At 33.1% G+C, this 72089-nt stretch overlaps 5 protein-coding genes, 1 non-coding gene and 1 pseudogene across 6 annotated transcripts in view; 3 read left to right on the top strand and 4 right to left on the bottom strand.

Moving 5' to 3' along the window:
• Positions 1-406, top strand: part of LOC127263962 (uncharacterized) — a 1810-nt gene extending 1404 nt beyond the window's left edge. Inside the window, exon 2 of the mRNA XM_051293285.1 lies at positions 1-406. This exon is cut by the window's left edge and continues 393 nt beyond it. Within this exon, the coding sequence (XP_051149242.1) occupies positions 1-406 (406 nt within the window).
• A 4151-nt stretch (positions 407-4557) lies between these two features.
• Positions 4558-5300, bottom strand: LOC127264236 (agamous-like MADS-box protein AGL80; annotated as a pseudogene).
• A 21949-nt stretch (positions 5301-27249) lies between these two features.
• LOC127264110 (photosystem II core complex proteins psbY, chloroplastic) lies at positions 27250-28123 on the top strand. The gene has a single exon (XM_051293498.1). The coding sequence runs from the start codon at positions 27358-27360 to the stop codon at positions 27916-27918; it is 561 nt and encodes a 186-aa protein (XP_051149455.1). The 5' UTR covers positions 27250-27357; the 3' UTR covers positions 27919-28123.
• Positions 28124-40343: 12220 nt separating this feature from the next.
• Positions 40344-40450, bottom strand: LOC127264249 (small nucleolar RNA R71). The gene has a single exon (XR_007841647.1). It is a non-coding gene; the product is annotated as a small nucleolar RNA R71 (small nucleolar RNA).
• An 8216-nt stretch (positions 40451-48666) lies between these two features.
• Positions 48667-50805, bottom strand: LOC127263425 (very-long-chain 3-oxoacyl-CoA reductase 1-like). The gene is made up of 3 exons (XM_051292436.1): positions 50018-50805; positions 49847-49916; positions 48667-49228 (listed from the first exon to the last, which is right to left on the bottom strand). The coding sequence occupies exons 1-3, from the start codon at positions 50650-50652 to the stop codon at positions 48983-48985; spliced, it is 951 nt and encodes a 316-aa protein (XP_051148393.1). The 5' UTR covers positions 50653-50805; the 3' UTR covers positions 48667-48982.
• Positions 50806-51892: 1087 nt separating this feature from the next.
• Positions 51893-56568, bottom strand: LOC127264150 (regulator of G-protein signaling 1). Its single transcript, XM_051293575.1, has 12 exons — positions 56429-56568; positions 56046-56192; positions 55835-55955; positions 55694-55757; positions 55495-55579; positions 54976-55049; positions 54251-54442; positions 53384-53472; positions 53044-53282; positions 52792-52916; positions 52543-52664; positions 51893-52430 (listed from the first exon to the last, which is right to left on the bottom strand). Exons 2-12 carry the CDS (start codon positions 56123-56125, stop codon positions 52221-52223), a joined length of 1401 nt encoding a protein of 466 aa, XP_051149532.1. The 5' UTR covers positions 56126-56192; positions 56429-56568; the 3' UTR covers positions 51893-52220.
• A 9520-nt stretch (positions 56569-66088) lies between these two features.
• Positions 66089-68475, top strand: LOC127264021 (two-component response regulator ARR11-like). Its single transcript, XM_051293350.1, has 5 exons — positions 66089-66309; positions 66475-66627; positions 66764-67132; positions 67269-67345; positions 67511-68475. The coding sequence occupies exons 1-5, from the start codon at positions 66177-66179 to the stop codon at positions 68417-68419; spliced, it is 1641 nt and encodes a 546-aa protein (XP_051149307.1). The 5' UTR covers positions 66089-66176; the 3' UTR covers positions 68420-68475.
• Positions 68476-72089: the final 3614 nt, after the last annotated feature.

The raw sequence follows: 72089 nt of genomic DNA, 5'->3' as shown, positions 1-72089 counted from the left end.
ACGTTCTATGCCAGCGTATAAGGCATCCGACATCTGGGAGCATATCCAAACAGATTATAGGATTGACGTTAAATATCATAAAGCATGGCGTGGCAAAGAGAATGCTATAAGGGCAATTAATGGTGGAGGTAGAGACAGTTTCTCACAACTTCCGTGGTACTGTCATGCACTTCGGGAGTCAAATCCGGAAAGTATTATAGACTGCGAATTTGAGCAGGCAACCAAACGTTTCCAGCGCCTTTTTGTTTGTTTAGGTGCATGCCGGCTGGGTTTTTTGAGGGGTTGCAGGCCCCTACTCTTTCTTGATGGGACACATATAAAAAACAAACACAAAGGGTGTCTGCTAAGTGCAATTGCAGTGGATGGGGATGATGGGATGTTTACTTTAGCATTTTCTGGTACGTAATTTGATATTAGCTACGGTTGTCATTTTGTTAGAATGCTGGGTATAACTGTTCGTGTATGCTGTTTTACATGCTCTCTTTAGGCATGTATGTAACCTTATACATTGGAAACCTTTGTAGTTATTTATGTTCTTATTTATTTTCCATGCATCACCCTCCTCGCCATCGCTCTCGTCCTCACCCTCACCTTCACTGTCGTCATCGACAACACCAGCTCTAGATCTTTGCAATTTATGAGCAAGTCTGGCAATTGCAGCGTCTTTCTTCCGTAGCTCCACCTTCAATGCCGCAATTTGCTGAGCTGCTTCCTGCAACATATGTTAATAATGTCATATAAGAAATTATTTTATCCATTTACAATGGTAGCAACATTGAATAATGCATTTACCTCCGAAGCATGGAAAATTGCACGAATAAACTTTTCTTCCGTGCCTATCTGATAGAATTCCTGAATATCTGACCGCTTTAGGGATGTCAATTCACCAACTGCATGAACCCTGGACATTGGACTGAGGCTATTCAGCCACCGAAAGAGACGCGGTACCTTCGGAAGGCACCGTGCCCTTTCCAAAGTTAGGACCCTCTCATTGAACCAAGCCTGCACATATTGTAATAAACATTACTGCCAACAATAATACATATTGTGCAATATACCAAAATAAGTAGAAAAAATTAACAAATTCAATATTACATTGCTTACCAACAAACCGGCGGTACAGCCTGTCAAATATTTTTTCCCGGACTTGAAGTCGCTTATAGACTTCAACAGATAACGGTGACTCGTGGGTCCCCACGCATAGTCACCAATCGCACTCAGGTCTTCCACATACGGTAACAAAAAAAGGGGTATAGAATAATTCGCAGAACAAAATAAAATATTTGCAAAAACAAGCAAAATAAAGAGACGGGCAACGTCCGCAATAGAAAGAGGCTCCAGCCCCTGCAACAGAGCCTCATGCAACTTCTGCAACACCTGGCCGCGGGTTACAGAACGCAGCTTGCTCCCAAAAATCCGAACAAACCATTCGCTTTCGACCGATGTATTTTCGGTCACGTAGACTCCTTTCGTATGTAGTCCTAAGACTACAGAATATTCTTCAACTTCAAACGGAAGCTCAATGTCACTTCTAATCTTGAAGGACATAGATTCCGAACTAAAGCTATTGACGAGGGCAACAAGTCGGTGCCACGGAAGCTTCATTTTCGGGCAATCCAGAAAATGCCCGAACGGTGTCATTTTTATAGCTGTGATGTGTTCGTCTGTCATGTGTTGCTTCAGTTTGCCCACCTCATTATGAAAAAATGGTAATGCAAATCGGTTGATTACCGATTTGTGCTCTTTCCCTGGTCTGTAAGTAAAAACCATAAGTCCACGTTATCCAAATCTCTAATTTAGTTAAAAGTTTTTCACAATTTATCAGGAGTAAAAACGCATTCCGAGTATACAATAGTGCCATACAGGTATATTAATTGACAAATTAGACCAAACAAATGAAACTCCTGGTGCCTAATAATACCGCATTTGTCAACCCACAAATATGACTAATTACCGAACAATCCACCAAAAAACCTAAAATATGCAACTTCGAGTAACTAAACAAAATATACATCTCCAAAATTAACAAAATCAAAGATAAAACAGATAAAATCACCCAAAATCGGCCGAACCGGGTTTCCTGGCCAAAAATTCGAACAATTTCAAACCACCCGTTGAACAAACACAACACCGAACACCCAGGGCTCCTCATCACCGAACCGAGGCATACAAACACGGGACCAAGGCTTCTACCCCAAACAATCGAATACACTACGATATAAAATTCGATTGTCAACAAAATCATAAAACGAAAAGGGTTTCGACCAGACACTTACTTCTTCGAACTCCTCGTGGGGGATCGCGGCGGATTCGCGGTTTTTCTCACTATTTCGCTGAACAAAATGTCTTACTGCTTGATCGTCGAGTTCGCGAGGGTCGATTTCCTTCTCGAAGAACTAGGGCTTGGACGGAGAGTGAGGGAAGTTAGGGAAGGTTTCAGTTTTTAAATCGTGCATATTTTCTGTGATTTTTTTTAAAAAAAAATTACAAAATAAGGTACGCAGTATTTAAATGAAATTATTTAATCGTATATTAGGGGTAGAGCGAGAGGTAATGTATGTATATATTATAAAATTGGAAGTATTTATTAAGCAATCGTAAGTACATGTTGCATATACAATTGTGATTGAGTGGAAAATACAAAAAGGGAGTTATAACATATCTAATCAATAAAGTAGGGACTGCAAATCAATTAATTTACAGTGGGACTGCAAATCAATTAATTTACAATGGGGACTGAATTGCAAGTAAATTACACTGACAGATATTTTAGTCCAAGTCTCCCATAAAATTATTGAGATTTTATTTGAAATTATAAATATTTTAAAAATATTATATTGTGGTTACTTTATATATTTAAAATAATATTAAAATATTTATATAATTATTAAATTTAAAATTAAAGATATATAATATGAAAAAATATTTAAAAACCTCGTACTTTAATTTCTTTCCAGCCCACAAAATTTTTAGGAAGGGGCCATCATTTATCCATCAATCGAATAGCTAGAAAATAGACAAAACATTTTAAAATTATAGAAAGACTTGTGTTTGTTCTTGTGTTTGTTTTGTGAAATATATATATAATAAATGCATGTAATGTATTAATTTTTTTTGGAAAAATGAGTGTAAAAAAATACAGAAAGAACACACCCTCTAGCTTTTGTAAAGAACTCTATACAATATGATCAAGCCAATTCATGGCACTTTTGATATATTCGGGGAATTCGTTGAGAAAAAGGAGATGGAGTTTCTATTCATAAAATTAAGAAAACAAGTTGACGACATATTTATGAAATCATAAAACATTGAAGGTTTTTTTTTTTTTTTTTTATAAAAAAAAAGATATGAATTGCTCTTGATGTGATATATTAAATTTAAGGAGGATCATTAAAATATAAATCCGATTTGTTACCATTGCGAAGAGATTTAATCAAATGTCTATATAATTTTTCAGATATTTACTGTTTTAAATACCACTCCTATTTAATTAGTTCTCAAAATACATAGATTTATTTTTCAATAGGTAAATGGCTTGGTTGTACATAGATGTTTAAAAGTAGTGTAGAGTCTTTAGAATGTTTCAAGAGTGGGACATATTAAAGTATAATTATTTCATGAATAATAATAACTTGATATCAATGGATAATTACTTGGGCAAAGTGAGGGATATATGTACAACAACCAAATATATGTAAATGATAAAAGGGGTGTGATAAGATTTTTCAAGAACAAAGGAAATACCAAACCCCATGGACATGGGTCTTTTTAGGCCGAATAAAATCTGTATCGTTTTTATATCGGTCTTTTTGGCTAAATAATATACGTATTGTTCTTAAATCGGTGTTTTTGGTTGAATAATATATTTATTGTTCTTATATATGTCTTTTTAGTTAAACCATATTTATAGGACTCTTTTTGGTCGGATAATATAAGATTTGAATTGTTTTCTCATAGATTTTATTTTATTTTGTTGAATTATGTAACATATGTGTTATCCTCATATAGGTCTTTTTTGCCAAATCAACTTAGGATGGTTTAAGAAATACCGGTCTTTTTCTTTCTTCAGTCTCTAATTAGTAGAGAGTTAGTTTGTTCTTTCCGGGATCCCCCCATATTGACCCCGGCCTGGGCCGGCTATTTGAGAAGCCGGCTCGTTCCCGCCGTGATCACGGCTCGGCTGGCCTGCCAGCGGGATCTATATCATCTTCATCGTTTTTTTAGCTTTCATTGCCACCAAATTTCTCAAACAATCAATCAACCAATAATAAAGTTTCCTTATTCAAGATTGAGACGATACATTTGTAGCAAATAGCAATACAACCATGGAATTCAAAACTTTATGATCATCAAAAGCACTCCCGCATGTCTTATTAAAAAAAAGATTAAATAAAACTGAAAAACCAATCCACAAACCACGTAAAACCAAACAAGAATCCAAATGTTCCTCCCTCCTGATGATCAATAGGCAAATAAATCAAAATCGCAAACCCTAATTATAAGTTTATAACATAATCATGGGAATAACAGTTAAAAGCTTGCAAATGTATAAACCCCTCAAGGGAAGAACACCCTCGACCACATCGATCAATAGCCATTCCCATCATTAAACCCCGGTATCAACATCTCATCCGCCCCAACTCCGCCGCCACCAGCCGCGCCACCTAAAGAGCAACCCCCAATCAATCTGCCAATGATCATTATTCCCCACCGGATTCGCGATCCATTCCCCAAACCAGTGCTGCTGCCTCTGCGGCCCCGCCACTGTCTGATCTGCCGTATTCCCAGCTGCAGGCTCCACCACGGCCATGGCTGCCGGCGCCTTCGTCAGAGCGTTAATCCTCTTATAAATCTCCTTCAAGTTCTGATCAATGAGCCATCCAAGATCGTTGAGGTCCGGCAAAGGCAACCCCCGGAGGGGCTTCCCGCTGAGGCACTGGAACATGAGGTGCGTGATCTCCTTCTCTCTCGATTTTCCTTGTGCACCTTCTTCAGCTGATCCACCACCTTTTATATCCAGCCACGAATGAATCCCTCCTGGTTCACCATCTTCTTACTCTGCTCCATCTCGGGCATCCTCTTGAACTGCGCTAGCACGCGATGTGCGCCGCGGCATCCGGCCACACCTCCGGCTGCACGTCGTAGGGGCTGTAGTTGATGGCACATGCGTCTATGCCACACAGCGTGCTTAGCTCACTCACCTTCTTCATCAAGCCCTTCTTGCGCTTCTTGTTTGTCGCCTTTCGAGCCGAATCGTTGGTGATGCATATGTACGCAAGCTTCACCCTCTTTCGAGTCATTTCGTCCGAAAGGAAAGTAATTTTGAGTTGTGAATAATGCAAGGAAGGCAAAAGAGGGTTGCTATATATAAAGGGGTGGGGATTGGGGTGGGGGTGGAGAAAGGGTTTTCCTTCTGAATTAATAAAGAAGATCTGGAAATTATGAGGTTGTCAAGTTTTGGTAAGAATGGTTTAATTCTTCATATTCAATTTCTTCAGAGAAACGGCTTGAGGCAAATAAACAACACACCCAAAATACGTAAATGAGATATATTTGATTCGTGACCAAATACTTATTGCATAGGGGAATAGTTAGCTTGTCGGCCTCATTTGTATGTGTTTTCCTGCATATAAGATTGCATGCCCCAAGTTGAAACGTACAACATAGACCTCATCAGTAATAGTCTAGAAATCAATTGCAATCTTTTAATAAGTAATTTTGTCAAGCCATTTTGTGTATGAACATGAGGAACTGGGTGCTCTACATTAATTCCAATTGAATGCAATAATCGTTGAATGCATTCGATGAATATTCACCAGCATTATCCAAATGTATAATCTTAATTGAATTATCAGGAGAATTGTGTCCGTAATTTAATAATTTGGGCAAACATTCTCGCAAATACCATATTGCGAGTAGATAATAACAGACATAAGATCATTTGGTATATGCATCAATAAGTACCATAAAATATTTAAATGGCTCACACGGTGGGTCTATTGGTCCACATATATCCCCGTGTATTCTTTCCAAAAATATAGGTGATTTAATACCTACTTTAGCTGGCGATGGTCTAATTATCAATTTTCTCTGAGTGCAGACAACATAGGTTACCTCAGTTGAGTTTAACACTTTTTGACCTTTTAATGAATAAACATTCAAATTTCTCAATTATTCGCCATCATTATACTGCCAAGATGCCCAAGACGATCATGCCATATTTGAAAATCGGTAGTGTTTTAATCTATCGTGAGGTGTGTTTCAACAACATCTAATCTGGAAATATATAAATCAGTAGATAGTGAGGGTAATCTCTCAATGATTTATTTCTTTTTATCAATGATATTGGTGATCAATAAAAATTCAATATCGGTATTACTCATAGTTTCATTGAGATAACCATTTTTTCGAATCTCATAAAAGCTCACTAAATTTTTTCGAGCTTTAGTAGCCAACAGTGCATATTGTATCATAATTTTCATCCCTGCGAAAAGAAATATAATGGCTTCTCAAGAGCCTTTAATTAATTTTGTACTACCACTTATTGTATTGACATTTATTTTTTCCTTTTTCAAATGAGAAAAATATTTTTCATATTTCAATATAGTATGTGTCGTTGCACTATCAATGAAACAAATATTTACATCATTTTGGTTGGCATCCAATTAACCTTAATATATAAAAAAATACAGTACTAATAAAGAAAAATATAAATATTACAAAATACATTACAAAAAAGTAATATGCGATAATTTAAAGATTATAATTATAAAATAGCATAATGTAAAATGATATAATATATATGTCATTGGGGGTTTGCTAGATTTACGACAAAATCCGTTATACCAAAATCTGTTGCGTCATAATCCAGAAGATCGTCATCGAGGTCGTCATCATTATTAATGTGATTAGTCTCGACCTCCTTCCCATTTTTCTGCAGTGAGACTTGATAAAGATCAGCTAGTTGTTTGGGTGTTCTGTAGGTATTGGCCCAATGATCTTCAATGCCTCACCGATTACAAATGTTAATTTGCCTCTTTCACTGTTTAGCCTTTTCGGCTACATCTCCATATTGGAGTTTACTGTACATCATGTTTATGTCAAAATTGTGGTGATTGATTGTATGGGGTATATCGACTGCATTGACTCTTACGACCGCGACCACGTCCACGGCCTCATTCAGAAAATATCCGGTTCCCTTTAGAGAACAAACTAGAACTAGTGGGCTGGGAGTGATGATTTTTCATCAATAACTCATTATTTTACTCAGCTAATAAAAGACATGCAATGAGCTGTGAGTACTTTTGATAACATTTCTCATGATATTGTTGTTGCAACACAACATTAGAAACATGAAAGATAGAGAGAGTCTTTTCCAATTTATTATTTTCGGTAACAATTTCTCCATAGAGTTTTAACTCAAATTTAATCTGATTGATAACAGAGTTGTACTCTGTACCGGTTTTAAAATCCTACAACCACAGGTTAAGTCAATCATGTCGGGCTTTGGAGAGAGTAATATATTTCAAGTGCCCAAATCTCTCCCTCAATTCATTCGACAAATCAAGTGGACCTTTCACTGTCAAATATTCGGACTATAAAGGAATGTCCAAATTGTGACAAATGAAAATAATAGCCTTGGCCCGATCTTGGCTTGTAGCCGTATTTTCATTGGCAATTGCATGAACAAGGTCCATAGAAACCCGATGCATTTCTACATCCAAGGACCAAGTCAGAAAATTATTGCTGATGAGAGACAAATTTAAAAGAAAATTTTATAGAATTTTCCATAGTGTAGAAAATTGATATAGATAATATAAAAATAAAACTTACTAAAAATAAAATAGGCAAGAAGTTTCGTGCTGATATCGTGTTATATAATAATAATATAATAATATTTGGTAAGTATATAGATATATAAATATATATACGGCAGTATGTATAATATGTAATTATATTAGATAAGTATTGATATATATATATATATACACGAGTATATAGTTGTAATGATTATATTTATATGTATGTATAAGAAAGTAATATGAGTGCACGTCAAAGAGAGCTGAGAATTGTGAATTGATATTCTCATCCATGTATACCAACTCATATATATATATATATATATAGGTGATGGAGGCGGTAAAACAAGTGATTGCAAAAGCATTCATATCCTATCGACGTGGCTAATGCCATAGTATTGATATAGTTGCTATGTTTATAACTCATAATATCTTTTCAACTATTCATCTACAAAATCCTATTATAACCTTTTTTTTATGAAAATTAAAAAGATAATATAATAAGTAGATTTTGTTAAATTCTATTTAATGGACAAAAATTTAAAATATGTAAAACAATTTCTTTGTCCCGTTGCAATGTATATTTTTTCCATTTTTGTCCATATTTTCATAATATAGATGCCTTCAAATTTACACTTTTTAATATCAACATCATTAATCAAATTAAAACACAAAATGTAAAAAAGTCTTTACACAAAAATACGTAGCGCCAACAACTATTTATATACTATTATTCTTTTTAATTTTTTGTAAAAAATGTGTATACTTTATGTCAAGATGAAGGGAGTATAACCTATATACATAATAGAATATATATGTATAATATATATTAATTATCGTAAAATTTTCCATACATTGTATTTTAGAAACTCCGCATCATTCCCTTGTGGTCTAAAAATTGTTGTCATTCAAGGGTATGATTAAATACAGAAAATATAATTACAAGAGGATAACACAATATGATTATAATAAAACATACAATGTGAACAAGACCGGGTTCACTTGGCAAAGGTAGACATCCCAACAACGAGGAAAGTTCAATTTACAATTTCTATATTGCTAGTCCCCTACCTACATTGTTATTGCAACAAAAAATAGTACGAATTTCGGAATATTTTGGGGATTCAGAAACAAATGTTTATAGATAAATACAAATAAGGATATCAACGCCACAATCTCCATACACCAAGATTATCTACCTACCAAAAATGGCATCAATGGAATATCGAAGAATTTCTCAACCTAGATTCATCCAAAAATAGGTACTGTGATTTTGCAATAAAACTTTATCCATTTTTGTGCAAAACACTGTGTCAACACTACAGGAAAATATCATTTTTGTAACGAGACTTTTTCGTCTTTAAATTCACATTTTTCGTTACTAATGATATTAGAGATGGAATTAATGATGGAATTACGTTAGCTACGTGATCTTTAGTGACGGAATTCCGTTACAAATATACTATTTTTTTGTAGTGCAATATTGACGGAAAGTAAAAAACATACATAAGGTGCAAAATGAGGCCAATTGCAAATTTGAGGTGCGTTTTCAATCGCCCTTGTCGGACACTTTTCCAAACATCCTCATTTGATTCTTGCAAGAAACACGAGTCAATGCGTTTTGACATGTGCCAAAATAAACGGGAATGTGAACAATTTAAAGAAAAATCGGGCGTAAGAAAGAAATGGGATGCATAGGGAGCTCGGCAGGTGTTGAGGGGAAAGAATAAGAGTTTTGATGTGAAAGAAGATATGTTTCAATACATAACAGTCTATTTGTATAAAAGAATTAACTCCATTGGTTTAAATTGTGAAAAATAAAGAAAGAACGCACAAGATTTTGAAAATAGTAGTGAATCTTGCAATTTTTAAACCATATTGGAAATAATAAGGGAAATAGATAGCAATATCTTTTCCTTTAAACAGCACATATTCTTCCCCTGTAATTAGCCTTGATTTGTGGCTATTATTGTTTGTATATTCATTGTAATTACACTCTTTATATACGAGTTCTCTGGATCACCACAATTACGGTGACTTCCATATCTTCTATTCTTCTCTACATGGTATCAGAGCAGTAGCGATCCCTACGCTTGTGCAAATCTGATCGTGATCTCTCTTCTCTTCGCCTTTCTGTTCTATCTCTTCTCTCCATGGCTAACCCTACCTCCGATTCTCTCCCAGTAAACACGATGATAAACATGGTTCCCGTCAAACTTGATCCTTCTACATATCTTGTTTGGCATCGCCAAATCCTCCACATGGCCGAGTGTTATGATCTCGAGGGCTTCCTCGATGGATCGACGGTTGCACCAGATGCCACCATTGCCGCCGCTGGAAGTAACCCTTCTCCAAACCCTGCTTACCAACTTTGGCGTACGAAGGATCGAAAACTTCTCTCCGTCATCTGGACCTCGCTGTCGCCGGAGGCCATGTCTAAGGTAATTGATTGCACTACCTCCGCCGCTGCATGGAAAAATCTGCAAGCGGCATTCTCTGATTCTTCAGCCTCACGCACGCATCAGTTGCGTGAGGAACTCCTATCTCTTCGCAAAGCGGATCTCTCTGTTGATGAATACGGCCGCAAATTTAAAGGACTTTGTGATCAACTTTCTGCAATTGGAAAGCCGGTGGACTCCTCTGATCAATCCCACTGGTTTCTACGAGGATTAGGCCTGACTTTTGCCTCCTTTGCTGACACCCGCTTAGCCCTAACCCCGGTACCTGGCTTTCGCGACCTTCTCCACCAGGCTAAGCAATACGAGTCCATGGTTCGTGCAATGGAGGGTTCGGCTCCCCCAGTAGCAGTCTTCAACGCCGAACTTGGGCGTGTGCAGCACCATCCACATGGCGGCCGTGGGCGCAATCATCCCAGCACCCGGCAGCCAGGACCTGGCTTTTCCAACCAGCCGCGTCGTTTTGACGACAACTCAGGCGGCCGTGGCTCTATTGGCGGCAGAAATCGACAAGGAGGCAGCCGCAGTCGTGGTGGTGGTCGGTCTTATACTCCACGGTGCCAAATTTGCCGTGGAGAACACTACGCCGACAAATGTCCTCAGTTTCTTCAAGCCCGAAATGCTGAGCCTGCTGCACATCTTGCCGATGCTTTTAATGCTTCCTGTCGCCTTAGTCCGTCGGATTGGTATCTTGACTCGGGGGCTTCTGCTCATATGACGAATCAACAGTCTACTCTTGCCTCTGCTACTCCATACTCCGGTAATGATTCAGTTATTGTTGGAAATGGACATGCTTTATCTATATCTCATGTTGGTTCAGGATCTTTAACTCGTGACATCAAACTGTTGGATGTTCTTGTGGTGCCGCATATCACTAAAAACCTGTTATCTATCAGCAAATTGACGGCAGATTGTCCTGTTAATATTGTCTTCTCCAATAACATGTTTGAAATACAGAACCGACAAACAAAGAGGGTCCTGGCTCAGGGCAGATGTAATAATGGTTTGTACCTGCTTGATCGGGGCACGCCAGCTTTGGTTGCAGCTCTTCGAAATAATTCTCTAACAGCAAGCTTTTCTTTATGGCATTCACGCTTGGGGCATGTCCCTTTTGATGTTATTTCTCATTTGAATAAATTGGGACACCTATCTGTCTCTTCTATATTACCGGATCCTACTATCTGCTCCTCTTGTCAACTTGCAAAGAGCAAAAGGTTGCCTTTTCCTCTAAATGAAAAACGTGCTGCTACTGTGCTTGAATTAATTCATTGTGATTTATGGGGGCCCGCCCCAATTACAACATCGGATGGATATAAATATTATGTGATTTTTGTTGATGATTTTTCTCGCTTCACTTGGATTTATCCTCTACGATCCAAATCTGAATTTTATGTCACGCTTGTAAGCTTTCACAATTTTGTCTGCAATCAGTTTTCAAGCACAATTAAGGTTTTTCAAAGTGATGGCGGAACAGAATTTGTGAACAACACTGTGCGTAATTTCATGTCTACACATGGAATTCATCACCGTCTTTCGTGTCCATACACTCCGCAACAAAATGGCCGTGCAGAACGCAAACATCGCCACATCTCTGAAATGGGCCTTACCATGCTATTTCATGCTCATGCCCCAGGTTCCCTTTGGTTTGATGCATTTAGCACAACTGTTTATCTCATTAACAGGTTGCCATCTTCCATTCTACAAAATAAATCACCCTTTGAGGTACTGTTTGGCACTACTCCGAATTATGCTCTCTTCCGCCCCTTTGGTTGTCGGGTGTACCCATACTTGCATGATTATGCGGCCAACAAACTCTCTCCTCGGAGTAAGCCTTGTATCTTCTTGGGATATAGCAGTTCTTACAAAGGTTTTCGATGTCTTGATACAGATTCCTCCCGTATTTATATTACGCGGCATGCTCAGTTTGATGAATCTCAGTTTCCTTTTTATCGTGTCTCGGCCACATCTTCTCCACGAAATTTGGAAGTAATTGGTTTTCTTGATGGATCAGCTCCTGCTTCGTCGGCTTCTTACCCGAGGACTTCAACTCCCATCTTTGATGATGATGCAGAGGACACTCCTCCGACTAATCCTGATATTCCTGCTGCTATTATTCCGGATCCTCCCCTTCTTGAGGCTCCAAATGATAATACCGTTGTTCCGGCTGCTACACCACCAGCTCCCCTGGTCTACACTAGACAACGCCGACGTGCTCCTCCACTTGAGCCACATCCTATGGTTACTCGAGCCAAAGCTGGTGTCTTTAAGCCTCGTTATCCAGTTGATCTATCATCCATAGCCTTATTATCTGCTCTTACTGCTTGCACTGAGCCACGAGGCTACAAATCTGCCTCTAAGTCTCCTGTATGGTTGTCCGCAATGGAAGAAGAAATTACTGCACTACAAGCCAATAATACATGGGATCTTGTTCCCCGTCCCATTGACGCTAACATCGTGGGTTCTAAATGGGTTTACAGAACCAAATTCCGTGCAGATGGCTCAGTGGAACGACACAAAGTACGACTTGTGGCCCAAGGTTTTACACAAATCCCTGGTGCAGACTTCCATCACACCTTTAGCCCAGTTGTGCGGGCTGCTACTGTTCGTGTGGTTCTTGCTCTTGCAGTTCAACGAGGATGGTCTCTCCATCAGCTTGATGTCAAGAATGCCTTCTTCAACGGCCTTCTTGACAAACCCGTATTCATGGCCCAACCTCCCGGGTTTGTAGATCCTCGTTTTCCGTCGCATGTCTGTCGTCTTAAGAAAGCGTTGTATGGTCTTCGCCAGGCACCTCTTGCTTGGTTTCAAAGATTCAGCATTTACCTATACACACAGGGTTTCTCTCAGAGCCGTGCTGACACTTCTCTTTTTTACTTCCACAAAGGTGCTTCGGCAATTTTCTTGCTTTTGTATGTTGATGACATAATTGTCACAGGTGATGATGATATGTTGGTGCAGAAGTTCATTAATCGAACTAGCGAGGAATTTGCTCTCACGGATCTTGGTCAGCTGAACTATTTTCTTGGACTCGAGGTCACATCCACCTCCGATGGTCTCTTCGTTAGGCAGGCCAAATATGCTCAAGACATACTTCAGCGTGCTGGACTGCTTGAGTCTAAACCTGTACACACACCTCTGCCTGTTGGTGCAGTTCTTGTGAGTGATGGTTCACCTTTTCCTGATCCTACTCTTTATCGGTCTCTAGTGGGTGCTCTTCAGTACCTGACCATCACTCGACCAGATCTTTCGTATGCTGTGAATCTTGTGAGTCAGTTTCTGCAATCTCCCACTGACACTCACTTTGACACTCTGAAGCGCATTCTTCGGTATGTTAAAGGGACAATCCACTATGGTCTCTCATTTACACGCCGTCCTGACATTTCCATTGTTGGCTACTCTGATGCTGATTGGGCTCGCTGTATTGAGACGCGTCGTTCCACATATGGCTATTCCATTTTTGTTGGAGGAAATCTTGTCTCATGGAGCGCCAAGAAACAACCAACCGTCGCCCGTTCCAGCTGTGAATCTGAGTACCGTGCCATGGCCAATACTGCAGCTGAAATTGTTTGGATTTCAAATCTTCTACATGAACTTCACTGTAATTCGCTTACTCGACCTGAATTACTCTGCGACAACAAGGCTGCTATTTTTCTCAGTCAGAATCCAGTCGCTCATAAGCGAGCTAAACACATTGATTTGGATTATCACTTTGTCCGAGAACTCGTTTCATCTGGGAGGCTTACCACGCGATTCGTACCTTCACATCTTCAACTTGCAGATATCTTCACCAAGCGTCTACCTCGACCTGCGTTTGAATTTTTGAGATCCAAGCTCTGCGTACGTCTTCACCCCACGCATCTCTTGAAGGGGGGTAATAAGGGAAATAGATAGCAATATCTTTTCCTTTAAACAGCACATATTCTTCCCCTGTAATTAGCCTTGATTTGTGGCTATTATTGTTTGTATATTCATTGTAATTACACTCTTTATATACGAGTTCTCTGGATCACCACAATTACGGTGACTTCCATATCTTCTATTCTTCTCTACAGGAAATGACGCTAAATTTTCAAACTACGAATGTGTTATGAAAATTTTTTCCATTAATTATTATATTTAATTAATATAAAATAAAAAATAAAGGATTTAAAGTTTGGTATATTTAAATTTTAAATGGACATTGAAGGTATAATTGATACTATTATAAATATTTTTCTCCCTTTTATATTCCAAAAGTTTCCCGATCTTCTTCCAGAAATTGAACCAAACACCATTAATAATTATTTTTACAATCCTCTGACCTCTAGCATATTTTGTGTTGAACTAAATCCAACCCATAAAATTATCATTTACACTTATGCATATCAATATCATTATATCAAATTAAGACACAAAAGTATAATAAATTTGACGTATAAAATATATCATCAATTATTATTAAAACATAATATTTATTAATGAATTTTTTAAATTGAAGATATAATATAAGTAATGGAGTAGAAATTGTATTTTATCTATTAAAATTGCTCCTCTTGTGGCTCACAGATAAGTCATCGGTGTAGACTGCGCTGCTAGATGGGACAGTTCACTACAAGAAAATATTATTTTTGTAACGAGATTTTTTCGTCTTTAAATTCACTTTTTCCGTTACTAATAATACTAGAGACGAAATTAATGATGGAATTACGTTAGCTACGTGATCTTTAGTGACGAAATTACAAATATACTATTTTTTTGTAGCGGTTGTTTTGCTCCCTGCAAAAATAGGTTTTAAGAGTAGGATTTATTGGTTGATTTAAAGGAAAAATCGAACAGTAAAAAACGGAAAGTAAATACAACTTTAATGTTTACAAAAGTTTTATTAAAATGATAAAGAATTACTTACTTAATATGTACAAAAGCTATGATTGTACGATAGTAAACAACACGGTGAAGATTTTTAAGTTCCGACTCGAAAATAGAGACATTAACAGAAGACGCCCATGTCGATTTGGAGATGAAGACAAGATGCGAAGAGTTTACAATCTCCATTAAATCCACTTTTACACCATAACAAATGAGATGTGCCTCCTATGTGATCTTCTTCTATACGGGTTTGTTTTTGGATGATCTTATTCTTCTTTGTGGGTTCGTTTAGAAATATACAAATATGATTCCAAAATTAATTAACTAAATTTAAAAATAAAAAGCAATTTTCTGATATTAAAAATTAATCCAAAATCACCCACTATCCCATTATTAGAAAGCTGTTGTCAAACTCTAATTGGAAAAGGAAATTACTAATACCATATTTTAGTTTTTTTCTTTCTAAAAAAACCTATAAATTTTAAAATTAATTTATAAATTCCAAAAAAAAGGAGAAGCCATGAAGTCAAAGTTTCGACTCCACACCTTTGTGCTATAATATATATATATATATAATATTGTAGTTGTTACGAAAAAAATACCACTTCCAAAGAAACTATCTATACCAAATTTTAATTTTTTTCTTTCTAAGAAAAACCTATAAATTTAAAAAATTAATTTATAAATTCCAAAAAAAATTGAGAAGCGACGAATTCAAAGTGTGGGCTCCGCACGTTTGTGCTATAATAATATATATATATATAATATTATAATTTTTACGGAAAAAATATCACAATAAAAGTAAAAAGGCTTGACCAAACAAAATAAAAAAATCATTTGTTACAAAAATATTCACTACAGAAAATTAGCTTTTAGAATGACAAAATTATTGCGGATAATACAAATGACCATTATTTTGGTAATGCATTATTTCATGTGTGATCTTATTCTTGTATGCATGTTTGTTTTATAAAAGATTCTTGTTGGAACTTGTCAGGAATTTAACTCTAAGCCCATGATATACCGTGTTGTAATAATTGAGATAAGAAAATAAAGCGAAATAAATCTAACCTTATTCCTCAGCGTAGTCGGATTCAGATCTGCAAATAATGGAGGGTTTCGTATTCTTCAAGCCTATGGCGCAACCCCTCATGAGAAAACCGCTAGGGTTTCTGCCGTTACTCCCACGATGAGATATGAAATGTAATGATTGTTGCGTCTAGACCTGGGATCACAACCCTATTTATATCCCTTATTATTAATTGACCTCATCACCCAATTAATAATTTACCGAGTTTCTTCACATTGGAGGCCCGCACTTACTAAATACATTTAAGCCCAATAAATTTATAGATCACTTAATATAGGCTTAATTTGACTGATAGCCCAAATAGTTACATTTAACCCACAATTGAATTTTTAATCTAACAACCTCCCACTTGGGTAAATGCACTGAATAATCTTATGAGCTCATAAATGTTTTGCTATCAGATCCTTAAAGTATATTACCAATCTTATCTATAAGTCACGTCAATGCAGATCAAAGCGGCCGTCACTGCATTTATCACAATGGGATCGATCAGTGATCACAACACTAATATAACCTAAGATTCGATCAAGTGCGGATGCACAACATGGAAATTTCATATAATATGATCTTAAGATGCCTATTTCCAACTGATCCACGTTAACTTTAATTCAGAACAACTGAATACCGCACACTGATGTGCAGTGTAAACCAAAGTAACTTTAATAGTATTTGAACACTACTAATTAGCTCCCACTAAACCGAAGTATCTTATATGGTTCCACTCTCATATGAGCAATATGCTCACTATAGAACTTATGTGGAAACCCTTTAGTAATAAAGCGGATCCAAAATCATGGAAGCTGTACGAATATGTTCAATAACTAATTCATAATATGAAGTAGACTATTAAGCAAATGATGATTATTATCATCAAATGATATACTAGTTCCAACCAATTTTGAATTCTGGAAGAGACAAAACTCTATATCCGAATGAACAATAATAATTGAATTTGTTCAAAATAGAGATTGAAATTAAATTTTGACTAAAGATGGCACCATAAAAAAAAAAAATGTCTCATCCAAATTCAATTAGTAACCAGTACTCAGCAATAATCTAAAATTGTCAATGACTTCAACTTGAACTTTCTTGTCGTCACCCATATAGATGTATCTTTCAACATCAATTGATTTCGACAATAAAGTAATATTGCATAGACAAACTGATGTGAGTTGTTACACCAAAATCCACCCCCAGGTGTGTCTATGTACTGAAATTAAATTAATTTCAAGAGCAAGACTAATAGGACAAACATGTCCTCTGAAATGTCTAACTTAATGCCCTCAATTTAGTAGCAATATTAGACATGTTCAGGATGTACTCCCTTATGTTTCCCTTGTCGTTGTACTTCATGGTAACGAGACTCTTGAGAAGAATACTTATTTTCCGCCTTATCGCTTCTGGTAAAACGTTTCTTAATTGCGACAAGGAATTCATATCATCATATATAGAACTCCTAAAATTTATGGAGTGCTTTTCTTAATGATAATTAGACTTAGGCGTTGGACCTATCCCACTTGCAAACAACAGTCCTTCATGAGCAGTGTTTTTCGTCGTATGAGTGAGTTGGTCTATTATTAATGCCAAGTCATGATTCATGCAACCAAATGAATCATAATGAAGCTTAATAATAATGCATTCTCATCCCAAGACACTAAGTGCAACATCAATGATCAATCTTTGGATCAATAACATTGATTGCTAGCAGTCATCTTGTTGCAATAATCATATACAGACAATAAGTAATGTCAAACAACAACCAATCTTTGGACTGATTTACTATTCACATAAGTTAAATCCATATAATCATCCCATACATACTATCGCAGATGTATATTTCATTCTGTCAATTACCGACTGCCTTTGGGCCGAAGAATAATCACATGAATTAAAATACACATAAACACTTACGTTATCAAGAAAAAATCTTATATAAGAGAGGTTACTTTGGCAACGTCAAATACTTGATCTTCACCGTCAAAACGCAGCATGCATTATTAATAAATTTATAATTTTCTTAAACTAAATTATAATTAGAATCATGTTCAATATATACGGGTCTGATTCCATATAAAAGAAAGAATGCTTATTAGCAACTGAATGCACATATCTATAAGCTACTGAATGTTTCATATGTGAATTTATAAAATAAAGTAGCAATTATATCACAAGTTATCGAGCAACATCAGCAAATGTCGTTGGACAAATTACTGACTCGCCAATGATAAACTTATTTTGACAATTAAATGTAGACAATAAAGTAGTGTGTCAAACAACACTCCATCTTTGGACAGATCTATTAATCACACACAAATAATCAAAATTATCATCACCACATGCAATGTCACTAAACATGTATGTAACTACTTAATGACTGAGTTGCCTTTGGGTCAATCAGGAGCCTTGTAAGTCACAAACATAACTTTCAAATACACAAAATAAACTGATTACACAGAGGCTGCTTTGGCAACATAACTGTTTCAACCAATTCATAAAATATATTATATTATTTATTGCTAATTAAATTCACTTTAAATAAATCAAATATGTATGTTCAATACATAATAAAACTATAACAGCAGGAATTAATTTCTGGACTCATTAAATAATCAAGCAGTCCAAGAAAGTGCCAAATGCAGCGGAATTACACAAACAAAAATATGCCACCCAAAAAAACTATAGATTAATACACTTAATACTTATAGTCGATTTGTATAAATGCATAGTGTCTAAAACGCATGCTATATCCCAAATTTAATTGGACTATCAAACGAATCGTAATGAATATTCGATTTTTTAAAAATTAGCACTAATGAATAATAAATAAATTATGCACATATCCAATTTAACTGCAGATATAGTAACATACACACATTAATTAATAAATTATACAATTATCAAACCGGATGTATATATATACATTGAACGTCAATTTTGACTCAAACGATTAATTAAATAAATTAATTAATCTAATTATAATGTCAAAATCGGTGCAAATATTAAGATATATTCATTGATTTCAGAATAAATGAATAAACATAAGCAAACATCAAATGCTATTTTATTTAAATTGCACATATACTTATACTGATTGCATCCATTAATTAATTGAACCAATAAAATAGAAAAGTAATCTTGAGTGTTAATCAAATCACTATGGATTAAACTTTAATTGATTGAACAAAATATCACATTCTAACTGCATATGTCAATTCTCTTTAGATATACCAGCATTGCAAAATGACATACTGATTCAATAAATTATTAAAATAATGATTATATAGGCAAACAAACTCATGTCATTCATACATGCATAAATTTATCTCTTATAAATATGACCAGAGTGCAAACTGTGTTTTCATTGATTATTATACCCAAATTAATAATCATAAATAAACAAATAAACGTACATATTGACATAATCCAAAGATTTGCATATGTTTACTTCATGATTGCACATATATTCACATATACATAAATATGTATGTAGGCACACAGATCGAGGCACATGCAAGTTTAATCCGATTAAACATTAAATAATAGATTTATGTATCTAATATATCAATGACAATACAGACGTACAAATAATTAAATAAATATGTACAGATCCATGTCTGATTTCAAAAGATAGAGATTGAGCCATATAGAAATAAGAATGATAAATAAATAATCACACGTATGCAGAGATGAATTGACATCAATTTATTGGTTTCAATCAAACGACTACTTGATTTAATTGTTAGATCAAAGATCACTACAAGCATCGAGATGGAATCCGACACGAATTGGATTTAAATTTCACCTTAAATTCACCCAATCTTGATTTCAATTAATTCTAGAAGAACGAATTGAACATGAATTGAAAATCTAATAAAAATTTGTGTCGTGTGCGCATCGAGTCAATTTGATTAAAAAATAAAAAACATAATTGATCTGACCAAATATCTCAATAATTTAACACGCAAAGGCTCTGATATTAATTGTTGGAACTTGTCAGGAATTTAACCCTAAGCCCAGGATCTACCGTGATGTAATAATTGAAATAAGAAAATAAAGCGAAATAAATCTAACCTTATTCCTCAGCATAGTCGGATTCAGATCTGCAAATAATTGAGGGTTTTGTGTTCTTCAAGCATATGGCGCAACCCTCCTGAGAAAACCGCTAGGGTTTCTGCCGTTACTCCCACGATGAGATATGAAACGTAACGGTTGTTGCGTCTAGACCTGGGATCACAACCCTATTTATATCCTTTATTATTAATTGACCTCACCACCCAATTAATAATTTACCGAGTTTATGCACATTGGAGGCCCGCACTTACTAAATACATTTAAGCCCAATAAATTTATAAATCACTTAATATAGTCTTACTGATAACCCAAATAGTTACATTTAACCCACACAATTGATTTTTAATCCAACAATTCTAAAATTGATTAACTAAATCTAAAAATAAAAAGTAATTTTCTCATGTTAGAAATTAAATCCAAAATCACCCGTTATTTCATTATTAGAAAAATAGTTGTTAAACACTAATTTCAAAAAGAAACGACCTATACTAAATTTTATTTTATTTTTTATAAAAAAGTCGTATAAATTTAAAAACATTAATTTATAAATTTCAAAAAAATGAAATAAAATAAAAAGAAGCGAGGAATTTGAAGGGTGTGCTCCGCACCTTTGTAATATAATAATATATATAAAATTGTAGTTGTTACGAAAAAAAATACCGCAGTAAAAACAAAAAGAGTTGACAAAAAAAAAATCATTTGTTACAAAAAAATTATATTAAAAAAATAGCTTTTGCTGCGAAAAAATTATCGTGGATGAGAATATACTATAAAGGGGCATTATTTTGGTATGCTTGTGTAAAATATTTTTTTAAAAAAAAAAATTGAGATATAATATAAATAATGAAGTAAAAAATGTATTTTTTTGTTAAAGGTGTTGCTCTTGTTGCTCACACTAGATGGGACGACGGTTTACTCTCCACGAGAGAGTTTTAGTAATAAGGGTTTTAGGTTGATTTAAAGGAAAAACTTAACAGTAAAATTGGGAGTAAAAAAGACAAGTAAACGCGACCTTAATTTTTACAAGCATTTTAATAATATGAAAAAGAATTACTTAATATTTACAAAACTACTATTATATGATAATGAACAACACTATGGAGCACTACAAGAAAACACTTTTATAGCCACAAAATTAGATATGAAAAAAATTATAAAATATATATGAAAAATTACTTTGTTATAAAATTAGCCACGACAAAGTATTTAGTGCTATAAATAGTGTTGCTAATTTGGTTACATAAATAGCTACCAAAATTCGCAACATAATTTTCTCTAAAATTATTTTTCATATTAGTTGCCACAAAATATATTTGCTATAAATTTTTTAACAAATAATTTTATAAATTAAAATTACAATTTTGTCACATAAATTGTAATAATTCATTGCAATGAATTTTGCTACAAAAAAAAAATAAAAAATAAAACTAAACAATTATATAATTTAAATTTGCGTCGTAATTTTCCACATAAATAATATCTGCAACAAAAAAATAATAATATAATATTTAAATTCTAAAACTAAAATATTATAAATATTAATTGAATGCAAAAATAATTAAAAAAAATATTAGCATAAAATTTAAAAATTTTGTTTAAATGTAATATTCAAATCACAATACTGCATCAAAAAATCATAAGCACAAGTAGTCAATTCAATATAAGTAAATAAATAAAAATAAGTAAACCTTTTTTTTTTTTTTTTTTTAAGTTCTGGAACCTTATCATTTTAGTTCCATAAGTGGAGTCGGTCGCAAACTAATTTCATAAGTAAAAAATTTTTGTTATTTTAATCCTCCGGCGCTGGAGATGCCCGCGTGGTTCGCCGGAAGCCACGTGTCCGCCAGGTGTCCCGCCAAGTCAGCGCACTTGACGGACACGTGGATTTTATTTTTTTAATTTTTTTTCAATTGGACCAAAAAAAAAATTAAAAATGGCAAATAAAATTTAAAATAAATTAAAAAATAAAATAATAATAATAAAATCCACGGGTCCGCCAAGTGTCGCTGACCTGGCGGACACGTAGCTTCCGGCGAGCCACGCGGGCGTCTCCGGCGCCAGAGGACTAAACAGCGAAAAATTTCTACTTATAGGACTAGTTTGCGACAGGCTCCACTTACCGAATAAAATGATAAAGGGGTCCAGTTACGGGACTTAAAAAAAACAGTCTACCCATAAAAATATAACAATCCCAACGACACTCTGTAAAACTAAATTAATCAAATATTGAAACTTCTTATTTTGAGCTTCGACTTGATCTTGAAATTTTGATGTTAACTTTTGTCGTTGCTTCTCTAATTGTGCTTAAACTCGTTTTTCTATTTCAGCATTCTTACCTTGAAGTTCTGCACATTATTCCTCCACATGTCGAATAGTTTCTTCATTCTCCTCTTTGCTTGGCTTCAAATTGCTGGATTGAGAAACTTTACTTGTTATCATTATGTGTTTACTTTCGGAACCAAGTCCCGGTAATCTTCTTCTCTTTACCCCAATCTTCTTTATGTTAATTTCTTGATCTTCTGATGTTTGAAGACCATCATGACAAAATTAATGAGATCTTACTTGAACATTTATATAAAAAATCAGATTACATATAAAACTATATTGAGTATGCAAAGAAAAATACTGCAACACTATATATATATATATATATAAATATTAAAATATATATTATTTTATATAAAAAATAAACATCTATATAATTTAAATAAATTAACAAAAGTCTATAAACAACAATAATAATAAAATGTAATAAACTATAAATTATAGAACTGACTTCAAGTTGGAAAGTTTATAATTAACACAATATTTCACATTTTATATCAATTAACAAGATATATAGCAATTACCTCAAATCTTTCCAAGAACCACTTAATTGTTGATCTTTTGTCATCCAACCATGCTTCATCAATTCAAATATTGTTGGTTCTTTTCCCAATTCCAATATCTAATAAAAATTTAAATAATTTCATATTAATATCAAGTTTCATGAAAAAAAGAAAATTAAATTAACATAAATTAAATTTATAGAAATATTACTATTTTTCTCCTATGTTTAGACGACATTGAAGCCGAGCCCCCTCGATAGAATATTGTGATGGTGTTGGCATTGAGACTTCGAATCCGACGATTTTTTGCACTGATATTTTTAAATGATTTTGAATTCCATTTTTGTAGCATTGTTGTCCAATCTTCTTCTGCAATCTATTTCTTTTCTCGTTGTTCAATTTGTCATTTTTCTTCACATCACCTAACTTCACGAAGGTGTTTCTCATCCATCCTCAGACCACTGCTTTGGATTACTTATAAGAATGACTTTCGTCTATAGAATCCCAGGTGAATTTCACCTATTTATGTAAAATGTAAAATATTTTAATTTATTGAAATGTAAAAAGTATTGACGAATTTTAGCTTAAGAACCTTTATTTGATGAAAATATAATTGCTTGTGTTCATCTGGAACCTTTTTAAATGAGATCCAAGGTCCATTAAATGAACTCTTGATGATCTCTCCTAAAGTGCTTTTGAAATCTCGATCTACTTAAATATAAAATAATTTAAATGACACATTAAATGCATTTTGCACAAATTCTTGAAATATTACTGTGTATTATGTTTATTAATTTTGAATACATAAATTAGTAAACAACTTACTCCATGTCATTTGGTCGAAGATGGATTTGAGTGGGTTTATCCTGTTGTGGTCCAGATGTTTCATCTAAATTAATTTGTAGTGCTTGAAGTGTTGGATTACTAGATGACAGCAATCCGGGGATGATAATCTTTCTCTATTTTGGGAATAATTAGTCATTCTCATGTCATGGTCATTTACAAGTGTTGATACTATATCTACATAATATTAAATATAATATTAGTTTATATGTATATAAAAACATATATTAGGAAAAATAAGTGCAGAAAAAATATCTATATTTTGATATAATCTAATGTAATTTTATCATATAAATTTCAAGTAGCTGTACTTATATTCAATAGAAGTATAGACATTTGGTTGTTCTATAAAATCTCAATCTTACCATATTAATATTAAAATAACATTATACTGTAGTAATAATAGTATTGGTTGTATATAGATCTAAACTCTTGGTTGTATTATTATGTATAAGCATTTAGGTGAATATGAAGATTCTCTATTAACGTAAAAGTTTAATCTTAGAAGCTTTTAAAATATAAACATATTTGCAATGAACAACTCAAAGAAAAATATAATTTTTTATAAAATATAATAAAAAAATAACAACAATATCAAATAAATTATAAATTATTTTTCAGCACTGTTTTTTACTGCATTCTTCTACTCTGAAACGAAAATATCAATAAACACATCTCACAAAGCAATATAGCATAATACTTTTAAGAAACAAAAAATCAATGAATGTAGGTTTGATATAATAATTTCAATGCTTCTTTAGTACACAAGAGAAACTCTGCTTCTCCGTCAATTTTTTAGTTTAATATTTCACACACAACAATTTTTATTATATTATACTGAGATCAACACGAATTCTAATATGATGGATGCAACCGTGGAAGTAATTAATAAATAAATAAATATATCTGATGCCATGTCATAATACAATTGTGTCTAATTTAGCTATACAATTATTACACCCGGATTTGGATATTCACTCAATTTGTATTTGTGGTGAATACTCTTAATTGCCAACAATTTTTATTATTAACTATACCAAACTTGTTATCTTTATTAATGGGACTTACCAATTACCATACTTTTTTGTTTGAATAGAAACCTTTGTTTCAAATTATTTTGTTCCATATTTATCCACTTTGATTCAATACTCATGTATTCAGGAAAACTTAGTGCAGGTTAATCAATCAATATACATAAGATAAAATTAGATGAAAAAATTACAATAATAAAACATTGACCAACATGGACTAACCACAAAACCTACGTATAATTATATTATTATGTGCAAGCATTGGGGTGACTATGAAGTTTCTCTCTATTAATGTAAAAGTTTAATCTTAGAAGCTTTTAAAAATATAAACATATTTGCAGAGGAGCAAATGAAATATATATATATATATATTTTTATAAAATAAAATAAAATAAAATAAAAAATAACAACAAAACCTACGAAAACATCAATAAACACATCTCGTAAATCAATCTATCAGTTAGACACAATACTTTTCAAAAACAAAAAATCAATGAAGTAAGTTTGGCATAATAATTTCAATGCTTCTTAGTACACATGAAATACTTTATTGCCCCATTACTATAATTTTTTTAGTTTAACTTCTCACATATAACAATAATTATTATATTATAGTGAGATCAACACGAATTCAATAATTAATCAAATTAGGCAATAATCAACTAACAATAATTAATCAAATTAGGCAATAATCAACTAACAGTGGGATGAAGAAAATACATAGGATGACCATTAAATTGCTTGATACACAAATATATATATATATATTAAAAGAGATAAAAATAAATAAATCTAAACAGAAGAACATTACATCCAATAAATATATACAATTCTCTGGACAACGAAATTAAATAAAAAATTTATTAACAATAGTGATTAAATTTACAGTTGAAACGAGCAAATGCAGAATATAAATCCTAGAAGGTATTGCTATTCATATTTGAAAGAAAAAGATAAATTAAAATCAAAACAGATTTATAGTATAGATTAAAATCATATCAATATAAACTTATCATATAAGTTCACCTGATTTCAGATCTGACTTATGTGAAAAAGATTTAAATATTAAAATATTTGTTTTTACTCTTTAAGATGTTTTAAACTGTAACTATTTTTTCTCTTGAAAAATATTAAAATTTTGGAAGTGGAGGAAATTTTTTTTAATAATGCGTCTTGAAAATAAAAAGACTTGAAGGAGATAATTTTAAAAATTTTATATGAAAGAAGAGAAAGAAAATTAATTAATAGTGCAATCATCGGTGATGTTCGTATGTTAATGTAATATATTTGTTATAATTAATATATTTCACATATTTTATAAAGTTATATTATATATTTTTTATTCATTAAGTATAATTATAAGAATGAAATATTTTTTAATAATTTTTTTATATTTTGAATTGATTTTTTTTTTATCTTATTAACATATTATTTACTTTACTAAAATTTTGTAATTTTATTATATCATAACATAAAATTTGACAAAATATTTGACATTGTCAAATTTATGTTTTTATTATGTAATTAATCTAATTATGTTAATTTATTTTATTTATAATATAATTAATTTAATTATGTATACAAATATTAGAACTAGTCATCATGGGGCTGATTTTAAAAAATCAAACACCTAATCCCCTTATGACTACCATAGAAGCATAGGGAGTGTTGCGCCCTCAACAACTATAGTAGGTGGTGTGATCTGTCTTGCTTATTTTTATTTATTTTCTTTTTTGGATCATTATCAGAAAAGTATTTTTGTTTTTTTTTTTTAAGTAAATAATCGTTATGTTTTTGTACTCTTGTTTTTATTATATATAAAAAAAATAATTATTATTAACTTTTATTAGAATTCGTATCCGATTAAATGAGCACACATATGCACGATGAAGAGAGAATTTTGTTTAGTATGTTAACAGTATTTTTTGAATGTATTTTAAAATAAATTTTTGTTCAAATCAATTTGCAAAGTAACAAGTTACAACGATGCATGTGTCATATGTAGCTAATATAAAATAATAAATATATCTATAGTATATTATTATTTTTAGAAAATATAAATTATATTTTCTTAAAAAAAAAAAAAATGAACAGCATCATATATTAATAAGTTAAGGTATTGGTGTATTAAGAAGCCAAAAAAAGAAAAGGACTGGTGGAATTAGAAGGATTGATTTTTGTGGGCCAAGGGATATATATGGAGGCGAGAAAGATTAAGGAGAGAATTGTGATAAGAAGAGCAATCCAAGTGTGAGGTCCAAATCTCACCATGTGGATAAGGCAACGCAAATACGCAATTACCTCCTCACTCTCATCTCTATTCGATTGCTCCAATTCCAATTCCCATTCTTCTTCACTAGCTAGCACAACCACAACCTGACCTAGAAGACACAAATGGCCGCTCCCATGGCTGCTTCAATGACCCTCCTCAATCCCAAATGCTGCTTCATCCCCAACCCTAAGATCCCCAAACCATTCAAGCAATTCAAATCCCTCCCAATCCCAAACGGCCTCACTCCCACCGTATCCATAACCGCCCCTGCCGTTGCCGCCGCCATCTTCTCCACCCTCTCCACCAGCAGCCCCGCCATCGCCGCCCAGCAGCTGGCGGAAATCGCCGACGGAGACAACCGCGGCCTGGCCCTCCTCCTCCCCCTAATTCCGGCCATTCTCTGGGTGCTCTACAACATACTGCAGCCAGCCCTCAATCAGCTGGAGAGAATGAGGAGCACCAAGGGACTGGTCATCGGGCTCGGGCTTGGCGGGCTCGCTGCGTCGTCGGGCTTCCTCCACCCGCCGGAAGCTTCCGCCGGAGAAATCGCAGTCCTGGCGGAGGCGGTGAACGACAATAGGGGCCAGCTTTTGCTGTTTGTTATAGCGCCGGCTATTGTATGGGTTTTGTACAATATTTTGCAGCCTGCTTTGAATCAGCTGGAGAGGATGAGATCTCGGTGATAACATATATGACCACAGTTAATTAATTATTACTTAATTATATGTATAATATAATATAATATATGTGATCTTGGTTGTTTATATATGTGTATGCCTCTCATCTCCATCTCATCCGATTTGCATGTAATTGTAAAATTGTATGCTTACGGGGGAGTCTTTTCTTGCACAATCTCAATTTTTGAACTGCTCTTGGATTATTGATTAATATTGTTGTTAATTAGCTATGGTTGATAACTTGAAAGTTCTTCAACTAAGATTTGAATTAATGATAACAAATTCTCAAAGCTTCCCAGATATCCAACAATAGCCGCTACTCGAGTTTGGATAAATCCTCGGCCAAACAGAATATCCTGCAAATTCAGTCTGACAAGATAAGTACATTAGGCGAACCAAGGTGAATCTGGAGGCGTCGTGATTTGACCCATGAGGTTGGACTTTGAACTCATTACTTCACGATCACAAATTCACTCGTCACACCGCCAGACCATCCTTTATGGGACCGAAGAAAATATATATATAATTAAATTATTGTATACTTCCGGGTACCTTGATTTATACCCAACGGCCCGAGGTACAAACTTCCAAAGAAAAATTGAAAAGCTAAGTCTAATAATGTGAATAAAGAATGAAGAGATCTGAAGAATACAATCGAGTGTATAAGATGCTATACCATTGAGTTGAGCCCCATTGGACGAAGAAACAAAGTCCAAGAGTCAATGTTGGTTAGGTTGGTCAGGCATTGATGTATAAATGATATGATATATATTCACCTAGAATAAATCAATCAGAAAAGAATCACAATCTTCAGCGAAAGTCAATGTTGCAAAGGTATAATGTAATTGAAGAATCTATTATTCGTTGCACCAAAGGGTAAAACAAAAGGGAAATTATTAGTGTGAATTTGGCTGGAAAAACAATTGGATAACTTAATGATCAGTTAAAAAATAATAATAATAATAATAATAATAATAATTAGAAGAACATCAAATGAAAACAATTGGATAACTTAACGATCAGTTAAAAAAAAATGACTAGAAGAACATCAAATGAAAATTATACAAGGAAACAATATAGATTCGCTAAAACAATCAAGGACCCTGAGAGCAAGTTCACGGACTCTTCTGTGAAAGCTTTCTCACTAATTAAAGAAACAATACCGTGTCGGAAGGCTTGGAAAAGAAGGAAAGAAATAGGAAGAATGCGAAGGAATATCAATTGGAAACACACCGAAAAAGTCACCATAAATAATACATATTAGAGAGAGGAGATGAATAATTGTTGTGTCTTTAAAATGGAAGAATGAGCACCATTTTTATTACAACTCCTTTGAAAACCTACCATTGATTTTTAAGATAGCCTCCAGATTAAATTTGAGTAATGACCACCATTCAATCGTGTGTATTCAAAATTTCAAAATCATGTAATTTATTGCATGAACATTATCCAACTTTAATGCATTATAATTTGTAATTACATTTAATGTTAATGCATGCATATAAACGCACATCCGCACCAATTTATGCAATTTAAAGTCATATTTCATGCAAATATATATGTATATATATGCATGTCCATGCACCTATAGTGAGTCTTTTAAATGCATGCATTTTTGAGCTTATATTGTAATGTTATTTTATTGGACTTCGATTTCAACAAAAATATTTTGTTGTTTCGAGCAAGCTCCGGAGCAATATAGACTTCGCTAAGTCTAATATTTACCAAGCCCAAACTATAACTCACGACCAATAATGGTCCAGGCGAGCGGCACGCGCTTGTCGCTCACTGGCATTCATATGCCTCATACAACTCATATGCATTTCAACTCACCAGATAATCGGTTTCAAAATTTATGAATTTAATTTATAAATTAGATTTCATCGATTAAATAATTAACCGATTATCCAACAATCTCCCATATGAGTGGAAATACCCATAATTAGGAAAAAACACAACTTAGTTCCAAAGACATTGATACGCCAGGATAGGTAGTTTGTGGCTTTGAACCTTCCTTAGTCAATATCATTGTCTGCACTTGTGGCTTAGTTGACATGATACATTGAACTATTCCACCTTGGTGTGCATCTTAGTCAATAATATTGACATGTCGCTAGCTCAACCTTATTTGGTTATCATGTTTTGATCTGTTTCAGGCATGGATCACATCTTTGGATTCATAAGTGTTTCATTTGAAGTGGCCCTCACTTCACATTTACATAGGTAATCCTATCTTAAAGTATCCAATTCTACTTTTAGGATTATTAAGAGTCAGAGACTCAACCTCACCACTTTGCACATTGTAACACTCATAGCTATTTAGGGAATGGTAGTCGAGTGTTCGTGCCGAACTATTACAACTTAATTTTCCCATTGAACCAATGTTTGGGATCTCCAAGTGATTTGTACATTTGATCAATATAACCATTTGGTTAGCGGATCCGCAAAATTTTACATTGACCTATAGCCAATATTCATAACCCCACTAGTGATCAATTGTCACACATTGTTGTGTCTATCGGATATGTGGAAATTTACAATTGTAGACTTCATTCTCAGCCTTTGCTATTACAGCTTGGCTATCACAATATATCATTATCGAAGGTACTAGTTTTTTTTCTTCTTTTTTCTTTTCCCAATTGATCGAGCTCTGCAAGTTTATTTTGTAGACTTCCACAAAATTGCTCCACCTCCGATCGTGCAGACATATTCACTTGTAGACAACGAATATTTCGTGTCAGACATTCCATTAGCATCACAGTACCCTCAAGTACTAGAGAATATCTCGTGTAGTGTACGTAAAAAATCAAGAGCATATTTTAAATAGCACAAGACTTTTACTAGCTCTACACAATCTATCGCTTACTTTGCAACTTTCTTGAAAGACGTTACTTCCACTTTAGGAAGACACCCCCACACTTTTAAATATTTGTACGAAGGTTTCTTGTCTTTCACTTAATGAATTTTTATTCAAAATATAATTTGCAGTTAGAACTATCCCACAATTTTATTTTTTTTTTTGGTAATTCTGAATAAATCAACAAGACATTTTTTATGATTCGATGCCTTATTATTATTATTGCTTTTTTTTTTCTTTTTAATGGGTAAAGATAGCAATATCTTATGTAATTATTTATAAATGTGATAAATATATTTTTTTTCACCTCAATTTTGCACATCTTTTAAATCACACATGTCCATGTGAATTAAATCCAATGGCTTTTTCTTTTTCTATTTTTTTTTTACTGAAGAAAAGTATTAGTCATTTTTGTCTCCATCCAAACTTTTGAGTGATTACTTCTTTAGTAAATTGAAATTTACTAGCATTTAGACCAACATGTCATCTTGTACAATGCTATAAATCAAAATACTCAATCAAATACAAGGAAGAAGAAGCATTATTATTATTATTATTGAGTGCCCGATGCACTGTCATTACATTTAGCTTAAACATTCCATTGGAAAAAACATCGCAAATCCTACAGATGTTAAATAAAACAACATATTCTCCTGCCACTGTTTGAAGTCCACCCCTGTGAATGGTCGAGGAACCGGCACCTGCACCTGGGGTGTCATGCGCGGGAAATATTCTGAAGTTGCTGACTGGGCTGCAAACGCTGTATTTTGCACTACAAAAGCTGCAGAGGGTGCATCAACAAATCCGGGGAATCCTCTTAAGCTTCCGGGAGCAAACCGTGCGAACCCGGAAGTTGGTCCAATGTATGCTGGTGTAGAGCCGGCACCAGGAATCCCAGTTGTAGCAACACTTGGCAACTATGTTATTCATAGCATCCTCAATCGATAGCTCAGGGAGGTCGACTCTGGCCGATGACACGATCGGATTTCCGACAGCATTCATGATGTCACCTTCGTGATCGTGATCGTTGGCCACCATTCTTGCAATATATCTACAAAATATTCGTTTTTACGATTGTTAGAAATATAATAATAATAATAATAATAATAATAATAATAATAATAATAATAATATTGCAAGAATAAAATTATCGAAATAAATTCGATATCACAATAATTTTTTACCGAAATAAATTCGATAATCAATTTATTGAAATAAATTTGATAATCACAATAATTTATTGAAATAAATTTCAATAATCAATTTATCGAAATAATTCAATAATCACGTCGAGTCGAGGTAGAACCTCTTTCTGTAAAAATGAAAATGCCCCGGTAGTACCTCCGGTTTATGGCGCAATGTTCCCAAAGATAAAACGGCGTTCGTCTTCAAATTAGGTGGCACTCCAATATTTTGGAGCTCCGGTGAACTAAAATGAGGTGAACTAATACATTGTCGGAAGGCTTGGAAAGGAAAGAAAGAAATAGGCCGAATGTGACCGGAATATTGATTGGAAACACACCGGAAAGGTCACCGGAAATAATATATATTAGAGAGAGGAGATGAATAATTTTTGTGTCTTTAAAATGGAAGAATGAGCACCATTTTTATTGGAAAACACATGGGCTGGGAATTACAACTCCTTTGAAAACCGACGAGTGATTTTTAATGTAACCTCCAAATTAAATTTGAGTAATAGCCACCATTCAATCGTGTGTATTTAAAATTTCAAAATCATGTAAATATTTAGTGCATGAACATTGCTGCCGGATTCATCTCCTCTATCCAGCCCTCAACAGCCGACGCCGGTTCCAGCCTCAATCTTGTCGACCGCCGCCTTCAACTTTTTCCCCAACTGCTTCGACTGCCGTCGCTCCTCCCTCTCTCTTTCTCACGTCCAGCCACCGCGACAATCTCAACCAAACAACTCCAGCCGGCGGCGGCCACTCTTCTCCCCTTGTTCGATACAAGGCTGCTCTGTCGGGTACGTAGTATTTTGCCAACCTTATCCTTGTATTGATTGAGGTATAATTTTCTATTGTGCTTAAATTCTATTGCCTAGAATTGTGATACCAGCGCATATGTTTGATGATTTGGATTGATATTGTGAAGTGAAAAGGCATTGTTGATTGTGAATAGTTTTTCCTTTGGAATCGGTTGTGTTTTGTGGTTTTTAGCTGTTTTACAGATTTTCTATGGCTGCAATCCGACATTATCTCAGGCTATTCAATCGAGTATGAATCATTCCACTCACAAACTATGTATTATCAAATTCCTCCCTATTCCAGGGCAGTCTCTCTTTCATTTCCCTTTCTTTACCTTACGAACAATGTGTAGTTTAGATATGGGGGATTGAAGTAGACAATATATTGTCATTGCATTTGCTTGCATGTGTTTTATGCGTGGTCTATATGCCAACTTGAGTCAAATGAACTTTTGATTGATACTTCTGATAGGTCTTTCCGTCATGATTGACAATATTTGATTTTGAACATATTGAGCTGCTAACATATATATATATATATATATGTATATATGTATACATGCTAGAGATATTGTTGAATTTAATATGTTGAAAATGATGAAGGTACTAGGTAACTTTATTGAGTCTTTCTTATTCACTTAATCTATTATATTTTCTCTACTTACCCGTTTGAACCAACATTTAGATTGGTAACCAGGAGCAGCTAAGGCTCTTAGACCCCTCATTAATAAAGAGCCCAAGTTCTAAAATATTATCCGTAATTATTATTAAATTTTAATTCGCAGTTTATATTTTTTTTTTCTTTATAATTATTCAAATGTTTTAAAATTTTAATTATATATATATATTTTTCTCTTTCTTTTTAACTGGTCTCATCTCTTCTTTCCAAATTCAATTTTCGTCTACAGTTCTCTACATCACACCCTATTGCACTGCGTCCACCCACTCTAGATACAATAATTACTAATTCCTCTGTCCGGGCTAATTATGTCACTTTGTTTGGGCATGAAGATTAAGAAATATTGATATTGTAATATAAAAGTGAGATATGTAAAACGTAAAGTAAGAATATTATAGAAAGTTTATTAAGGAGTGGATAAAAATGTGATGTGACAAGTAGAAAAAGTAGTGACAAATTGGTTAGTATTTGTTAAAGTATGGATAATAAAATTGTGAGTGAATAAAATTGTTTACTATAAATGAATTATGCATAAGCGTAGCGGACAAAAAAAAAAAAAAATTGGGCATAATTATAACAAACGGAGAGAATATTTTGTATTTTTTTGTTATAGCCTTGTCTTATCAAAATATATGTAAAATTCATCATTTCCTCATATTTACAAATTTGTCATATTGTATATAATAATTCTAATCCCAGTCACTTAAGGTGTGTTCCTTTGTGGTTTGAATTGGATTTGGATTAGGACCGATAAAAATAGGTACAGTCTGAAAATTCGATTAAAATTCAGCACGAAAAAACCGTCCTTAGACCTAAAAAAAAAAACTTAGGGTTGTGCCAACCCGGCACAACAATGAAGCGGGCCGTGTCCGGTTAGATAATTTAAGTTACTAGATAGTTTGATTTATTAGAATACTGTCGGTTGAATTTGATTAGTTTTAGTTTTGAATTATTCTGCTAGTTTCAGTTTTAATTATTAATGTACAATGCCGGTTCTTACTGTCTTGGAGAATGCACCGATGCCTTGTTGATTTTGCCATGTAATAAAAGACATTCTTTTAGAAAAATAAAATTGAAGAATAGTTCCAGCAGAAGAACGCCGCAGGAACGGTTCCAGCCTTTCTCTCTCCTCCGTTACTTTTAGGTTAAATGTAAAATCCATATTAAATCTAATGTTGTACTCCCTTCGTCTAGTAAAAGATGAGTTTTTTTTTTTTTTTTTTTTTTTTTTTTTTTAGACACGGTATTTTAGATAGAATAAGTTATTAAGTTATTAAAAATAAATTATGATAATATTTTATTATTTTTTATATATGTAGTATTATTGGTATTTTATATACAATATGGATATTATTTTGTAGACAATAAAATTTTATATAATATTGTAGACAAAAAATTGTGTTATTTTTAATAAACACAAAATTTGTACAAATTATATTTGATTTGAATTTAAAGCGGGTCCTATTATCTAAATGGATCATTTGATTCTCCTTTCGGGTCGATTTATTTTTCAACTTGGTTTTCGATGGCTTCTTTGATCCGAAGAGGTTTGATCTTCAATTTGACTTTGCCGGCTTTTGGAGGGTTTTGGTCTCCGTGCGGACGATTTGATCGTCGCTTTGGATTTGATGTCTTTTTTAGACGATCCGAGGCTTTGATCTTTGATTTGGCTTTGCCGCCTTTTGGAGATTTGGTCTCCGCGTTGGCGATTTGATCATCGTCTTTGGATTTGTTATCTTCTTTGGACGATCCGCGACTTTGACATTTGATTTGGCTTTGGCGCCTTTTGGAGGGCTTTGGTCTCCGTGTTGACGATTTGATTATCGTCTTTGGATTTGTTGTCTTCTTTAGACGATCCGCGACTTTGACCTTTGCTTTGGCTTTGCCGCTTTTTAAGGACTTTGGTATCCGCGTGGGCGATTCGATCATCGGCTTTGGATTTGATGTCTTCTTTAGACGATCCGCAGCTTTGATATTTGATTTGTCTTTGCCGTTTTCGGAGGGCTTTGGTCCCCGTGCGGGTGATTTGATCCTAAGCTTTGGATTTGATGTCCTCTTTAAACGATCCGCAGCTTTGATCTTTGAAAAGGTGGATTTGGTGCTACATAACGTTTTTGGTGGCGTGTCCCTTTGAATTTTGGATCTAAGAGAGCCGAGTTTGCGCCTTTGAAGAACGCGATGAACACCTCGAAACTTTGGAGACCTTCCCTTAGCTTTGACGAATTCCTCAACGGCTTTGAGAGCTTTGATCTTTGAAGAGGTGGATTTAGTATTCCATAACGCTTTTGGCGGCATGTCCCTTTGACTTTTGGATCGAAGAGGGCCGAGTTTGCGCCTTTTATGAAGAACGCGATGAACACCTTGAAGCTTTGAGAGAAACTTTGAAGACCTTCCCTTGGCTTTGACAAATTCCTCGACGGCTTTGAGAGCTTTGATCTTTCCTCCGGCTTGAACATACGACGAAGAACGTTGACTTCATCGATTCGCCAACCAATATTGGATTATTTGTCCAAATCGGTGACTTTTCGACGAAGAACGCTCCGAAGGACACGAAGAACAATGAAGAACATTGCAGAGAGTCTAGAAAGACTTACCCTTGCGCGAGTCTTCAAATGAACTTCGGTGTGTAACGAATTGGCCAAGGCTCTTATTTATAGGGGAGGGTGGCCTTGGCTTCTTTTTCGGATTGTGCCACGTGGATGGAAAGATCTTATAATCTTTCATTTTCCATTAGATACTGCTTTCCATTCTTGACGGATTTGATTTTGGAAGATATTAATTTATATACTTCCTTTATTGACAAGATTAATTTATTTTGCTGCCAAATTTATTATGGCTCCATTTATGCACGTAATATTTGTACGATATCTTCCATTTTAAGCATATTTTTGCATTAATGGTTGATATTTATTGTACAAAAATTAACATATGTGCATAATTAAATACCATATATTTATTTTATTGGAATTTTATTTTCTTCCAAATTATATGATATCTAATTGATTTTAGACATATTTTTAGTGTCTACAAATACAAATGAATAAAAAAATATATTTATTTATTTATTTATTTATCATATCATAAATTAGTTTTATAAAAAATGAGAAATTTTAAAGGTAGATAAAAATATTTGTTAATTGAGGAAAGAGATAGAAATAAAGGGGTTTTGAGTGGTCCTATATGCAAGATGTTAGAAGTTTAATTAAATTGATTTATATTTGTTAAATATACTCCCTCCATCCATTTTCTAATATTCTATTTGATATTTACACGTATTTTTAGGCAATTAGGGTTTTTGTTATAAAATAACAAATTTGCCCGTAATCTTGTGCATAGAAAATGAAAGAGTAAATAAAGTAAGGGTAAAAGAGTAAATTTTGTGTATAAAAATAGAAATAGGACAATAATTGTTAGAAATTCCAAATAGGAAAACAGGACGTTAGTTTGTGGACGGATGGAGTATTTAAAATTGATAAACTTACCAAAAATAAAAATTGGTATTTTTTGTGGAACGTACCAAAAAGGAAATTGGGTCATCTGTCGCGGGACCCAGGGAGTATATAATTGTTTATTAAATTACAATTTAAAATAGATAAATTTAATATTATTAAATATTTTAATTATATAAAATTAGTATTGAATATATAATTTAGTATGATATAATTTTGTATAAATAATACTATTTATTGAATAATTTAATTTAAGTAATAAATAATTATCATTAAAATTATGTTATTAAATAAAATATTATCATGTATATAAATATAAAAAATACTTATAATAATAAAAATTTTATTAAATAAAATAATATATTTATTGATATGGATTAAAAAAAATTTTGAAGTACGTCAAATTCGATTATGCAATGTAATTAAATGATTGAATAAGTTCTTAACAGGTTCTTAATATGACGTGGCACGACATGACAGAGAGAGAAAACCCGGGGAACGCAAAAATGAGTTCTGCATTGAATATGGTCTTAGGTTGTAGTTTTGGTGTTTTTTTTTCTTTTAGAATGGAGTTTGAACTTTTAGGTTCGCTGCTGATTCGAAATAATGAGATGCTTAACGGGTATTCAAGTCATCGTAAGCAAGCAAGAAAGTGTTTAACAAAACACTTATAGCTCTTAAATAGATGAGTTAGTATTGATTGAATTGTGAAAAAAAAAGTTCGAACATTAAGTGATTAAAGCAAACAATCAATTAAAATATATAGATATTGTAAAGTTGAGATTCACATTACTCGTAAAAGTACGTGGGTTGAAACATCATTTGGTGAAAAAGTGTAAGTAAAATTTTACTATACAAATGGAGTGAAATGGAAAAAAACAATATATTTTAACAAATTTGTCTCTAAGGATGGAGAAGGAATTTCATTAATTTTACACTATTTGAATTGAAAAAATAAGAAATGTGCATTGAACGTATTTTTACTTTATGCAAAAAGTAACATTTTTTTCTTATTGAATTTTTTTACTGCAAACAGTAACGACTTTTTTTTATTTTTCTTGTTGCAGAAAAGACAAAATGGCTGAAGTCTATTTGTGAGAGACGGGAGATAGAAAATATTTTTTCAATAGCAATTGATAAAGACTTTTCTAATGACTGATACTAATTATATGAAAAAGCTAATGACAAATAAAAATATGTTAATGTTCGAAGGAAAATACTTGCATATGAGGTGTTTTATGTGTCATATTGTAAACTTAATTGTTAATGATGTTTTTTAAAGAACTTTATGCATCGATTAAATCCATCGGAAATGCAGTTAATTTTAATAAATTTAGAAATTTTGCAGATTAGCTAAATTTGTTAGGACATTAATAGTGCTTGTAGATGTGAAAAAATAGGTGGAATGCTATTTATAAAATGCTTGATGTTACATTGAAATATGAAAGTGCTATTTATATGTTGCATTCTACTTAGTTTTGACATCTATAGGCACTATTGATGTGCTAGTAAACTTAGCTAGACCTGTAATTTTGATGAATTTGGTCGATGCATCAAGCTCTTTCAAATCATGTTTAACAATTAAGCTAAGAATATGATATGAACACCTCAAATGCAAGTAGTTTTCTTCAAACATTAACATATTTCTAAATTTAATTCTCCTTTCAAATAATCAATAGCAGCATCAACTATGGTCTCTGATAGTTAGAAATCGCATGCGTTTTATATTCATATCATATGCGATAATTGGGTGATTTTGATTGGATTCTACCTAATTTATATACGAATTGTTTATTTGTTGTGTGCAGAGGGCAAATATTAAATTTGGCATAATGGCAGAAAAAAGAAATAAAATTAATTAAAGGCCCAAAAGCCCATCTACAAAATAATTGGGGCAAACATTAAATAAAATGAGGGATCACACGTTTCCAAAGGGGGAGGACGGCTAGGGCAGAAACGCACAGGAGCAGGAGACTGACAGATTTATAGATCGCGCAGGAGCAAATCGACAGAGAAGATTTCCCCTTCCCACTATGACTTCATCTTTCTCTTTTGTTCTTTGTTATTTAATTATGGAGTAGATACTTTTCTGGTTTGAGGGGTGATAATGTTTTGGTTCTTTTGTTTTGGAGATTCTTGATTTTCTTTATAAAAGTTCTTTTTGATTATCAATATTCGTCTAATTCTGAGAATAGCGTTTGTGATTGTTAGATTGATTGAATATTTTGGTACCGATATTTAAATTAGTCTGATAATCTAAAGTCAATTCAAGTAGGATATCCGTAATTGTATTCACACTTGAATAGGTGACAACCGAGTTGAATAGTTCCTTCCCGGGGGTTAGACAATCAAATCTAATTGCTTCTCTTAGATAGTAATTGTTTTGAATTGGGTTTTCCTAGATTGGAATGCGGTTAGGCAATATTCTTATGGGCACACCTAGGTTTATTTGCTTAATTAGGGGTAGTTAACGGTCGTACCTTAATTACCTACACCGTAAGGAAAAATTGGTTGTCAGAGCTTGTTGATAACTATAACCAATTTATTGATATTTTAATAAGAATTAATTTAATTGAATTAATGATAGAACACAAGTGTCATAATTGCATCATCCCTTGAGCCAGACATCCCCTTGATAGTCAGTTCCCCTTTAATTTAATTGCTTTGTTATTTTATTTTAATTAGATAATAAAAGAAAATTCCCCCTTTATTTACTGCATTAGAATACGAAAGAGTGAATCACACAATCCCTGTGGAGACGATCCCTTCCCCTATATTACCTTAAATTGTGATCACGGAGTAGGTGAAATATTTGATTGACCGCGCGACAAGTCAATTTTTGGCGCCGTTGCCGGGGATTGGCGCTTTGTTTTACTCTTTTGTGTTATTTTAATTTATCCTCTTGTTTATGCCCCGTTCTTCTCGTCCAGGCGAACTGATATTTAATCTTGAGATCGAGAAGGTTGAGCGAAAGCTACGAAAGGAAGCCAAGCAACGAAAAGATGCTCAGGTTGCGAAGCTGGCAGAATCTTTAAACCACCTCAAAATCTCTAGCTCTAGCGACTCTGAAAGTGATCAAGAGACTGTCATGGCTGAGGATACCCGCACTTTAAGGGAGTTGGCTGCTCCCGACTTGACGCAGCAACCCTTATGCATTAACTTTCCCACTCTGAATAACACTATTGCTTTTGAACTGAAATCTGGATTAATTCATTTATTGCCTTCTTTTCATGGCTTGCAGGTGAAGAACCTCACAAACACTTGCAAGAGTTTGACGTGGTGTGCTCCAGCATGAAACCACCAGGTGTTACTGATGAACAGATCAAACTCAGAGCCTTCCCATTTTCACACAAAGATGCTGCAAAGGATTGGCTCTACTATCTCCCACCTGGAAGCATCGACACGTGGAACGACATGAAGAAGAAATTTTTGGAGAAGTACTTTCCAGCTTCCAGAGCTGCGACCCTGAGGAAGGAAATATGTGGCATCAAGCAACAATCAGGTGAAACGCTCCATGAATATTGGGAGCGATTCAATAAACTTATCATTAAATGTCCACAACATCAAATTCCCCCTCAATTATTGATTCAATACTTTTATGATGGTTTATCATTGATGGACAGGAACATTATCGATGCTGCAAGTGGTGGAGCTTTAGTGAATAAGATGCCGGCACAAGCTTGGGATCTTATTGCGAGGATGGCTGAAAATACGCAGCAATTTGGTTCAAGAGATGTTGGACAGATAAGCGGAAACAACAGTGACCATGCCATCCAATCAATGCAACAACAACTTTCTGAGTTGACGAGCTTCGTTCGCAAGATGGTCGTGGAAAAATCCAACCCGAGTGTCCAAGTCAAGGTGTGTGGAATATGCACGAGTGCAGGACACCCTACAGATGCTTGTCCGACCCTCCAAGAAGAATGTGCAGTGGATGTGAACACTGCAAACTACGGTATGAATAGACTTTCAGCGTACAATCCATACTCCAACACCTACAATCCAGGCTGGAGAGATCATCCGAACTTGCGTTATGGAAACGCACAGCAGGGTAATGCTCATCAACCATTTGGAGCTATGCAGCAGATGCAACAACCTCGTTTCTATGAAAAACAGCCGCCTCAAGCACCCACAAGCAACTCCAGTCCATCTTTGGAAGACTTGGTGAAGTCTATGGCTACCAGTACCCTGCAATTCCAGCAAGAGATGAAGTCAACTGTCGACAAATTACAAGGTCAGATCAATCAAGTGTCAGAGGAGGTGAAACAACTACGTGAAAGAGGAAAGTGGCCTGCTCAGCCTGAGCCAAATCCAGCAAATGTCAGCGCCATCACTATCTGCAGTGATACGATGATTGAATGTTCCTCCCGGCCTAATCCAAGGAATACGAGTGCTATAACTCTTCGTAGCGGAAAGGAATTGGAAGGTCCACCTCATATCTCAAGGGAACAGAATGAGGATCAGATTGAGATGGAGATCGAAAAAGAAGCTGAACTTCACGAAAAGGTACTTCCTGACTCTGTCTTACTGAAACTAAATCAGCTCCTTTTCCTGACAGGTTGAAGAAACCACAAAAGGCAAACAAACGAAAAGAGATGATGGAAATATTCAAGAAGGTGGAACTTAATATCCCGCTCTTGGAAGCTATCAACCAAATCCCCAAGTACGCAACGTTTTTGAAAGAACTGTGCACTAACAAAAGGAAATTGCGAGGGGACGAGCATATTATAGCGGGTGAGAACGTTTCTGCTGTTATCAAAAGAAAGTTACCACCTAAAACAGGTGATCCAGGTATGTTTTCTATCCCTTGTAAGATTGGAAAAACTGAGATAACTAAGGCTATGCTAGATCTAGGAGCTGCTATTAATGTCATGCCTCGATCAATATACGACTCTTTAAATCTAGGGCCTTTAAAAGAAACAGGAATTATTATTCAACTTGCTGATCGAACCCATGCTTATCCCGATGGTATGATAGAAGATGTATTAGTTCAAGTGAATGAATTGATTTTTCCTGTTGATTTTTATATTCTGGATATGCATGATGCGCACTGCTCTAATCCACCGCCTCTTTTGTTAGGAAGACCTTTTATGTGCACTGCAGGAACAAAGATAGATGTTAAAAAGGGCACACTAAGCTTGGAGTTTGATGGAGAAGAATTTCATTTCAATATTTTTAATCCCATCAAATGTCATGTTGAATCTGAATCGTTATATGCAATTAATGTTATTAATTCTGTGGTGCAGGAAACTTGTGAAGTTGGTAATGAGAATAAACGAAGAACTGTGTTGACAAAACAGTTGGAGAAAAAACCAACTGGAGAGAGTAAGAAAAGAAAAAAGATTGTCGAAAAGTGGAGATGGATTCCCAAGGAATCACCATTGCTGGCAGAAAAAAAATGTCATAAGGAGAATCAAAATTCTAAGCCGAAGAAAAAGTGTGTGGCCAATAGACATCGCTTCAAATTATACCACGAGGGACCCTCACTTGATCCTATAAAGTTGGCACCCATTGCCGATTTCGATGTTCAGAATTGATGCGATGCGAAGTCTAGCTCAAAGACTATAAAGAAAAGCGCTTTTTGGGAGACAACCCAAAATCATTTAATTGATTTCTTTAATTTTATTTATTTTTATTATTTAATTGCTAATAACACTTTTGATAGTTTTGTTTGGTTTAGTCGCCACCTCCAACCTCCGGCGCCGTTGACTTCTTCCTTCCCTGCTCAGTCATCACCGATCACCACATCCGCTCCTCTAAATGGCTTGCGTTGGTTAGTTGTTTTCGCAGGACTCAGGAGAACTTCAAGCCTCCCTAAAAATCACGATCAAATGAAGAGGTGTTAACAAAGCTCCCAACTACTACACCCCCTATGGACTCCAGGGAAGTTCCTCTCTTCTTTTATTGCTTTCTTTACATTGAGGACAATGCATACTTTAGGTGTGGGGGGAGATTTTTGTGCTATTTTTATGCCTGATTTGCTGTCTTTTCGCATGTTTTTTAGATTAGTCTGAAGTGAGTTAAAGGTGATTTGTGTGATAGGTTAGTTTGGCATGACTAATGAGATTTGATTGATGATATGTTGAGTCAAGTCGACGTTTGAACCATGTGAGAATTTGAGCCTATGTTCCAAAGTTACATTAGAAAATAAATTGCATATATTCAAGCTTTTGGAAATTTCTTTCATGTGCGATTTGTAGTGCTCAATTAGATGACCTAGAACTTGAGTGATTATGCATGTTGAACTTACAACTATCGGGTCTTGCGTTTTGAAAATGATAAGGGCATTAGGTAACCCATTAAGCCTTTCCTTATTACCCAACACAATATATTCCCCTAGTTAGCCCATTTAAGCCTTCTTAGCTTATTTTTTCTTTTATAATAAACTGTTTTTTTAGCCTCATACCCTTTTTTCGATTGAGCCTTCTCCGATTTGAACCCTATGTTAGAAAGAATTACTTTAAGTCCATGTTGTGATGCACTTTATTTCTTCGGCACTAGTTAGAAACGAACTTTGGGTACGAATAAGTCATAGTATGAAGGAATAACTGTGGGTAGTGTAGGTATATATACATATAGGCAAAAGCCAAAAAATAAAAAAAAATATAAATAAATAAAAAAAAATCAAAAAATCAAAAAATAAAAAAAAAAATTGTTTATTTGCTGTGTGCAGAGGGCAAATATTAAATTTGACATAATTGACAGAAAAAAGAAATAAAATTAATTAAAGGCCCAAAAGCCCATCTACAAAATAATTAGGGCAAACATTAAATAAAAGGAGGGATCACACGTTTCGGGGAGGACGGCTAGGGCAGAAACGCACAGGAGCAGGAGACTGACAGATTTATAGATCGCGCAGGAGCAAATCGACATAGAAGATTTCCCCTTCCCACTATGACTTCATCTTTCTCTTTTGTTCTTTGTTATTTAATTATGGAGTAGATACTTTTCTGATTTGAGGGGTGATAATGTTTTGGTTCTTTTGTTTTGGAGATTCTTGATTTTCTTTATAAAAGTTCTTTTTTATTATCAATATTCGTCTAATTCTGAGAATAGCGTTTGTGATTGTTAGATTGATTGAATATTTTGGTACCGATATTTAAATTAGTCTGATAATCTAAAGTCAATTCAAGTAGGATATCCGTAATTGTATTCACACTTGAATAGGTGACAACCGAGTTGAATAGTTCCTTCCCGGGGGTTAGACAATCAAATCTAATTGCTTCTCTTAGATAGTAATTGTTTTGAATTGGGTTTTTCTAGATTGGAATGCGGTTAGGCAATATTCTTATGGGCACACCTAGGTTTATTTGTTTAATTAGGGGTAGTTAACGGTCGTACCTTAATTACCTACACCGTAAGGAAAAATTGGTTGTCAGAGCTTGTTGATAACTATAACCAATTTATTGATACTTTAATAAGAATTAATTTAATTGAATTAATGATAGAACACAAGTGCCATAACTGCATCATCCCTTGAGCCAGACATCCCCTTGATAGTCAGTTGCCCTTTAATTTAATTGCTTTGTTATTTTATTTTAATTAGATAATAAAAGAAAATTCCCCCTTTATTTACTGCATTAGAACACGAAAGAGTGAATCACACAATCCCTGTGGAGACGATCCCTTCCCCTATATTACATTAAATTGTGATCACGGAGTAGGTGAAATATTTGATTGACCGCGCGACAGGTCAGTCTCTCAAACAGACTTCAACTATTTTGTCAATTTCTTCCCGATAAGTAATTTTTGTGAAGTTAATGATTCTTTTATACAATTTTCATTCACTATTTATAAAGTGAGCTATAATTACCATATAGTTTATATTTTGAATGGATGTCTAAGTATCAGTTGTGATACTTAGTGTTTAACTATTGGTTGCAAATTTTATTTTAGTCTTCTTCTATACGAATAAATCATGCATGCAATCTTTCATCGACCATGTAGTTTGAATATTGATTGTAACTCATTTTCCAAATTTATAAACACATAATCTTCAAATACTGGAAATGGTACTTCATCAATAATTATATACTCCACAAACTTCAATGCATATATTTTTTGAAATAATAAAAAAGATCTTACTATTTGCACTAAAAAATTACAATAATAAAAGAGATGTTATTATTTGCAATTATAAAATAAATAATATTGCATGCAATAGAAAAAAACTTTGAATGCACATTTTTTGATTGAAAGAGTATGAGACTAAAGAATTTCTTTACACCATCTTCATGGACTCATTCGTTTAAATACATTGTTTTTCATTATTTTCATTATCTTCTTATAGAGGATTTAACTTACACCTTTTCACCAAATAATTTTTAATCCACTTGTACTTTCATAAGTAATAGGGGTTTCAACTTTACAATATTTGCATGTCCCAATTGATTGTTTATTTTCATCAATTAATATTTGAATATCCTTTTCAAAATGCAATCAATATTAACTCCTTTATTTAAGAGCTATAGAAGGTTTTGTTAAATCTTTCCTTAATCGGTTACGACTAAAATACTTATTTGGTATAATATAAGTTATTTAAAGTATTAAATATGGTTCTAATTATTTATTTTAATAATGAAACTATTTAATAAAAATATTATCAATATGCAATATATACCAATGACTTAAAAAATAAATACCGATACCGTACCAAAATATTCGGTATTTTTCGGTATGATAATTGTGGTATATTGAAAATCTGGTATTTTTCTTCATGCCTATGTACAATATATTATAAAATTCTATGTCTTCTTTATAGGCAAAAAAAATATTCAAAATCATTTTCTAAATCTCATTCCCCCTAGAAAAATTCATCTTCTAGTAACCTTATAAGTCTTGTAATTTTTTATGTATAAAATCTGTTGCTACAAGCTTAATAAAATATTTGCAGTGTTTGGCTTAATGGTGTGTCAAATATTTTATATTTGCAGTGTTTGGTGTCTAATACAACATATAACTATCATCTACTTGTTTGGATTACATGGACTATACAACAATATGGGTTTCTCAATTTTTATTTTTATTTTTCATTGAGATACTATAGTAACTCATATTAGTATTTTACTTTTTCAACTTTTTTTCAAAAAGTTTAGTCTGATGGTGGGAAATTTCAATTGTTGATAGGTGGATCAATTGGAACCATGTTGGAAGTAATGAGAGTTGTAGCCGTTGGCTATGATGGCATGTTAGGTGAAGTATGTCTGTTTTTATCATATTATATACTCTTCTATTGAATTGGCATAAAGTTTTCATATTTATAATTTTTTGATACTATATTTTATCTTGCCAAAATTATTTTAAGATAATGAGAATTAGGGTTCTGGTGTTATCTTTTAAATATAATTGTGTTTTGTTTATTCATTTATATTTGTTGATTATCGGTATCAAGTAATATTTGTTCCTAGTTTTACCCTTGATTTAATTTTAAATTACAATTGATTTTTCTTATTCATGCTTAGGTTTTGTTCAGACTTCTCAAAAAAACTTAAGTTGAATTTTCAGAGTTTTGGAGACTTTTTTTTTTTTTTTTTTTTCCGGCCAATTAATTAATTTTGAGATGTGATGTATAAAAATTAGTAATGTGGAATGGGACAGTGGTGACGTATCGTGTTGATTACCAATTCAAACTAATATATTAAATTATTAACATTGCAATTGAAAAATATTAGCACCTGTGTTGTTCTTAAAATACTTTTATATACTCATACCATGTCAAAAGTTATGTTTTTTTTTATCATGCCAAGGTTTTATCCAATATTTTTGGTATATCATAGTGAGTCATCTCCATGAATTTGTCTTGTATGGTTGGACCAGATATTTTGGTCATGTGATTGTAAAAGACATTTTTTTTTTTTTTTTTTGCATTGTTTTATATTTGGGTCAAATGTATTTGATGTGATAATGCAAAAACTTTTTTGATCATGTGATTGTAATAGTTGATATTTATTGCATTGTTTTATATTTGGACAAAATGTAATTGATATGATAATATAGAAACTTTCTTGCTCATATGATTGTAGTAGTCACTTTTTGCATTGTTTTATATTTGGGTTGTATGTGTTTGATATGATAGTGTAAAAACTGATGTTGGACGATTTATGATTTTTGGTGGACTTCCATTTGTAGATAAATAAATAAATAAATAAATTATACGGTATTTTTAAAAATTTAAATTTTTAGGTGAGATGATCATTTACATTATTGAACAATATGATGAAAATTCATGTATACAATACTATACTAATGTGTTGATCATAGTGTATAATAATTATTTTTTTTACCATATTAAATAATAAGGTATACGCAAGAAATGGTATAAAAGTGTTATGTATATATATATAATACATGTTTTACATGCAAAAATATAGCAAAACAGCAAAAAAACCTCTCGTGGTTTACCAAATATGTTGAAAACCCCTCGTAGTCCTAAAACTCCAAAATACTTACTCGTGGTTTGTAAAACGTTGCACATTCGCCCCCTTTTAAATCACACTGACGCTGTTAAATTTTAGTTTTATCAGACCGTTATGCCCCTGCCCTGTGGTTTCTCTCTCTTTTGTTCTTTCTTCTTCTCTTCTCCATAGTTTCTTTCTTCCATCTTCTTTTCTTTTCCAAATTCTTCTTCACACATCTTTTTTTCTCAATTATTCTCTTCTTCTTCTCTAATTCTTTTTCAGGCCATAGCACCCGCTTTTTTTTTTCCTCAATTTTTGTCTTCTTCTCCAATTTTTTTCAGGTCATGTTCCACCCGTTTCTTTCTTTTCTTCTTTTTCCCCCAATTTTTTTTTCTTCATCTCCAATTGTTCTTTGGAGAATGAAGAATTGCAAAAGAATAAAAACTGAAAGAAGATGACGGGCAGAAACGGCTGGAGCAGGGAAGAAGAAAGGAAGAAAAGAAAGAGAATAAAGAAGAGAAGGGAAAAAAGAAGACGAGAAAGAAGGGGCTGGACATCAGCTTTTTTTTTTTCTCCAATTTTATTTTTTTTCTCTATCTTCTTTTTCCCAATTTTCTTTCTTCTTTATTTTCTCTCAGTAATTCTTTCGTACACCGTTGCAACCACCTTATTTCTTTCTTCTTAGATTGATTTCAAATCTTGATGTCAAATTAAATTTTTAGATTTTTTGGGTTTGGTAAAAACAGAAAAAGAAATCGACGGTGAATAATAACTTACGCATTCTCATCTCCATCTCCATGTCCGGTCAATTAATTGTGATAAATTTGGTAAAATTTATGTTGTATTTAGCGGATTTAAAATAAAAAAAAAATGAACGAGGAAGAAGAAGAACGAAGAAAAAGTTGTTGTAAAAATAGTCAATAAGGGTATTTTAGTAATTTTATACATAAATATATCACTGAGGGGCGATTTTTTGCATCGTTTTACAAACCACAAGTAGATTTTTTGGAATTTTGAAACTACGGAGGGTTTTCAACAGATTTGGTAAACCAAGAGGTTTTTTTTTGCTGTTTTGCCCAAAAATATTGCATTAATCCAACTTTTTTATCACGAAATATGCCGTGACAACTTTTTTTAATATTGCAAGTATATGTTATGGTAAAAAATACATAACAAAGTCCCGAGAAATATATATTTTGTACTAAAAATGACTTTATTACAAGATTTTTAGCTGTTACGAAAAGTATCTTTTTGTCTGAAAAGTAAAATTATTTGGTAATGAATATGTCGAATGAAACAAGAGATATTTGATGATTGAAATGACCTTTCAAAATATCTTTATCTATAGGCTATAATGATCGAATATGATTGGTGACATTAAAAAGCTGCCAAATTCTAATGTCACTACTTTCATTCCATTACTAGAGTTTGATTGGTACCTACCCATCATTATTGCAAAAATATCCCACAATTAAGGATGGACATTTACCAATTTAATATGAAAAAAAGAACAACCTTTGCATCTTTTCTTTGATTTTCAAAATACAGCACTTACTTGAATTTCTCAATTATTGACTACTTATCCGAAGCAACAGAATGTATGAAGATATGTTTGAAATGTTGGTAAGAAAACAAGTCATACCCAATAGCACACGGATGATTATATCACTGATCAGGACAATTTTGCGTGGAATTTTGTTAGAATCATCGATCCTTTGCGAGGCATCTATGCCGCATCTCATTGAAGTATGTAAACAGACAGTAGTCAAGCAACGACACAGGCAGCAAAGACAAGAAAAAGGCCTGCAAGGCGTGAGGCCAATAGGGGATGCACGCCGGGTGTGCGTGCCCAATCCACCTCACGCTGGCTTTGCCGTATGTTTCTGCGCTCGGACAGAACAACGTAGCTTTCTTTATCCTTGACATCTTAGTTGCCACCAACAATGGAATCTGTAGGCAGGGGAAGGTTAGGATACTAAATTTGAAAAATCAGCATCATTCTGATTCTCTAAATAAGTACACGTAAAATATAGAAACAGCACAGGCTTTTATTATATACAACATGTATTGTTTCACTACAAGAAAAAATAATTTTTGTAACAAAATTTTTTTGTCTCTAAATTTATTTTTTCCGTTACTAATGACATTAGAGACGGAAATAGGAATGGAATTACGTTAGCTACGTGAACTTTAGGGACGGAATTCCGTTATAAATATATTTTATTTTTTTTTTGTAATGTTTGTAATAAAAGTATGTGCTGTTAGTTCATAATTATAGTGTGTGCTGTATGAGAGTATGTCATGCGGTAAAATCAAGTAGTGTATGTGTGGTGGTAAACTATATCATGTGCTGTATTTGTATTGTATTAGAATATACTGTGTGTTGTTTATGGTAATACTGTGTGCTCTCTTGTAGCTGAATTTTATACATGTTCACAATATTAATTCATTAATTAATTATTCCTCCTACATATGATATATGTTAGAAGAGTCATTCATATCATAGGCTTCTCTAATTTGTTTTGTGCTACTGTATATATATGTATATATATAATGTAATTAAATTACCTGGCACTGTACATCTATTCCATACTGCTTGTATTCCAATCCAATGGATCTTGACAGCATTCCCACATACCTGAAATTAACATATATATATATATATATATAATTGAAGAAAAGAGAAGATGATAAAGATGGAAGGCCTTGAATTGAATTAAATTAAATTTGTTTAATTACCCTTTGGAAGCAGCGTAAAGGGTGTAAAGAGGGAAGGAAGAAACAGCGGTTGTTGAGGCAGATCCAATGTTGACAACAGCTCCCTTCTTCTTTTCCACCATGCGAGGGATGAGTGCCTTTGTGAGCCAGGTTAGGGCTTCCACGTTCACTCTCACCACGCCCTCCATCACCTCCTCGTCCACCTCGTGGAAATACTTTGCGTATGGATAAGACATACCTGCGTTGTTCACCAAGATTCCTACATCCAAACCCCTTGTCTCATCCTCCATCTTCCTCAGGATCTCCTCCCCGCTGCACCTACCCAAGTCGATCACAACAGTTTTTACACTAAGCTGCTGCTGTTTGGTGCTGTGTTGGAGTAATATTTGGTGGGACACCTGTTGTAGCTTGGATGGGTTTCGGCCGACAAGCAGCAGGTTGAGGCCTTTGGATGCCAGTTCGAAAGCAAGAGCTTTTCCGATGCCATCGGTGCAGCCGGTGATCACTGCCCAGGAGCCGTACTCTCGTCTCAGATCCTTGGCAGGCCTCAAAAACATCGTCCATGTCCATATCAGGACATTCGCAACGCATTTGGACAGGTAAAGGAAGCCTAGACAGGCTGAGCCGAGGAAGAAGATCACGCTGGGGAGATTCATTAATTAATTAACTAAGTGTCTGTGTCTGTGTTGGTTTATATGCAACTCAAAGGCATCACCAGCTAGCTAGGTGGCTGGCAACTGCTAATAAAATACTCTCTTTTTTAAAAATTAAAAAACAAAAAAGGTTTATTTAATTTATTGTTCCTATTGGTTAGCGCAATTAATTAAGAAAGATTTTTCATTTCGATGTGCTATAATTTTGGAGGAAACAAGGTCATGAGATGCACGTGTATTGAGATTGGGAAGCTCATCTCATCTCATCTCACGTGGGTTCGGATGAGAAGCTTACTTCTGCTCCATTTCAGTTAATTTGTCTCATTTATATTAGGCATCAAGTTTTAATTATTGTACTCTCTCCGTTCTATAACAAAGTATTCATTTTTCCATTTTAGTCCGTCCCACAGCAAACTATCCATTTCTACTTAACATTACAAATACCCTTGTAACTTATAATATATTACACAAATGTCATTACCTTTGTATCATACATACTAATAACTTTATTTTGATCATTTCTACTTTATTCTTAATATATCCCAATATAATACTAATATTTTAAAAATTACGTGCAAAAAACAAATGGATACTTATTTTTGAGACAAAGGGAGTATAATCAATGAGTAATTAAAAAATATATTAATAAAAATAATTATAATTTAATAAAAATAATTTTAAATTAAAATTAAAAAAGTACTACCTATGATATTGGAACACGTCAGTGCACAAGCTGGGCAAGTAGCTAGAGACTCAGACTAGAGAGAGAGTGAGGACATGCTGACTGACAAGCTGTAGCCAAATAAAACTGCCAATGCTATTCTCACGTGTATATATTCTTCTTCTTCTTTATTTTAATTATTATTATTATTATTATCATTATTCCAAGTTATTAGCTTTCTTCATATTCCTAGTGAAAGCAAGGGTGCTGCAGTGCAGTTGACAAACTGGCCTGGGCGAGATGTACGATGAACAACCCAACTATCATAAATGAATTTATGTATGTGTACATATCTCATTAGCATGCCTGCAGCCATAGCATCCATCTATCAAGAAATAAATAAATAAATAATAAATAAATAGCTATAGCTACAGCTACAGCTACAGCTACCTAAACTCATGGCCCACCTAAACTCGACACTCATCCAGTACTAGCTATATTAGCAATAACTTCCCAATTTTGTAGATGCTAGAGATAGATAGACCATTTACTCTCATCAAACCCATCGCCATTCATATAAACTTTTTCACTGGGAATTTTTATTTTATACAAACATATCATATTTACACTTACCCATGCATCCACAAACCTGACAACTTCAAACCCAAAAAGCCTTGCATATATACATATATAAGGTAAAATATATATATAAATGGTGGAAATTAAACCTCCAGATCCATATTCAATCACCAATTCAAGATTGGGCATTGGCATTGATCCCTGATCGCGTCCTTTTATTGAGAGCTGCGCCGCCAGTGCTCATCCAGAACAAGAAGCCACTGCCCTGTGCTGTTGATGTTGTTTAGAACCAGGGCTGACTGAAGTCTTAGCTACTGTATCTATCCATGAATCATGATGAGTCATGACTGCTACAAACTGATTTTCGAGGACTATGGCAGTCTTGGTGGAAGGGGTCATCAGCACAATGAACTGAACTCAGCCGCTGCTGCGGGAAATTCCAACCTCCATGTTCTTGTAATTCATGCTCAACTGTTTTCATCATGCTCTCTTCTTTCAGTTTCATGAAGAAAGTGGACCCCCAATAATCATTCACCAGGTTCTTGGAAATTATAAGTTTGATCATCATGAAGAGAAGAAGAACTCATGTAAGAAGTAGAGAATTAACTACCGTAACTTTCGAATGAGAAAAAGTTGGGACAATGTAGACTAACCATTTTCATCAGGTGCACCAATTCATTTTGTGCATTTCTGAAGAGGTGGGGGTGTGCCAAATCAACTGTAGATAATATTTCTTGTCGACAATGATGAGAGATGTTTACTTCCATTGTTGCACCTGTTTAAGAAAATTTCCGGAAACTTAAAGAAACAACGTGTATGCAGTGATATTGCAGACATAAACCATTTTCTGCTGTGCTGATTGTATATCCAAATTACAAACTATGAATTCAATGTTATCGCACCTGGAGTGATATATTTGTCAATTATATGCCGTGCCATGTAAATTCTTTTTACATCGTCACTAATTGGAATTTTGTCAAGTTGTAGCACCTCCTCATAGAAATGGACACTCTCTCCGGCCAAACAGCTGCATTTTCATAAAGTACATGCATTTTATTATCACAAACACCCAAGGGGAAAAGAAAATCATTAAGCCAAGCAGGCACACATACACACACACTACACAAAGAGTATAAAGGACAGCAACTTGAAACCTGTCTGCAAATTCCATAAATGATTGACGAAATGTTCGGTTCAACAGAAGCTTATCCAAAGGTTGATTATAATCGGTTAACTCAAAGGAATCCCCATGCGTCAAGAGCCCACTGCCAGGTATACCTAGTGCCAGGCTCATCAAATTGCATTCCTGGCTGCTATTTTTCCTTAAAGTCAAATGCGAGACAAGAGGCTGTGACAGTGATGCAGAGAAAAATGCCAGCACAAGGACACTTGTCTGGAAAAACAATTATTAACAAATGAGAGAAATGATTCAAGTGGAAAGTGCAAATGAGAAACGAATATCGAATCTCTCATGGAGCCAGATGTTAAGCATACCACAACTAGTAATAGACATCTTGAAATGATTTGAACCAACGACCTATCCTCGTGAATGTCATTCAAAAGGTACGCAGCCAACCATAGTACTTTGAAGAAAATAATACAAGGTCATCAGTGAACAATTGAATCAGGTGCACATACAGCACAAAAACTAATACCAGATAATGAAATAGATATCGACACTGGGAGGTAGCATTTAACTCAAATGGTCACCGATAAAAATTCAACACAAATGGGAAAACCAACAATACAGCCGCTGTTCACATAACCATTCATTAACGTTTTTGTCACTGTTATGTAGTGATGATTAGTCGGGATGTTGCTTCATGCAGAAATTTATTTAATCCTTATAAGTGGACAGTAAAATGAACTCACATATGGTACTGAGGTGCATAATATTTTGCCATGATGTTAAGAAATGTGGATTAAGATATAAAAGCTCATTCAGAAATAACTCATTGATAGAGATAAGTTACTTCACTATATACGATGCAACTTTGAGCTATCATTCCAAAGGTATGCCATGACACATAGTTTATCAGTTTTACATTAGCAAAAAACTAGTAAAATCAACTCTACGAATTGAACTTGAGAAATATAGGCAGATGTGTCTCAAAGAACTCAACCTCTGTAATGCTATGAATCAAGAAAAAATAAATAAATAAAATAAAACGCTTCAATTTTAGGATTTTTTATTGTTCCATTTATTTATTGTTTTCTCCAAGATAATAAGTCATTAAGGTAGCTCACCGTAGTGCACATGGAAATCAGATAGTTAACCTTGCTGTAAGTTTATACATTAGAAAATTTGCCTGGGGTTTTTTGCAACTTATAATTGTGAAGTAAATGAAAGATGCTATTTACCTATGCAACAAGTAGACACCAGAATTCCACGCCAGAGAACCTTGAGTTCATGAAATCTAAAATCTACATGTCTCACTGCTCCGGTGAAAACAACCAAAGCAGCAACATACAGAGCATGAAGGCACATCACTGGGATGATCCACTGAGTTCCCATGTGGCAATGGCGGTTTAGCGGCTTTTTCATGTGAATTACTGCATAACCAATTTTCTTAAGATCAATGAGTAGATAATTATGTAAGATTATATATATATATATATATATATATACACTCAAGGCAATATTAATGAATTGATGTTCTTATAAAACAACTCTCCAGATTGCAGAATGGCAGTCTTAAGACAAATTGCTTAAGGGTTGTTGTTCAGTCTGTGATTGGCTAATCCAAAGGACACTCGATGCAGACTCCACTTTAACAGAGAGGCAACTTTTGGTAAATTGTTGGAGTTTCCGAGTTTATGATAAGTATAAGCCCATGAGGTCTATACTGTGAACCTTAATGTGCTTAAAGTGAGAGATTTGGTGGACATGTAGATTCAAATCCAAAATTGCCTCATCCGACATGTATAAAGGCACTTGCAGAAGCTAGGTAACTGAACATGAGCGATTTTGTTATGCATTGTTCACACATAAGTAAAAGTAACACTACCCAAAACAAAACTCTAAAGTAAACTATGAACACCCAAAAGAAACTAACAACAAAATCACTTTTACTTGAGGTCCTTACTTGTGGCACCCACAATCCAAGGCAAGAGAACCAATGGAAGGAATACAAAGGACCTAATGGGTGGCAAACGCCTCCTGAAAAGTCACAAGAGAATAGGATCAACAAGGTTGTATACAAAAAAAATATCATAGTTGGAGAATATAGGCATAGATCGGAAGTTCATACAATAGACCAGCAAAAAGGTATACAGTGGCTAAAAATGCAAACTTCTAAATCTTCAAAACTCAAACCACCAGAACACAAAGCAAAGAGACCTTTCTTCATTTCTTCCCACAAGTATAGATTGGTGGACAAGTTAAAACTCAACCATGTTATCTGAAATTATGATTTTCTATCGCATGAATCAGATACTTTATTTCGATTAATAATGTTATGCCTAAGCATACAATTGTCAGCTCCGAGCATCCTTCCCACTGAATGAGCACTTATCAACTTCTATTTTCAGGTAATAAAACGACAACTTACCATAAAGAACTATAAATTGAATCATTTCCTATTATTCAGAAAGATTTGCCTTACTTAACAAAAACGTTGTAGAGTTGATAAGCCTGTACAATTCGACAGCCCAACAGCAAGCCAAATCCCAGCGGACCTTCAACCCAAACTAAGAGGAGGGAAACATATCTTTAGTTATCAGGTAATGACGTACTAAGAGGCACCAAATCACAAACATACATACAAAAAAAAAAGACCTAAGGTAATTAATTCCTCAGTTTACCAGCCCATAGATAGCACGAAGTCCACCAATCCCTCCTCCTGAACCTCAAAAATCCAAGAGCCATCTGATCAGGCACATCCAATATGAATAAGTGTGATCATGGCAGTTGATTCCAAGAGCAGCTATAAGTGTATAAATTACCACAATGGCCAATAAAAGGTTTATGCTAGCGGAAACTTGTATAGCGACGAGCCAAAAGCTACTGCCTTTGGGTCGAGGAATCTTATGTATTACATAGGGCGCAACAGCCTTGGCAACAAGCCTATAGCAGAAAAAGTATTTCGTATTTAGAAGCACCTAGCAATTCGTATTAACAGTTAGATTTCGTGCATCAAGAAAATGAGAAAGTTACAGGATGATAGAGAGAAGAGCGATGGAGAGAGCAGCATAGTCGCTTGGACAGCCTCCATTGAGAGCACAGGTAGGGGCCATTTTCAGATTTCAGGTCAACAGCAGCAGGGAGGCGGAGGTCGAAGTGGGAAATGGTTATTAAACTTAGGGTGTGTTTGTTTGGGGGTTTGGATTTTGAGTTGGGATTTTAACAGTAAAAATTTTGAATTTGAATAGTTGTATGATGTGATATAAATAGGGTTTGATGTGATGTTTTGAATGTAAAATTGATTTTTAGTATAATATAAAAAATAAAAAATAGATGTTTAATTTGATGTTTTTGGGGGGAAAAATTGGATGAATAGTGGAAATCCACTAAAATCTTTCAAACAAACGCACCCTTAGTGGACGGCAATTTGCAAGAGTGAGTCAAACTGGGCGTCGGCGTCACCTGCTGCTGCAAATTTGCTTGCGGGCTGCAAAAGCAATGGAAATTTCAAACTCAATACCATTTGATAATAGATGTGTTCTCCGTACGTTGCTACAGACCAAATCGAGCTTGAACCTACTGGGAAGTAAGAGGAAAGGCAATGGTTTGGGGTGTTTTTGTTTTTTTCGTTGTTTATATATATAGAAAAGAAAAAAACTAATCTAATCTAAACTAATTCTAATTTTTATTTTAATAATAGACACTTGAATATAAATACTTCATTCATATTTTAATTTTGAATTCAGTCCATTTCTATCATTGGAGAGCACTGCATCCCTCAGTTTATAAAAATATTTGACATTAACTCTCCATTTTTTATCAATTTCTATTTATATCTTTATCTCAATCGTAATTTCTTATCTCTTCCACACGATTTCAATCGAGTTAGTTTATTTTCGCGCGAGAGATAAATATTCACATTTCAGGTGGCATATTTTTGGCGATCCAACCCAGTGAATCGACTATTGATCTCGAGCCCAACTTTGACAGTGATACAAAGTGTTGAATCGAGACATTCAATTACAAACTTTTAACAAGATAAACTTTAATTGTTGTTTCATTTATCTATTAGAAAGTTTCATGACTTAATTATTGCAGATGTTTGTCCGTCAGAATCGATGCCTGGAGGAAAACCACGAGCACTGCCAATATCTTGTCGATTGGTTCGAAGGCGAGGGAGAAGTCCAATCTTGTTGTCTGAAGCCGCATTTGCCAATTGACGTCTGAAGATGTTATCGGTTCTCCGTTCTTTCTGAAATTGTTAGTTGATTTCTATATCCAACCAAACGTAAGAAAAACTGTGCAATTTCTAAATGTAATATGAACATGAAGTATTCTTTTATTTTCAATTAAATTGGGTATTAATTGGTTGATTCAATTTCTCAATTCCAATATAATTTTGTGCTGTGTTGGTACCTTGATTGATTGTCAGAATATGTATATGCTATTTTAGCATTTCAGTTGCGATATATATTTTTTTGAGTAATTTCAATTTTGAATTGATTCAATATTAGTTTGATATGATATTAATCCTATACTTGTGTTATATGATATTATATATTTTTTTAGTTGCAAATACTTTGGTATTGTTGAGATATGCTATGACCAATCATCAACAAATTTTATTATTTTTTTTTTATGATTTTGTATATTTGATAATGTTCAAATCTTATTGCCAACGTCTGCAAAAAATGATGAACATAGAGGATGACTTTGCTTGAAATGTAAGGAAAATTATTCCCGAAATACAAAAGTGAATTGGCATTAACGTATATGGCCTCGAGAAGACAATAGTGTAACCAATTATGGAGATCAACATTCGAGGTGATTGATATCACAATATGTAGGCAGAGATAATTCCTTTCATACTATATGTCAGAAAATATGGTCATACAGACACAACCAACGATGATGTAATGAAACTCTATCATAGATTTTTGTGAGTGTATTTTTGGTGATTGCAGATTCATTTTAGTTTTGATAGATTATATACTTAAATCTAAATCTCCGTATGAATTTATTATTTAATGATTTTGAAATTAGACAATACTTACTTGTAGGGCCGTCTCGGATTTTTTGGGGGCGAAAATAAATTATAGGCCTTATAAAATATGATTAAAATGTATTTTCATAATAATATCACTGATTGGCGTCGATTGGAGAAGATGTTGAACGTGACCGTCTTGACAATGTCAATTTGAAAAAAGAAGATGGAAAGACGGGCTGTCCAAAATTTCGATAAGCGAGACTGACTGAAGAAGGGTGAAATAGATACGAGAGAATGTGAGGCAGGTTTGGTCTAAGTTGGTGGGGTGTGAGATAAAGAAGTGTAGACGACGATTAAATTTGGAAAGATAGAGTGAGATATGGTTAAGAAGAAATAAATAAAAGATATATATAATTAGAATTTTAAATTTAATTTTAAAATTAAATAGGATAATTATGAAGAAGAAAAAAATATGAACTAAAAGTTAAAATTTAATTTTAAAATTTAATAATAATAATAATAATAGATAATAATTTAAAGGCAAAATAGCAAAAAAAACCCTCTGGTTTTCCGAATTTGCTGAAAATTTCTCGTGGTTCTAAAACTCCATGGTTTCCAAAATGTTGCAAAAAATCCCCCTTCCGTTAGGATTTAACGACAATTGTATATCACGCGCCTGAAATGCGATTTTTTATCCATAAATTGATATATTTTTATGTAGAATCACTAAAATACCATAGCTTCTTCTTCCTCATTCTTCTTCTGCATACTTTTAGAATTTAATCTCAATTTAATTTTTTTTTTCATTGTAAATCCGTTAAATACAACCAAATTTGAAATTGATCCCAAATTTATAATACTCCCTCGGTCCCATAAGTAAATATCAATTTGTTTTTTGCACGTAGTTTTAGAAATATTAGTATTATATTGGGATATAGTATGAATAAAATAGAAATGACTAAAATAACCTTATTAGTATATGTGATATAAAGGTAATCACATTTGTGTAATATATTATAAGTTGTAAGGGTATTTATAATATTAGGTAGATAGTACAATTACTAGAAAAGGAAATGGATACTTTGTTATGAGACGGACTAAAATGCAAAAATGGATACTTTGTTATGGGACAGAGGGAGTACAATTAATCAACCGAACATGGAGATGAAGACGAGAATGCGTAAGTTATTACTCACTGTCGATTTCTTCTTTTGTTTTACCAAACCCAAAAATTTAAGAAATCAATCTAAGAAGAAAGAAAGAACCTCGTGTTGTTGGTTGCAGCGGCGTAAGGAAGAATTGGGGAAGAAAGAATAATTTGGGAGAAACAATAAAGAAAGAAAGAAAATTGGGGAAAAAAGGGAAAGATATATAAAAAAAAAAAAAAAAAAAAAAAAAAAAAAAAACCTGTTGTCTAGCCTCTTCTTCTTCTTCCCCTTCTCTTTTTTCTTTTTCTTTCTTTTCTTCCTTGCTCCAGCCGCTTTTGTCCGTCGTCTTCTTTCTCTTCTTATTCTCTAATTCTTCATTCTTCAAAAAAGAATTGGAGATGAAGAAAAAGGAAAAAATAAATTTGGGAAAAAAAAAAGAAAAGAAATAACCGGGACTGCTACGGCGTGAAAAATAATTAGAGAAGAAAAAGACGAAAATGAGGAAAAAGAATAAAAGAAATAGCTGCGTGTACGAAGAATTTGGGGGAAAGAAAAAGATAGGAAAAAAAGTTAGGGAGAAGAAAAAATAAAAGAAGAAAAGAAGAAGAAAGAAGACAAGAGAAAAAGAAAAACAAATTAAAAAATATATAAATAAGGATATAACTTTCAAATTTGATAAAAATTTAACGTCGGTCAGTCAAATTTTGTAATTTTAGAACCACGAGGGATTTTCAACGAATTCGTAAAATCAAAGGGGATTTTTTGCTATTTTGCCTAATTTAAAATAATAGCCCTCTATTTTAATTTTAAATTTTAATAATAATAACATATAATAATTTAAAATATGGACTATCTATTTTAATTTTAAAATTTAATAATAATAATAAATAATAATTTAAAATATGAGCCCTTTATTAATTAGGGATCCTGAGCCGTTGTTCACTCTGCTTCTGGTATGAACCATCCTGCTTACTTGTATTTTTACTAGGTATATACAACTATTTTACATAGATATATTTGTGGTAAATTGTGGATATATTGATACATTACGTGGTATTTAGCAGTCAAAAATTAAAATTTCAAATCACAAAAAAGGTATGTAAAATAACCACTGTAGTACATTAAAATTCATCGTCGGTATATGAAATATAATTAGGATTATATTTCATTTTACATGGATACTTGATTATAAAATGTAGATAATGCTTGGTATCCTTTGTGGCTCCTAAATAGTTGTATTGGTATTACACGACCTATAAAAAACTTCATTCATTTATCTGAATTAACATTAACATAAATTGCATATGAGTATTTAAACTTTTATACGAAGTTTTTACAATTATTTTAAGTATATATATTTACGTGTCTGAGGTATATTGAATATGGCCAAAGGTGTACTTGTCTAATAAACAGGCTTTGTTACAAGTATTTATGTTCATACGTAGGTATTAATTTGATCAACACGGGTATTTAAACATCTATTGAAAATGTTTTATTGATTTTCGCTAAATTAGATGATTTTGAGTTGAATAGATCGTTATCACTTCGTTTAATATTGGTATCTATAACCAATAGTACTGAAACGATCAATGAGATAATTTGTTTATATATTTAAGGGTGGATGAGAATGTCACATAAGATAAGTTTGACATATCATATGATATTGTAGATCATTGTAAGAAATATTGATGAATTGTGGATAACTAATGAGATATGTCTTAGTCCCCACACTTCTTATTGTCTTTTTGTTTATATCAGCATTTTGTAGACTAAAAAGAATATTTTCAATGAACAAATGTGTTAGAAGGTATGGAGTAAATATTACACATGAGACATATTAAGACTACTCACACTATAAAAAAAATTTTATTTTTATTTTTATTGAGGTGTACATAAAATATGTCCATCAGTGCTTTCAGAACGATAGTTGTGAGTACACATTTTTTCATTACATGTCGAGTATATATTTAGTTACTTATAAAACCTATTCGTCAATAGGAGTACATGCGTTTATGTCAGAAGTATATAAGTTAGTTAAATGAAGTAACATTTGTCTCCATTAGGGGTATATTGCTCAAACTTAGGGGTTTCTCAATACCCAATTATGAAATTTTGCGAACTGAATTGTATTTTTTAATTCTGTGAGTACGTACCTCTAATACCAAAATTCATACTTATGGAAAGTTGTACGTATCGTATGTTAAATTAAAAAATAGAATAATTCTAAAAGTTTTTTACAAAATACAACATCAACGACTAACTAGTCCAATTTGGCAGCTAGCATGGGGACTTGTGACCGTGAGGTCAATGGTTCAAACTCCGACGCCTCCAGGTCTTGTCTGCCACACGTGGTTCACTAATGTGACTTGCCTTATCGGGCCTAGTTTGCAGCTATTAGGTTCGGCGAACGCACTAAGGATAGCGCTGCGGATTTTCACATTATCAAAAAAAATAATAACACAAAAAAAATTGACTGCATTCCCGGAAAACAAGGGCTGCTGGCGGTGGCAAGAATAAAATAAATAAATAAATAAGAAAACAATTTATCCATGAATTTTGACAAAGTCGATAGAACAAATACATTATGTTGTGTTTAGCTGAAAAATAAAAAATTAAAAGAAAATACACAAATACTTATGACCAAGAAAGAAGAATGTGAAAATACTTAAAATATTTTTGTGTGACAGATTTTTCTCAAATCAAAGATTCAATTAACGATCGAGGAATGCAGTAGAAAATAGATTTCTTCCAAATCAAAACTCTGATGAACAATTTGAATACCAAGAATTGAAAACCGTATTGAAAGCGCTGACGGTTTTGAGGCTTCACAAACTTTTTTATTTCTTGATGATCATGTTGTTTAACCTTGTTTAATTGATAGACCTAATAGATAATATTTAATCCTTAATTATCTCAACTAATAAGATTTAGATTTGAAATATAGGAATATATAAATATATATAGATATAGATATAGACATATTCTTTCCTTAATTATTTATATTTGTTTATTGTATCTTAAATTGATATAATCTATTAATTTAATATTACTAATATATATTTATTTATGTGAATTTCATTAAATATTTACATAAAAGATCATAAAAATATACGTGGCAATCAATATATTGAAAAAGAATTTATTATTTATGCCCCAATTTTGATTAGCCATTAAAAAATATTGAAAAACAATATTTGTAACACATCAAAATATTACAAATAATTATATTATTTTAAAAAGTTGCGAATAAATTTTCGTGAGAAAAAAAAAACAATTGTGAATATTTTCATTACTTATTTGTAATTTCACATACTCACAAAATATATACTATGATCATGAGGGAAACAATTCAAATTGTTGCAAAATTATCGGAATTTTATTGAAATAAGGATGTTGTAACGTAAATATTGTGGAGATATCGCTACTTTGCCGTGACTTTAAATAGTCACGAAATATATTCCATAACAATATTAGTAACAAATAAAAATATTGTAGATGTTGTTGTTACTTTTTTTATTACTTTAAATAATTTCTAATAAAATTAATACGTGACAATTAAAAAATTGCTAATATTTTCATTATTTATGTTATGATTTTAAAGAGTCACAAAATATATACCTTAGTAATATTTGTAACAAAATAAAATGTTGCAGATATTTTTGTTACTTGTATTGCAATATAATTTAATCTCGAACAATTCCGTGATAATCTGTGTGATAAATCATATTTATCGGCATTTGTTTGCAACAAAATCCATGATACATAAATACTACAGATATTTTCGTGATTTATGTCGCTAGTTTAAATAATAACGGAAAATAGTTTGTGACTTTTTCTGCAGTTATTTGACACGGAATAGTTCGAAAAAAAAAGTTATGACATAATATTGTCACTGATCGGTTGTCCGTGACTTTTTATTGTCGCGAAATTTAAATCTACGACAATTCTCTGTAACTATTGGCCTGTTTTCTAGCAGTGACTACTATATAGATACACAAATTAAGTAATGAAATAACAATGTATTCAATAAATTTTAATAAGAAAAACGTTAAAAAATAAAATAAAATTGATCACTACTATATTTATTTACAAGTAAATAATATAATATAACAATATCTTAAATAAATTTCAACGAGATAAAAGTTGACGAGATTGATCACTATTACATAATACGCAAAGGGAATGTCATATAACATTGCATTTAATAAATTTTAACAAAACAAAAGTTGACAAGATTGATCAATATTCCATGATACACAAATGTGATGACATTGCATTCAATAAATTTCAACACTGACAAAAGTTGACGAGATTGATCACTGCTACATTATATACAAGTGTGATGTAAAATAATATTGCATTCAATACATTTCAACAAGACAAAAGTTGACGAGATTAATCACGACTACATAGATATACAAGTAAAGTGATGTGATATAATATTACATTCAATAAATTACAAAAAGAGAAAAATTGACGAGATTGATGATTAAAAGGGACTAAATTGATACTCTAATTACATAAATTAAATTGATATGATCTAACAATACAACTGTGTCCAACAAATAACATACATATACAATATAATAATATCCAATTTATTGAGTGGAGTATTTTCCATATAATTAGGCTTGCACTTTGCAAATATAAACACATCAATCACTCAAACATAATTTACTTTTTCATGCTATTTATTTTCTCTCTTTCAATACTCATGTATTTAACTTTCAGCAATTTAGCCAAATTCTTAAAAATCTTCAAATTCACAAAAACTTTTTTCATTTCAAAGTTTTACAAACATACTTACAAGAATACTCACACAACTCTTTTAACTATAATGTTCCTCAAAATTTTAAAACGGTAACTCAAATTTCTACACTCCCTTGTGTTTTCACTACAAAAAAATAATATATTTGTAACGGAATTTCGTTCCTAAAGTTTACGTAGCTAACATAATTTCATTACTAATTTCGTCTTTAATATCATTAGTAACAGAAAAAATACATTTAGGGACTAAAAACCGTTGTTACAAAATTGATATTTTCTTATAGTGTTTTCTATTCCTTCATAATATTATTATTATCCTCAAAACTTCTAATCATTTGGAAGTTCAGTTTATCCTCAAAATTTTCAATCATTTGATTTTTATCTAATCCTCAAAACTTTTAATTGTTTTAAAGTTCAGTTCATCCACCATCAGTGAAATTTATGCATAGATAATATTCTTGAACTTTTTTCCTTTCTACTTACCAAAAATCCAATGAGGTCGCTCCTTTTAGGTCACAACATGACTAAAAAAAATGTTTATTCAAAAAAATAAATTTTATATTAGAAATTAAATTAAGTGAATTCATGCACAATAATTTGGTAAATAAAAGTTTGGGTGACATCTCTTCAATCAAGAAATTAATTTGCACAATTTTAATGAAAATGAGAAGACATTCATTATTTATATATAGAGAAAATTGTAATTTTTGTCTCATAATGGTTTATATATCATTTTTAACATTATTATTCGGTATTTGATTTTAAGACAATATTTAAAATATTGTTGTTTTTTATAACTTTCAGTGCTGGGAAAATGGACTTATGTCTCATGTGCAATGATCATTTATTTCATACATAAATTGTGCCACTTTAGAATCGGTGTGTCCGCCTCATCATACATTTTACCGGCACCGATAAAAAAAAAAAAAACAAAAAAGAAAGAAATTAAAAAACGATTGACAGTATTTTAATTATTGTTCTAAAATCATGGGATAATGGTGTTCAAAAATAATAAAAGGACATAATTACATGACAAATTTTACAATTTTCTCTTTATATGTCCTAATCTTTTTTTTTTTTTTTTACAAAGAGAATAATTTTTCTTTAAATTTCTAAAGATTAAATAGTATATTTTATGCATAAAATATTTTTCACCTTTAGGTGTTTGATATTTCACACACACACACACACATATATATATATATATATATATCAAGTTTTTACTTTGTTTTTATTCTTGTATAAATTTTATGAAACCCATATTTAATAGGATCAAAATATTTAATTAAGAAATATAACTCGAGGCATTTCAAAGATTGTTAATTTGTACCTTGCAATTTTTATTTTTCCCTTGATTCCCTAACAATATTCTTACGAACAATGCACACGTAGCAGTACGTGCAGACCTGCTGCAAGTGCCATATGAATATGAACCCACCGGTGTTTATTTGTTTATAATTATTATGAGGTGATTAGCAAATGCATACTAATTAAAAAATAAATTACTTAATGTTACATATATATATATATATATATATGTGTGTGTGTGTACAAAAGATTGATGGGAGGGAGATGTTAATGCAGATTGAATGAGTAAACAAAGGCAATCATATTAAATTAGGTAGTGACAGTGTCCTAACCAATTAAGTACACTTAATTAGTAAGTAGTACAATGCAAGGTGGTTTTGATTTTTGGATTAATCAATTATTAACAAAGAGATGGGTGAGTGAATCACCACCCTTAGCTTTATATATATTCAATGATTGGGCATCGCATATGCCATAAATTTTATATGCTTAATTACAATTCCTTGTGTGCAATAATTATTGGTTTAGGTAAAGCAGCAAGCCAATTAATCAATAATGGTAGCTTAAGCCTAGCCTATAGGAGGAATTTGGAACATCGAACTAAAGCAAAATATGCAACGCAACCAACCAACCAACCAACCAAACCCTGCCTTAATTCTTTCATTTGGAATAAGATCATATTCATATGGGCTGCAGCAGAAAGTTAAATGGAACAAAAATGAATGTTAGAAAAGAGAAGAGATTAAATAAATAATTAAGTAAAGGAGCCTTGAGTTGATTAATTATTGTATGGATACCAGCTGGGGACACATGTATGTATATAATATGTGCAACTCAGACCGTTAAGCTATGTCCCAAATATTCTTTCATCTCTTCTTTTCTCTTAATTCATTGAGACATCTATTATATTTCTCCATTTCCAGACACACTGCATCTTGAGCTCAGAAAGAGTCCATGGCTCCCTCTTCAGCTTCTTCAATGCCCAGAGGCAGTTCTTTTCCGGCAGGACTTCGGGTTCTTGTTGTGGACGATGATCCCACATGGCTGAAGATTCTTGAAAGGATGCTCAATAAGTGTAACTATAAAGGTATTTATCATTTGCCTTAAAGATTGGTTGTTGTGGTTGGAAGGAAATAGTGTTGCACTGCATATATACATATATATATATATGTATGTATGTATGTATGTATGTAGGTTATGTGTTTTGGTTTGATATTCTAGTAATGGTTTTTTGAAATGAATGTGGTAATAGTGAGGGCATGTAATTTGGCAAGAGAGGCTCTGAAATTGCTTCGAGAAAGGAAGGATGGATTTGATATCGTAATAAGTGATGTGAACATGCCTGACATGGATGGTTTCAAACTCCTCGAGCATGTTGGTTTGGAGATGGACCTACCTGTTATAAGTATGTACTACTACTACTAGCAGTATCTATATCAAAACACTTGCTTTCTTTCTTTCCTTAATTGCTTCCAGTATTGAATTAATTAGCTAGTTACCCTGCCATCCCCTTAAATAAAGAAAGTACTTACTTGATGCAGTGATGTCCGTTGATGGGGAAACGAGCAGAGTAATGAAAGGTGTTCAGCACGGTGCATGCGATTATCTTCTTAAGCCTATCAGAATGAAAGAGCTTCGAAACATATGGCAGCATGTCTTGAGGAAAAGGAGCTCAGAGGAAATTCAGAAGATGAGGAGCAGAGCAGAGCGGGAGCAATCTGGAGATGATGATGATGATGATCTGATTTCTGCTTCGGGAAAGAAACGAAGAGATGCTGATGCTGATGGTTATGGCTATGGTGAGACTGCAGCCTTGCCAATGTCTGTGTCTGTGAAGAGAGCAAGGGTTGTTTGGACTGTAGAGCTTCATCAGAAGTTTGTCAAAGCCGTCAACCAGATTGGGTTCGATAGTGAGTTTTTTAATTTGTTGTTGTTCTTCTTCTTCTTGTCTCTAGTCTCTAGACTCTACTATCCAATACCAATGCCAATACCAATACCAGCAATCAATCAATCTTGCTAAATGGGATGTACTTAATTACTTGACAGAAGTTGGCCCCAAGAAAATACTTGACTTGATGGGTGTGCCGTGGCTGACGAGAGAAAATGTGGCCAGTCACTTACAGGTGGGTACTTAGTGAGGTGAATTTGATTCCATTTCTTGCTCTGGCTCATCTACTGAATCATTCATTCATTCAGTTAAGTGCTAGCTAGATCAACCCCCCTTCTATCTATTATCTATTATCCATGGTAACAAACAGAACCTTTTGTTTTCCAATGCATGGTTTCAGAAGTATCGACTCTACTTGAGCAGGTTGCCGAAAGAAAATGAGACAGCAGCAACAGCAGCATTTTCATGTTGTGAGATAACACAGCAGGAAGATGATGATGATGATGATAATAATGATGATACCTATTTGAAAGTGGGTAAGCCTTGTGGAGGAAATGGAAATGGAAATGGCTGCCCACAGACTGAGACTTATGAGGCTGAAACTCCAAAGCTGCAATCAAGCATCCCAGACAAGAACAAGAATGAGAATGATCACAGAAACAAGGACTGCACCAGAGATTTTATTAGTATGACTCAACCTTTTTCACACTCTCCTCCTCCTCCTGCAACTCCCAATTATACATCCTCAACTCTTAGTTTCAATCACTCCTACTTTTCATCCAAACCCCGAATTCAACTTCATTCTTGTTGGACTTCCGACCGAAACTTAGAGGAGAAGCAACCGCAACCACAACAGCAGCAGCAGCCAATCCGGTTTGGCACGGTGGATCCTACAGATAAATCACTAATCAAGCCAACCCCCCCACCCCCACCCCCAATTCCCAGTCCCAACAAGGGAAGTAGTAATGCTGGACATTTCAGAGTCACTAGTCCCATCATCGATCCGATCCCAACCTCTCTATGGAACAACACACACAACTACATGATCCTCCAACAAAATCTGTTTCAAGATATGATAGACTATTCCCAGATTACTGCAACAGGATCACCTCTCAGCTTGTGGGATGAAGAATATTCTGATCACTCTTCTCAATGCGATTTTTTTCCTTCGTATGGAGATGTCGAATCACCTGCAGGCTACACTAATCAGGAGCTCATTGCAGCAGCAGGTGTTTCGCCCCACTTGTATGATTCGTTGACATTAGATTCAGAGATTACAGCAGATCAGATAGAGACTATGCTCTGGTAGACCAATAATCAATCACTGTTGTAATGCCTAACCTTTCCATCACTTGTGAGAGAGAACATATATACATACTTACACACATGCATACATATATACATTACACCTCCATGTCATATTGAAGAAAGGGGAGCTACTTCCTATTTCCATTTCCATTTCCATTTCCATTTCCAACACCAAGTTGCCAGGAAACTCCTTTATGTGCATATGATGATGCAAATGCAATAGAAAAACATGGATGTGGATGCTTCACAGCATCTGACCTACAAAGCAAATGCTATAATCATTATAATGCCAACTAACACAAATGATTTAGTTAAATATGTGCATCTTATCACACTCTGTTGGGCCATAACTTGATGTTGTTTTAAATGTAGACAAATTTCTTGAAATTGATGATTGATATGCATCAACAAAGTTCACACTCACACAATCGACATCCAAGAAGCCAACACTACATTGTGGAGTTACACAACTCCAAGTCCATCCCTAATTGACTCTCACCCAAAGAATTTTCTAAGACCGTACAAAACAATATTTCTACCTACCACACAAGATTGACTTCTGCATGACTAAGGGTCTATACAACATGATGATGCCACGGTGCAACTCAACAGCTTTTTTCTTGATAAAACTGGATTGAAACCAGAAGACAGTTTTAAATCTGTTAGTATTCTATTTCAAAATTTGAATTTTAACTAATCTTTAGTAATTTTTCGGTTCTTTTGTGTAACTTGACTTATTTCATAGTAACTTTAAATTGAAGTCATCTATTAGTTCATAGCTTCAAAATCTTTGTTGATAAATTAAGCCTATCAAATTGAGACTTACTGAAAAGTTGAATATTTGAGTGTGTTCTTTTTATCTTTTTTTTACATACGATTGTCCAAAAAAAAAATTAATATACTACACACCTTCATTATTTTTATATTATCTTTACAATTCTCTATAAATAACATTAAAATAAATATTCTTTCAAACTATTTCACAAAACAAACAAATCATCATATTTTTTTTCTTTGTTTTTTGAGTAAAAATTATTATAATACATAAATAAATGTACTCTTACGGACATATTATCATTTGAGATGATCTAGAGCACCAAGACGGAAAATCAATAAAACTAAGTTTTGCTTAGGTACCAAAATCCAGTGACCATAAATTCAATACACACAGTCTACCAAGCCAGCAATCTATCAAGCAACCAAAGAATCTCAACCAGCAAAATCTAGTCCAGTGGATGTCCTAATGCTAAAATTTATATATAGCAACCTCATTTACATTATCTATCATCAATTGTTTTCATTCAGTTGTAGTTGTATTTGTATTTGTACATCATTCATTCAAGTACAGATTCTCTTCAAAACTCAAACAGTAAGGAGCTTTATGGGGATAGTGTCTGCAGTTAGAGGTTGTCTGTGGACACCCCCACCAACTTCCCACCTCCTTTGAATGTTTTTCTAGTAATTAGTTCTTTGTAGTTAGAGTAACAGTTATTACTACTTTTCTTAACAATAAAATTATCATATATTTTTCATCTCTTTAGGGACCCAAATCATCCATGGTTATACTAAGGCTGTTTAACTAATTAAGTTCGTTGGTTATCTTAGGTAAGAACTCATAAATTAGAGGAAAACTGCATTAAAAACCCGGCAATATGGGGATTTTTAATTTGACAAAAGTCACTACAAGAAATTATCAATTTTGTAACAGGTTTTTTCGTTCATAAATTCAATTTTTCCGTTACTAATGATATTAAAGACGGAATTAGAGATGGAATTACGTTAGCTATGTGAACTAGGAACAAAATTCCGTTACAAATATACTATTTTTTTTTAGTGAGTTTTGATTTGAGGTTTGGTTTATATATTATTTTAACATGATATTTTGTAAAATAAAATGAAAATAATTTATTAGGAATAGTTGTAAATTGAATAGTGACAAATTATATTCAAAACACAAATCAAACACATCCTTTAATATTTGAAATTTATTATATTTACTAATCTAATTAATGTAAGAATAACTCCCATTAATTTGTTTACACTATTTCAAATCAATAGTTCTAACTATAGATATTTTTATTTGAATCCAATTCATATATAAATTGGAATTGAGTTTATAAACTTTAAATTAATATCATATGAAATTATAAATTGACTGTTTGAACTGACAAGCAAAAGAATTTTTTTGACATTTCATGATTTAAAGCATTCAATTTCTATCTAACAACATTACTATGTTTATATAAATATTAAAAAATACATATACTATTTAAAAAAAAATTATATCAAATGTATTTTTTATGTTATTAAATACTATATTTTATTATTTATTTAAATTAAAAAATTTCTTTCTGAACAAGCTAATCCATTGGAAAAATTTGACTGGAAATTTAACTTTACTTAGCATCAGCATAAAACAAAAAAAAAAAAAAAAAAAATTGTCTAAAAATTTTTCTTCACCTGCACATCATGTCTTTTTTTCTCCATACGAAATTATATTTTCTGTGCTCAATAAAATATACATAAATATATATATATATAACAATGCAATTTACTTGTAAAATTACATTTAAATAAAAATATATAAATATATTATTTTGCAAAAAATTATATATAATACACAAATATAAAAATCGATATAATTAAAAAAAAAATAGAGAGAGAAAATTTGTTCTAATTTTTTTTAGAAAAACCCAAAGCATTTATATATTTTTTTTAAAAAAATTAATTAAAATAAAATTAACATGGGATTTGATGTTGGATAAAATGAAACAGGACATACTTGAGAGACTAACTCCTTTGAATATAAGCAAACCAAAAATTATGAAACCACGAGCGCTAAACACAACTATTAAATGTGTAGTTGTTTTGTGCTTATGACAATTACGTATTTGAGAGGATGCATAAAGTAAAATACAACACACAAGATTCATAAGATTTGTTAATCTTGTTTGATGAAAAATCTACATCTGAAGATTCTAATTTATAGAACGTCATTCAACAGGATACAAGAAACCAATCATTATTTAACATATACGACATCAGCAAATTAATAATTTAGCTGAGAGTTAGAATGTTTACAACTTGTTTTCTTTACCGGTTGTGGAACATGAAGTTTCATTCTTTAAACTATATTTTGAGCTTCATGGATGCTAAAAAACTAACTTCAAACACATGGAGTACTTGGATCGCTTCAAGCAAAATTGGAGGATTGGATCAAATAATAAATGTTATTCCTACCGTTCTAATTCATTGTTTTGTTTGTAGGTCATATAAACAAATCTTTGACCTTCAAAACTATATATCCATGAACTATGATGGAACTGGCTTCCGGATCCGGACTTCGGGGGACAAAATTGTTCTTTCAATTTTTATTTTTTTACAATTATTCTATTTCAATTTCAATATATTTTAAATTGTTAATTTTTAATTTTTGTTTTTATTAAAGCAGGTGGTTTGACTTTTTTGTGTGTGTGAAAAAATGTAAGAACCAATTTGTTAATTCACTTCAACTGATTGTGAGTCACTCTATCTCATATAATAAAACTATAGTAATATTTAGGCCAGAAAATTATATTTTTATATAAATGTTTATAAGGTTCCGTTCACCCAGGAGTCGATACAAATGAGTCGATCGAGCTCAAAAGTCCAAATTGCAGTCGTTGAGAAGA

This window comes from Andrographis paniculata, unplaced genomic scaffold (genome assembly GCF_009805555.1).
Source record: "Andrographis paniculata isolate CXL003 unplaced genomic scaffold, ASM980555v1 Contig69END, whole genome shotgun sequence".
Lineage (NCBI taxonomy): Eukaryota > Viridiplantae > Streptophyta > Magnoliopsida > Lamiales > Acanthaceae > Andrographis > Andrographis paniculata.
Note: the sequence above shows the minus strand (reverse complement) of the source record. Positions and strands in the feature narration are given on the sequence as shown.

Coding starts and splice junctions, on each gene's coding strand:
- LOC127264110 (XM_051293498.1), top strand. CDS start 27,358: ATGGCCGCTCCCATGGCTGCTTCAATGACCCTCCTCAATCCCAAATGC.
- LOC127263425 (XM_051292436.1), bottom strand. CDS start 50,652: ATGAATCTCCCCAGCGTGATCTTCTTCCTCGGCTCAGCCTGTCTAGGC. Junction 49,917..50,017: donor CTTTACGCTGCTTCCAAAGG/GTAATTAAACAA, acceptor TGTTAATTTCAG/GTATGTGGGAATGCTGTCAA. Junction 49,229..49,846: donor GAATAGATGTACAGTGCCAG/GTAATTTAATTA, acceptor CCCTGCCTACAG/ATTCCATTGTTGGTGGCAAC.
- LOC127264150 (XM_051293575.1), bottom strand. CDS start 56,125: ATGGCCCCTACCTGTGCTCTCAATGGAGGCTGTCCAAGCGACTATGCT. Junction 55,956..56,045: donor GCTCTTCTCTCTATCATCCT/GTAACTTTCTCA, acceptor TTTCTGCTATAG/GCTTGTTGCCAAGGCTGTTG. Junction 55,580..55,693: donor TTCGTGCTATCTATGGGCTG/GTAAACTGAGGA, acceptor CCCTCCTCTTAG/TTTGGGTTGAAGGTCCGCTG.
- LOC127264021 (XM_051293350.1), top strand. CDS start 66,177: ATGGCTCCCTCTTCAGCTTCTTCAATGCCCAGAGGCAGTTCTTTTCCG. Junction 66,310..66,474: donor CAATAAGTGTAACTATAAAG/GTATTTATCATT, acceptor ATGTGGTAATAG/TGAGGGCATGTAATTTGGCA. Junction 66,628..66,763: donor GATGGACCTACCTGTTATAA/GTATGTACTACT, acceptor TACTTGATGCAG/TGATGTCCGTTGATGGGGAA.